The sequence below is a fragment of the Rattus rattus genome, chromosome 6 (genome assembly GCF_011064425.1).
Source record: "Rattus rattus isolate New Zealand chromosome 6, Rrattus_CSIRO_v1, whole genome shotgun sequence".
Lineage (NCBI taxonomy): Eukaryota > Metazoa > Chordata > Mammalia > Rodentia > Muridae > Rattus > Rattus rattus.
The window spans coordinates 41,838,170-41,910,258 of record NC_046159.1 but is presented as its reverse complement, the minus strand read 5'-3'; the positions used below and the strand labels follow the sequence as shown (position 1 = coordinate 41,910,258).

The 72,089-nt window shown below is 39.9% G+C and overlaps 1 protein-coding gene and 3 gene segments (V, D, J or C); 1 reads left to right on the top strand and 3 right to left on the bottom strand.

Moving 5' to 3' along the window:
* Positions 1–37,087: 37,087 nt before the first annotated feature.
* Positions 37,088–37,633, bottom strand: LOC116904275. The segment is given in 2 exon segments: positions 37,088–37,476; positions 37,585–37,633. Coding segments are annotated over 2 exon segments (438 nt in total).
* Positions 37,634–41,276: 3,643 nt separating this feature from the next.
* On the bottom strand, positions 41,277–41,908 carry LOC116902701. The segment is given in 2 exon segments: positions 41,277–41,596; positions 41,697–41,908. Coding segments are annotated over 2 exon segments (342 nt in total).
* An 8,582-nt stretch (positions 41,909–50,490) lies between these two features.
* LOC116904274 lies at positions 50,491–51,027 on the bottom strand. The segment is given in 2 exon segments: positions 50,491–50,882; positions 50,979–51,027. Coding segments are annotated over 2 exon segments (441 nt in total).
* A 16,959-nt stretch (positions 51,028–67,986) lies between these two features.
* Positions 67,987–71,882, top strand: LOC116902700 (cationic trypsin-3). The gene is made up of 5 exons (XM_032905055.1): positions 67,987–68,057; positions 68,917–69,079; positions 70,111–70,364; positions 70,870–71,006; positions 71,509–71,882. The coding sequence occupies exons 1-5, from the start codon at positions 68,018–68,020 to the stop codon at positions 71,656–71,658; spliced, it is 744 nt and encodes a 247-aa protein (XP_032760946.1). The 5' UTR covers positions 67,987–68,017; the 3' UTR covers positions 71,659–71,882.
* Positions 71,883–72,089: the final 207 nt, after the last annotated feature.

Here is a 72,089-nt window from a genome sequence, read left to right as displayed (position 1 = left end):
TTAAATGTAGTGACAGTTTTGATTCCAAAACAATAAGACAAATTTCATACTATATAGTCTATCTAATCTGGCTAAAGTAGAAGATATAACTGAAGAAGTAACATAGCTCATGGCTGCAGACATTACAAATACCACAGTGATCAGCCAACTGCAGGAGACAGTCATGAACATTGCATGTGCCACAGGCTTGTGAATGAGTAACAGCCTCAAGATTCCATAGATGGTTGGCTACTATGGTCTGAAGGTTAATGCTAAGATGTCCAGTTCTTGCCCTGTAACACCCAACTGCCTCTGGAGACTTCTGGAATGCAACAGGTCTTAATTGTTTCCCATGTTTAGAACCACTTTTTGTGAATTTTTCTGTGATGATTTTATGTAGGTGATAACTAATATTTGAGGCTCTACACATTATGAGGAGCATGAATTCAGTTTGTGAGCAGAAAGGAAGTCCCTGTGCCATGCTATGGCTAAGCTGCAGGCACAGAAGTAGATGCCTGACTCCTCATGATCTGTGGATTGGATCATCAGAGTGGGGAAGGAGCCCTCGGGCCTCTGCAGAGAACTGGTCACTAGGCATTCCAGATTTGTTGAATATAAACTCACCCTAGAAATTCACCAGAAACTCTAGCCCTTGCCTTGATTTCTGTTGATACCAACAGAGTCTAGTATGATCAGAAATTGGGTCACACTTAAGTCCTCTTGTCCCCTTGTTGTAACTCTGTACATAGGAGATTGAGAGGCTTCAGCATTAGTGAGGTCTGTGGAAACAAAGATTGTGAACAGAATAAAGAAAATGGTTGTAGGACAGTTCATTAAACACACACACACACACACACACACACATACACAGAGAGAGAAAGAGAGAGAGAGACAGAGACAGAGACAGAGAGACAGACAGACAGAGAAAGAAAGACCGAGACCGAGACAGAGACAGAAACAGAGATTCTAAAGACTCACCCTGAGGAGATAGAAAATCACCCAATAGCATTGCCTAATGCCCAGGGCAGTCAGTACAGGATGAAGGTTCAGTGAATGTCTATCCTACTGCATAAAATCAGAGGAAGGTTGTGGTGACCCATCTCCTCACATGGAAGTTCTCACTGTGACTTCAGTTCTCACTTCGGGCACCAGGAACATAGAATTTGCATTATCAGTACTTAGATGACTGACTTAAATATTTATACATTTTTTAACAAGAGTTAATGGATGAATCTTGATTTTCAGCCTCAATGCTCCATGAACAGAGATGTCATATCCTTTTAAAATGAAAGAAGATAGGAATCTATAGGTTCATAAATACATACATGCATATATACCTATATATGTATATACACACATATACATCTATACATATATCCACATCTATACATATATACATGTATATATCCACATACATATATACATACACATATACATATCTATACATACATGTGTACATACATCTATACATCTATGCATCTATACGTCTATACACCTATACACCTACATACCTATACACACATACACATATACATATATACAATTTCAGGAATAGTCTGGATGCTTGAACTATATTATAGGCTTTACACATATTTAGATTAAAGAACAGGCCATATGTTAATAGGAAATTCGTATGCCAACTGACAGGTTGGATTGCACACAAAAATGCATCCAGATTTGTTTAGTAAGTAAATGTTCCTCTACAAATTCATCAATTTTCATGTATTCTAAAGCACAGACCAGGTAATTGGAAGTATAAAAAACATTCAGATCCTAAGTATCAAAGGCATGTGCTGCTCTGCCCAGACAAAAGCAACAGAACAAAAATACTCTATTTACTACCTAGTACCAATTTAGTTGGAGTAGAAAAAGTATTCTTACTTTGAAGTCTTCTGCTCTCATTTGAATAGATTAATTGGTCACATTAATCATTAGTTAATCCTGCCTGGTAAGACTCCAACATCATGGGAGCTCATGAGAAAAAGATAGAAGCAAGAGATAAAACCATGAATAAGATGAAGATTTCTGCCACAGTCATGAGAAAACATCTAGAACAGAAACATCCTGGTTACAGTCACAGTTCACCTAAGAAGAGAGGAAAATTCAGAAAAGTAGCCTGGATACCAAAGCAGGCTTGAAACACTTATGAGTCCAATCTCAGGCCAGAAGAACCCATTTTGTCCTAGATGGTGTTAAATCAACTTAACCTAGGCTGTAATCATTTTCAGATTATACTTGATAATGAAACCTTTGTATATAATTTAGAAAAAAATAAAATAACTGTCACTGTACTTGGAAATTCACAGAAGTGAAACAGTGAGGTGGTGCCTCACATTCAGAGGTGTCTACAGACCAAAAGGATGTTTTCCTTCTGTATTCTATATCTAGTTATCTTCCCACATGTTGAGCACCAGAGATCAGCTGAACATAGAGGTTCAACAGGTAGTTTGGAGCTATTGCCTATATGCTTCTTACTCTTATTCAAGTTCCTATTAGTTCAAGATTAAGATTCTTACCAGGAATGTCTGGGCACATTTGATCCCTCTCCATTGGAACTCCATCCTGTGCTTGGTATCTGAGAGCCAAAGATCCAGCTGCTAGCTGACTCACTAATGTACAGCTTCTACCTTTCAATCTAGCTCTTTCTCAGCTCTGAAAATCGGTAATCATATTTGTGATAAATGCCATCTTCCCATGATGCTTAACAGGTTTCATATCATCTCTGTGGTGGAAATTTAATAGATGTATTAGTATCATAAGTGGTTTTAATGAAAGAAGTCTCTAAGGATGGCATTCTGCGAATGGGTCTCTGATCTATTTAAATTTCTTGTAGAAAAATCACCTAGAAGAAGTCTTGGGATGCAGGCACTGAATGAAGCTTTGATCCTGCTCTGGCCATTGGGGCAAGAAAGCATAACACCACACTCCAGTACTTACCATTGATAAAAGAGATACGCTCAGAGTTAAGCTTTGGCTCTGGCAGGGCAAATTAAGATCCAAGGTGTTTCGGTTGTTGGTTCCTGAATCTAGTGAGTTGATGTTCAATCATGTATTTCCTATGACATGAGCTGAACTGCAGAGGGGGAATGGAGTAGGGTTGTGTGAAGGAGAACAATTAATGAAGTTTCAAATTAAAAGCCATTTTCACTCAGGAATACTTAGACTCAAGCAAAAGACTACACAAGTCAGAATTAATGAAGCATCAGAGAAAAGACCGCAATAATAGAGACATCTGAATCTAAGGTCTTGACCAAACCTGACTGAGTTTACCAGAAGATGCTCCTCAGAAGAGACCCAAAGTATATACTGCTGAGAATACTCACAGCTCCAAGTTTCCAGTGTTGAGAAATCCAGTGTACCACTGAGTTCCCAGTTTGGGTGACTTCTCTCTATATGTATTTTTATTTGCAGAGAGGAGGCAACCACACAGCTCTTTGGTATAACTGCTGGTACAGAAGTACACAGATGTCTGGGAGGGGGAGACCAATTTCACAGTGAGGGAGAAGTCCTCTGTTCTTGATCTGGAGACATCGTACCCCTCAGAGACCTCTCCTTTGTCAGTGATGTAAATAGTAGATTACCCTTAGTCCCCACCATGGATCCTGTTGGTACCAGAACATGGGGTCATGTTTCATATCCTGAGTACATCTCATTGTCACATGTTGTTCTGCCTTTAGGAGCAATGGTTTGAAAGTCTGAATGATGCCAGCATTCACTGGACCTGTAGAAATGGAGAAGATCTGAATGTTTCCACAACAGTGGGAAGGTTTTGTTTTAGTGTCTTAGAATGCCACACCAAGACCTGAGCAGAACTCACCTGCCTGCAGGAATCCACATGCTGCACTGCATAGTTAAAAGGAGGTTCATGGCCTAGATTCAGAAAAAGAGAGAGCCCACTGACTGAATCTCTGTGTAGCAGAAAGAAAATGAGCTCTGAAACAAATGACTGAGTTCTCAGCCTCCCTATCTGGGCACCAGAGTCCACATCCCTTCCCCCAGAGAACCATCTCCAAAATAAATGTCAAAGCAATGGCTAAGTAGAAGTCAAATTGACTCAAATACCTCTTGACTTTTTCTGAAAGTAGCCTATGAGTCCGTGCATATTATATCCCCACTGAGGGATAATTCCTCGTTAGTACATTGGCTTAGAATTATAGCAAACACTCTTGTGGTTTTTCTGGTGGAAACCTTTTCAGTTTACTTAATTAATTATAATCATATTAACATGAATCTCTCTCATGCTGTTTTTAATTCTGAGGGGGAGACCCATCAGACTTTATGGAAATATTTGCTGTTTTTTGTCAATTTATGACAAACAGAACACCTGCCAACTGTAGCCAGAAAACCTTTATATATAAAGCCAATGAATTGCTTCCCATGCTCCAGGTAAGACCATATCAGAGAGTCATACCATGCTGGTAACTGGCCTTTCATTATCAACTGTGATGGACACTCAGTATAACAGATCACCTCTTGTGTTGACCTACCACATGTTCTCTCAAAATAACCTTTTTTGGAAATAACTGTTAGAGTATCAATATAAAATAATATGAATGAAAACAATAAGAAAAACTGATAGTAACAAAGATAAAGATGAAGGTATGAGAAAGACCTGGGTGAGACAGCAGAATCCTACATAGGGACAAGTGATATGTTTTTATTTAAGGCACAATTCATAGGTAATGTTTCCTTATTTAAGATACTGTCATGAATTGCTTAATGTAGAAGACTTCAAATAAATTTTGTGCAAAAAGCTCATAATTCAGAAAGAATTCACAATTTATTTAATAGACATTAGGTTTTTAATGATGTTTGGCAATAGGTCAAAAAATAAGTCCTATGGCTAGCCCATGTGAGTCTATATTTCAGGTTCTGCTCATTTCCTCTGAAAAGGTCTCTTTGAGCATGAGCCCATATCTGACATCACTCAGCATCTATGGAGCTGAAGACAGAGGGATGCAGACACTGAAGGAGAAGACTTCATGCAGTGCTAAAATCACAATGAAACTGTGGATCTCACATCTGTACTCAGGACTCCTCTGGCCCAGAAAATAGCACCTGAGCCTGATGGTCAGAGCAGATCTAGAGGAGAAAGAAGAGTTTCCTAGGTCACAAATGTGTAGTTACAGTCAAGGCCAAGCCATTCCTTCCCAATACAATCCCATTAATAGTATCATGATTTTTGCCTGGCACCAGCACATACACACATTGATGTGATATCTTGCCACATGTCTCAAAACAACTCCATTGGGAATGACTAAGGTTTATTGGAGTGCATTTGTGGGTGAGAAAATGAATGAATGGAAAAGAATGAGTGAATGTTATAAAGCTCGACTTTATCAGCACAAGAAGACATCTTGCCTCATTATCTGTCTTCAGAGAGCAGTGTTTGAGTCTGAATCAGGCATCTGACAGGATTTCAAATATTTCTGAAGTTACTAGAGTGTCCAGGAATACCTAATATTCCTAAATATTTACCTTTTCCCCAAACAGAAAAGTATTTTAATTGGTATAGATGTAAGTTTTGTGCTTAAAAATGCTCAAGCCAAATTACTTTATAAAATAAAAATGTAAATTACCAGATCTGGAGAAAGAGATTACAAAAATTGAATTTTCTAAATTATATAAATGTCCTATATCTTAGTAGGGTGAATATAAGATGACCATATTTACATGTCCATTGCTCAGAAATCACTAATCAGTTAATCGATAGGTAATACCTGTCATGTTTGATTTACATGTCAGTGAAGTTTTAAAATGTCTGACTAAGGATACATGCTAAATTCTCTAAGTCATGTGAAGACTTGCCAAGCGCATGTGTTTCCAATTCTGTTGTTTCTGGTTCTTCAACTATAAAATGAAAAAGTGACAGATCGCCACATGTGCCTGTGCACATAAATAATGATGAAGGAGGCTATGATTAGAAAATGGACTCAAACATCTGGGTTCATGTCATGTACTATGTATTTTACATCTTATTGAGGTGTTATGCATTTATGAAGATGGTGTGATGGCTAATTTCATATGTCAACTTGGTTAGGTCATGGGTGCCCACAAGACCAACAATCTAGATGAGTTTGTTTGAATGTTTTTGAATAATGGCATTTAAATCAGTAGATTTTATCATTAAATTCATCTAGTAATTCAGTCACTATAGCAAATCAAATAGCCCTTCAGAAAATGACTTATCAGCTTCTGCTGATCAGTGTGTGACTAAACCAAAAGAGTCACTCTCTCAAGTGATGTGGAATGTGTCTATAAGACAGCCGACAGATTTTAACTGGAACAACAGCTCCATGTTGTTCTACTTGAGCACTAGCTCATGTGGATTTAGATACTTTCATAATTGCATTAGCTAGTTCACTAAAATTTCAGTGATAGATATATGGTTGGTAATAGACAGACAGTGAGACAGAGAGACTATAGACAAATAAGGTAGACAGATCCTGATGGTTCTGTTTCTTTGGATACTTTTGACCAGTGCGACTGGATACTGTTGATTTCACTTAGAGATGGAAAATATCAGTAGAACACGTTAAGAATGTGGCCTGTCTTGATGAGCTCACGCTGGGAAGGGAGTAAGAATTAGATGTAGTTGCCTCCAAAGTTATCTCTCGGGCACACCAATTTCTGTCACTGATTTTAACAGAACCACAGATATGAAAGGGATGGAAGGTGCAGCATTCTGATTTTAAAGACGTGTCTTCTTCATGAAGTAAACATTGTAATGCAGAGTTGTGAAGATGGGACTTAGACCAGGAATTTAATTGCATTTTAGCATCTATTTGATGTGCAGTAAAATTATTATACTCACAGGCCAATTTGTTTTATTGATAAAGAAAGCACAATAATATGGCTTACCTCTTAACATTTTCTTGGAAAAAAATGAATTTCTTTTCTTTTTTTCCATCTTTATTAACTTGAGTATTTCTTATTTACATTTTGATTGTTATTCCCGGGCCAACATCCCCTTAACCCCCCCCCTTCTATATGGGTGTTCCCCTCCCCATCCTCTCCCCATTACCACCCTCCCCCCAACAATAATTTTCACTGGGGGTTCAGTCTTAGCAGGACCAAGGGCTTCCCCTTCCACTGGTGCTCTTACTAGGATATTCATTGCTACCTATGAGGTTGGAGCACAGGGTCAGTCCATGTATAGTCTTTGGGTAGTGGCTTAGTCGCTGGAAGCTCTGTTTGGTTGGCATTGTTGTTCATATGGGGTCTCAAGCCCCTTCAAGCTCTTTTAGTCCTTTCTAAGATTCCTTCAACGGGGGTCCCATTTTCAGTTCAAGAGTTTAATGATGGCATTCGCCTATGCATTTGCTGTATTCTGGCTGTGTCTCTCAGGAGAGATCTACATCCGGTTCCTGTCAGCCTGCACTTCTTTGCTTCATCCATCTTATCTAGGTTGGTGGCTGCATATTCATGGGCCACATGTGGGGCAGGCCCTGAATGGGTGTTCCTTCTGCCTCTGTTCTAAACTTTGCCTCCCTAAAAAAATGAATTTCTTAACTGGAATTTTAGAAATAGCAATATTTTTATAAATCCAATCATTAATAAATGATGATGCCTTTGCTATTTGTTTCTGAGTTGTTTTACCCGTCCTGACTGAACTGTGACTGGACACTGGCATGCATAGTGCATGTAGCTCTGTAGCAGACCTGGCAACTACAGAGTGTCTTTCCTAGAAGTCATACGTTGTATATTAGTGCTTCAGATAACAAACATTATTCTTCTGTATAATGTTATACAATATTATGGAATGCTATGAAGTATTATAGAGGATTTTTTTCATACAGATATGAATTGAAGAACACTGTTAATTAAATTAAGCCAGATAGAAAAAAAAGGACAGATAACTCCCTTATTGTGCTTATGAAGACAAATGGATGGAAGCAGGAACTGAACAGCAGTTGTCAGTGGCTGGCAGGTAGGGGCAAGTGAGAGCGCTGACAAAGTTTAACTTACGCAGGAGATGCAAGTCTGGAAAGCTGCTATTAAAACATTGGCCCAGATGCAGTAGAATATTGCACCATACAATTAACAATGGTTAAAAGAGTAGATCTTATCACTGTATCTCCTGGCTTCAAAAATGTGTATTCCTTAGGCTTGTTTAGGATGAGGTTAAAATAATCAGCTTATGCCATACCTCCGTGCTAATGGAGAGCTGAGGTGGGGAAGCCAGATTTGGGAGCAGGTCTAGAGCAAAGGGTAAGGAAGCAGGTAGCAATAAGTATTGAGAAAGGAAATATCAGGTAGTTCATTAGTGAATATGAAGCCATGAAAGCTGCTTCCACCTCAGACACAGGCAAAGCTAAAGTGATGTTTACCTTTCACAAATTCTGCTAACACTAAACAGACCACAGAAGTACGCAGCTACAAGTGTCTAAGAAAGGCCTGCCACTTCTCAGGGCCTGAGCAAGTTCACTGTCAGCCTCCTCATTCTGGTCCCTTTCTGAGCAGGATCAGGGATATTTTTGTACAGAAGGCTGCTGATGAAGCAAGGCTGTGCTGTTCTGAAAGCTGAGAGGAACAGTGCAGAGTCCTTTAGCTCCAGAGAGCTCAGATTCAATTCAGAATGCTAGTCACCAAAATCTTGTGCTGTAAATTGAAGAAGGGACATTTCCTCTTTCTTTTTCTTCTTTATTGTAGTACTGAACTGGGGTCTTCTGGTACCAGAGCACTGAGAGGTATTCAGAGAGAAGGGAATATCTCACAGTTACTAACTGTTCTTTGACTTTGATATTTCAGGTTTGCATGACTCTGGAATTTACAGGGCCTACAGGTCAGAAGGCAAAGCCTGCTAGAGCCCTCATTGGCTAGCTTGAAAAACCCAGGGCAAAAGCTTGCAGCCTGTTCCCATGACTCATCTGCCCCCAGGAGACAAAGGGCCATACAGTAGAAGAGCTTTCAGCCCATGACAGCATCACCTTGCTCATGGCCCAGGTCTTCTGGGAAAACTATATGGAGGTTTGGAGCTGCAGTCAACTGATAGGCTCTGATATTACTCTCCCTGAAAAACACCATGGTACAGTACAACCTGTGGCAAGACATACTCTACCAGAGAAGCAGCACCTCTTGACTGTAACCCTCCTCAAACTGAAGATAGTTAGGTTCAGCTTCTTTCTCCTCTATTCATATTGTACCACATTTCCTTCAATATTAACTTCACCTCTGATTGCTATGGCACCTAACCTGATCTTAGTTCCCCACTTTTGCTGCCCCTATGCCTTTATCCTCCACTGCCCAAGGAGGAGCAGGGAACTCACTCTTTGGTGCACACTGTGCCCCTGATCTCTCAATAAGTGCCTCAAGGTAAGTGACTAGAAGGCAACCCCAAATAGCTATTACAAGCAGTTTTTATACTTTTTAGGGGCACAGGTTACATCAGCAAGGTTACAGTTCAAACTTATTGGTTAAGCATATTGACCTTTAAATCTATTGGCTAGCAAGCATCAGTCAGTACATTCTGAGAATTTTCTACTCAAGAATGTTCCTGTGGGTGGAGAATGGAACTTGGCCTAGCCTCAACCCGAAGTGGGAACCTGGAACCTGGCCTAGCCTTGCCCTGAGGTGGGTGGGTGTAAGGTTGGCAAAAGCTCCTAGGGTCCTTCACTACCTTCTAAGGAAGTGTGTTCGTGGCTGACTGGCTGAACCAGAAATAGCAACCCTGCCCTCATCCTGCCTCACACACATTCTTCTGCTTTCCCAGCCTGCCCAACTTTGGGGTGATTTGCAAATCCATCATCATTCCGTGGATAAAAAAATATGTGTGAACTAACATTATGATTCAAAATAAAACCAACATTGCCCATGACCCCTTTGTAATTAGTAACTAAATAAAGAGTTAAACTAGGATAACAGACAATAAAAATGAGTGGAGATCTCAAGGTTATCTTCCTGGAAACATGTTATTCTACAGCTACTCTTTATTAATCAGACCTAGGCATATGTTACTCTTCACATGTAAATATAATATGTTACTATTTACATGTAAATCATTACCAAAATTTAGATAGCACATTTTATAAAGAAAGTCATTAGAATCTCTATATTCATTTGCAAACTTACAAATTCACAAACTATCCAACTCCATACGCAGTGATTATGGAGGCTTTTGCAGGATCTAAGTTTACTCTGAGCTCTCACCAGTGACCCAGGGATGCTTACGAAACATAAACACACGAGAGATGAACTGCGTCCAGGTGGGTAAATCTCCCCAAGAAAGAGCTCACGCACACAAACTCGCACTCATAGGCACAATGCCCTCTAATTGGCAAGAAGTGAGATTTTTATTACTCAGCACAGCTAAGCCTGCTTTCGGTTTTATGTAAATTCTCAGAGACTTTGATGATGTTTCCAGCTGCATCAACTCCCTGAAGATGCGATGATGAAAAATGTGGCCATGGTGACAGATTTCTTTGCTGAGAGGCTATGCTGCTGTCTGAGCATTGCTATAACATCATTGTCTTTGTTCCAAAAGTATGCTGGCAAACGCACCCTTTTGTTCACACAGTCAGGGGATTTCATAGAGCCTGACTGAGAATCATAATGGCTCAGAGGATTACAAAAGATACACGGAGACTTGAGATGACCCACAGCACTTCATTCTATCGTAGATAAGGGAGTTGCTTGAGGGAGGGCAGTAGGCTAGGCTTCCCTGGAAACAGGTGTTAGCTTTTTGTTTCAGAAACACAGTACATTGCATACATTGCTCTATTTTGAAAGCAAGGGCAAGAAAGCAAGACCATTTAGCACCATGGAAAAGCACAGTAACCTAAGCCAGGTCTTGCCACTGCACAGCATCTGCCCAGTCTGGGAAGCACATAGTGCTTCAGTTACAGATACAAAGGCTGGTGAGCAGTAAAGATCTCTGGGAGAAGGTGTGAAAACAGAATCTGTCAATGGGTTTTAGAACATTAGCCCAGGGGAGCAGAATTCATGTTTGGGAAGTTGGGGAATCTGTCCATTTGGGACCAGGCGTGAAATGACCTCCTCTGCATTTCATCTGAGACAGAGGTAGCAAGGAGGATGCCAAGATGACTGCCAGGCTTCTCACATCTGCCAGTCACCAGAGATGTCCTCAAGTGGGATTGTCTGCCATACCTTGTCTGCTAGAACACCACTTGCTACTTGGTGAGAATAGACTGCACTGCTCTAGGCTGGGGGCTGCTTTGGGCCACATAGCCCTGCACAGTTGCTCTGCTTTTTCTGGAAGGCTGTAGTCTCTCTCTCTCTCTCTCTCTCTCTCTCTCTCTCTCTCTCTCCCTCTCCCTCTCCCTCTCCCTCTCTCCCCCCTTCTCTCTCTATATGCATGTCACCCAAGTCCTGCAACACATTTTTTCCCTTGCAAGCTCAGAGACCCTTTAATTCCATAACTGAACTTGGCAGCTCACTGCTAGGTATTTATTATTTGACTTTCTAGTGGTTAAAATCATCAAACAATCTTGTTTTTAATCCTCTATAATGCAGGCAACCAGCTATGAACTTCACCAGAAACATTAGCAGCTCTTTGGTATAACCTAATCTTGTCTGTTATGCACTTTCCCCAGCCAAACAGATGACCCAAGCATGCGCGCACAAAATAAATATATTCCATCCACAGAAAGTTGGAAATGTATCTTCCTTAACCTCACTTTGACACTGGAAAGGAAATAGTCATAGAGAATTAACATAATCCCTTTGAGAGTTTGATGAAAAGCATGACCCAAGCTAGATAATTTTAGGCAAGGAAATGGTAAAGAAAACCTAGAATGAGTTACCAAACTCGACCAGCTATCCTCACTGCAGACAAGTTTTTTTCTTAGATTGCCCTGGCCATCAAGGAGCCTTTCTGTCTCATCTTTACCAGGTGACTATCGATTAATTTAACCTGAAATTAGCCACAGTGGCTGCTCTATACTCCTGTGGTATTTGCTGTCTTTTCATCTATTCTCTCTATTCTAGAACTCTCTGGCTTTGTTCAAGTAATGATGATCCAATACTTATTTCCCCATGTGTGAGTAGACAGGTGGAGCATACAGGTGATTAATTTTCTTTAACTTTTTCTTTGATACTGTAGCTGGACATAAACTATTCCTATACTCAATGCTTGCTGAGCAAGAAAGAGGAGTGCTGCCTGGATTAATGTAGGATTAACGGACAGGTACACTTCAAAAAACAGTTTCTGAGGACCGGCCTTCTTACACATGCGACATCTGATTTAAATTATTTATAGAGCCAAGCTCTTTTATCTGCTTAACTGTCATTAAGTTTTCAGTAGTGCATTATATAAAAAGAATGTAGATACTCTGTAACAATCTATTTTTTAAATTTTCTGGGTATTAATGCAAACAATCTATTGATACTTCACTGAGAATTATCAAAGATGAGCCATCACTTACTGATAAGCCAGTTACTCAGAAATAGTGACCTGACAGGAGGCTATCTGTGGGAGGAAATTTTTCATGGCTATAAACCAAATAAAGCTCTCCAAAACGCAGCTCATTTTAACAGATTTCAAAGATCTTATGCATTCAGAACTCATTAAAACCTTTCATAACAGCAGCTGATCTACCTGATGGAGTTTTTGGTGGCAAAAAATGACAGTTTCTATTCAAAATCATAAAAACATAAGCCGTCGAAATAAAGCTCATTGAGAAAAAGTATATTTCTCTGCCTTAAAGGAAATACCTAGTAATGTTATATTTCAATTAGATCAAACAAATGACCAGTCAAGCTTGAACTGTAAAATGTAACAATGTAATAGCTTGGAAATACATCAGCCACCATGAAGAAATAACTAATATATTTCAGATGGAAGGAAGCCCAGATAGTAGCCTAAAAATGTCTGAAATATAACTGCCTGACTCATTGTAAACCTGCAAAGTGGCTGTCTTCCAGCTGTTTTCCTCCAGTGACGCTAATGAGGCAAGAAGGAAATATAAAGACCAAAGATGAACCACAAACTGTGAGAGTCTTCTGGGAGAACCTTTTTAGAAGCTGCAATGTAAGAAAAGAGGTGAGCCTAAGCCTGTAGTGAGATAACAGGACAGGATGTGTAAGTTCTGTTTCATCTGACTTGGTGCTTGCATTGAAATAATCTAGCTGAACTGTTAATGCAGAAATCAACTGTAGATTTAATGATAACAATTTCATCAGCTGAGAAGACAACAAGAAGGTATTATATATGTGCCAGACTACAAGACCTCTCTTGACACTGAATCCATTCTGCCTTGCTGAAGGGCCCATCCCATGGCCTTAGAACATGTCTGTTGCTTATGAATGGTTTGATCCTTGGTATTTTGTTATCATCTTCCAAATGGAACAGGCAATAACCAAGTGATTAGTTTATACCTCCACTGTGCAAATTACTGAAATAGGTGACCAAAAAAAATTCTACCAAATTTTAAACAATTTTGTAAACATATTTTATGCAAATATACAGGAAGGTAAAAGAATCCAGTACATGGAATCATGTAGACTTAAATTACTAGAGGGCACAGCAATAGCACATCAAACATATTTACATTCCATATTTCCAGATATTTTGATATAGAAGAAATTTTTATCTGTGTGTAAAGTTAAAAATACTCAAAGAATATTTTTCCAAACAGGAACTTTAGCAACGGATCCTATCTTTAAATTTCCCTTGTAATTTATCTGGGAGATTTAAACTAATAAGTTTATAATCTGGATAATGCCTACAGATTCCTTCAAGACCTATGTAAAATTTCTCTGTAGCCCATCAAATTAAAAAATGATGAAATTCACACTGAGTGGTTCTGCTCATTGCTATAGGCAATTCTTCTACTTGTCTAGCCCGGTCTCATTATCTGGCCAGAGAGGTGGCTTTTCTTGTCTTCCTCAACAAATCATTCACTGGAGAGCTGGCTGACTCAGAAGAGACAAAACAAAAGACTGAGCACACTGTCACAGACCCATAAAAAATAGAAAGATACTATCCACCATAACATTGCCACCAATAATATTTTTTTTAATTTTTTTTATTAACTTGAGTATTTCTTATTTACATTTCGAATGTTATTCCCTTTCCCGGTTTCCGGGCCAACATCCCCCTAGTCCCTCCCCCTCCCCTTCTCAATGGGTGTTCCCCTCCCCACCCTCCGCCCATTGCTGCCCTCCCCCCAACAATCACGTTCACTGGGGGTTCAGTCTTAGCAGGACCAAGGGCTTCCCCTTCCACTGGTGCTCTTACTAGGATATTCATTGCTACCTATGAGGTCAGAGTCCAGGGTCAGTCCATGTATAGTGTTTAGGTAGTGGCTTAGTCCCTGGAAGTTCTGTTGCTTGGCATTGTTGTTTATATGGGGTCTCAAGCCCCTTCAAGCTCTTCCAGTTCTTTCTCTGATTCCTTCAACGGGGGTCCTATTCTCAGTTCAGTGGTTTGCTGCTGGCATTCGCCTCTGTATTTGCTTGTATTCTGGCTGTATCTCTCAGAGAGATCTACATCCGCTCCTGTCGGCCTGCACTTTTTGTTCATCCATCTTGTCTAATTGGATGGCTGTATATGTATGGGCCATATGTGGGGCAGGCTCTGAATGGGTGTTCCTTCAGTCTCTGTTTTAATCTTTGCCTCTTTCTTCCCTGCCAAGGGTATTCTTGTTTCTCCTTTTAAAGAAGGAGTGAAGCATTCACATTTTGATCATTAGTCTTGAGTTTCATGTGTTCTATGCATCTAGGGTAATTCAAGCATTTGGGCTAATAGCCACTTATCAATGAGTGCATACCATGTGTGTTTTTCTGTGATTGGGTTACCTCACTCAGGATGATATTTTCCAGTTTCAACCATTAGTCTATGAATTTCATAAAGGCATTGTTTTTGATAGTTGAGTAATATTCCATTGTGTAGATGTACCACATTTTCTATATCCATTCCTCTGTTGAAGGGCATCTGGGTTCTTTCCAGCTTCTGGCTATTATAAATAAGGCTGCTATGAACATAGTGGAGCATGTGTCTTTTTTTATATGTTGGGGCATCTTGTGGGTATATGCCCAAGAGAGGTATAGCTGGATCCTCAGGTGGTTCAATGTCCAATTTTCTGAGGAACCTCCAGACTGATTTCCAGAATGGTTGTACCAGTCTGCAATCCCACCAACAATGAAGGAGTGTTCCTCTTTCTCCACATCCTTGCCAGCATTTGTTGTCACCTGAGTTTTTGATCTTAGCCATTCTCACTGGTGTGAGGTGAAATCTCAGGGTTGTTTTGATTTGCATTTCCCTTATAACTAAGGATGTTGAACATTTCTTTAGGTGTTTCTCAGCCATTCGGCATTCCTCAGCTGTGAATTCTTTGTTTAGCTCTGAACCCCATTTTTAAATAGGGTTATTTGTCTCCCTGCGGTCTAACTTGAGTTCTTTGTATATTTTGGATATAAGGCCTCTATCTGTTGTAGGATTGGTAAAGATCTTTTTCCCAATCTGTTGGTTGCCGTTTTGTCCTAACCACAGTGTCCTTTGCCTTACAGAAGCTTTGCAGTTTTATGAGATCCCATTTGTCGATTCTTGATCTTAGAGCATAAGCCATTCACCAATAACATTTTACTCCAGAAAAATGTTGTCAGATATTACCTCCATTTTGTGTGTGTGTGTGTGTGTGTGTGTGTGAGTGTGCACGCGCACACACGTGCTTGTGTGTGTGATAGTTAACCAATTTTGTACCTTTTTCATCTGAGTAGAAATATTCATTCCCACCTGGAGGAAAGAGGGAGGCTCGCGCTATTCACGAAGGTAAAGGTTTTTATAAAATCCAGAAAACTCTGAAATCTTGAGGACTCAGTGGCCTGTCCCAGTTTAAGAAATTACTGATGGTCATAGAGAAGAGACTCTGGGTTGGCAGAACGTTTCAGCTATATAGTATGGTGGTAGTTTGAATATGATTGCTCCATGGAGTGGCACTATTATGAGATATGGTTTTGGACAGTGTGTCACCATAGGGGAAGGCTTTGAGACCCTCCTCTTAGTTATGTTAGGAGTCAATCTTCTCCTGTTTGTCTTCAGAACAAGAGTAGAACTCTTAGCTCCTTCAGGGCTATGTCTGCGTGGACACTGCCATGCTTTCCTCCTTGATGATAATGGCCTGAACCTCTGAACCTGTAACTCACCTCAATTAAATGTTGCCCTTTATGAGAGTTATCTTGGTCATAGTCTCCCTTCATAGCAATGGAAACCATAACTAAGATAGGCTTTTATTTGTGGTCACCCACTCTGTAGTAGGTTTTTAGATCCTGATGTCTTTGAATTACTATGCTTCTGCAACTCTTCACAAATGCTTCTATAAATAGCTCCAATATACTCATGGATTCTTCAATTGCACCATGATTGTGACATTTCCTTGGTCTGCTATCTCTGCTGTATCTGGGCTAGTAGACAGTTATTCATATTCCTTCATGAAAATTCACACCACACCAAACTCTTCTGGAGTGGAACTCATCTTTAATGATTGAGACTGTCTTTCTAAATGATTGGTCAACTATTCTTTAGGTTTTTAATGAGATTTTCATATAAATTACATATTATTAAACTACAATAATTAAATCTATTTTAGTTGTTGTGATAAAGAGATACATAGAATTCACCATTGAAACTATATTCCTTGTTGTCCATTTTTACCACTTTAATGGTATACAGTCCAGAAACATTAAAAACATCCATACTGTTGTGCACCTATCATAACCATCCATCTTCCACACTTCTTCATCTTCCCAAAGAGAAACTCTATACTCACTGAACACAATCTGCCAATTCTCTCTGCTACAATTCTCAAGATGTTACCATTCTATTTGGAGTCATGGTCATACCATGTCATTTGTTTTTGTTTTGTTGTTGTTGTTGTTGTTGTTGTTGTTTCTGGCTACCTTCATATGACACAATGTCTTCAAGATTCGTCTGTGCCCCTGTCTGTATATTAAGCGTATTTTTCTCAGGGTAGGTAATATTGTGTGTGTGTGTGTGTGTGTGTGTGTGTGTGTGTGTGTGTGTGTGTATGTGTATGTGTATGTGTAAGTAATGATTGATCCATGCTCCCATGGACAGGCATTGCTTTCTTCTATCATTGAGTTGCTCTGTTGAATGCATGATTGTCCTTGTATCTTCTCTAGTCCAGCACTCACTCTTTCCACAACTATATCCAAAAGTTCAGTTGATTGACTACAGAGTAATTTTATGCTTAAGATTTTGAGGAACTTCCATATTCTTTATCACACTGAGTGGTCAAGCTATTTTAATCTCACACCAGCATTACACATGCAAAAATATGATATATGTACACACTCATCAACACTCCTTGTATAGTCTCTTTTTCTAAATAACCATCTTAAGCATAATGTTTCAATTTTTAAATTTTTCTGTTTTAAACTCAAAATAGGTTCTTTTTTGGATATTTTATTTAATTACACTTCAAATGTTATCCCCTTTCTCAGTTTCTCCTCTGGAAAACCCCCTATCCCATCCCATACCTCTGCTGCTATGGGGGAACTCCCCCGCTCACCCACCCACTCCTGCCTCCTCACTGGAATTTCCCTACTGGCACCAGCTCACAAGGACCAAGGGCTTCTCCTCCCATTGATGTCCAACAAGGCCATCCTCTGCTGCATATGCAGCTGGAGCCATGGGTCCATTCATGTGTACTCTTTCATTGGTGGTTTAGTCCCTGGGAACTCTGGGGTTTCCGGTTGGTTGATATTGTTCTTTTTCCTATGGTTTGCAAACCCCTTCAGTCCTCCATTGGGGACGCTGTGCTCAATCCAATGGTTGGCTGCGAGCATTGCCTCTGTATGTGTCAGAATCTGGCAAAGCCTCTCAGGAGACAGCTAAAGCAGGCTCCTGTTAACAAGCACTTGTTGGCATCTGCAATAGTGTCTGGGTTTGGTGTCTATATATGGGATAGATCCCCAGGTGGGCAGTTTCTGGATGGCCTTTCCTTCAGTCTCTCTTCTATATAGTGTCTCCTTATTTTCTCCTTTGAGGATTTTGTTCTTCTTGTAAGAAAGACTGAAGCATCCAGACTTTGCTCTTCTTCTGGAAGTTCATATGGTCTATGAGTTGTATCTTGGGTATTCTGAGCTTTTTGGGCTAATATTCGCTTACCAGTGATTGCCTACCATGTATGTTCTTTTTTAGCTGGATTACCTCACACTGGATATTTTCTTGTTTTTCTTTTCCTTTTTTCTTTTATTGGATATTTTTATTTACATTTTTAATGTTATACCCTTTCCCATATTTCCCTCCAGAAACCTGCTATCCTGTCCACCCTCCCCCTGCTTCTATGAGAGTGTTCTCTTACCCATGCACCTAACCACTCCCTCCGACCTCCCTGCCCTGACTTTCCCCTACACTGGGGCATCAAGCCTTGATAGGATCAAGCTCCTCTCCTCCCATTGGTGACCAACAAAGCTATCCTCTGCTATATATGCAGATGGTGCCATAGGTCCACTCCTGTGTACTCTGGGGGACCTATAGGAAGTTTGGTTGGTTGATATTGTTGTTCTTATGGGGTTGCAAACCCCTTCAGGTACTTCAGTTCTTTCTCTAATTCCTCCAATAGGGACCCCATTCTCAGTTCAATGGTTGGCTTTGAGCATTTCCCTCTGTTTTTGTTAGGCTCTGGTAGAACCTCTCAGGAGACAGCTGTATCAGGGTCCTGTCAACATCCACTTCTTGGCATCTGCAATAATGTCTGGGTTTGGTATCTGTACATGGGATGAATCCCCCAGGTGGGTCAGTCTCCAGATGGTTTTTCCTTCAGTCTCTGATGCACACTGTCTCCATATTTTTGATCCCATTTATAAGTAGGTTTGAGACAGCCACACTTTGAGCTCCATATGGTTTGTGAATTGTATCTTGGGTATCCCACGCTTTTGGACTAATATCTGCTTATCAGTGAGTGCATACTATGTGTGTTATTTTGTGATTGGGTTACCTCACTGAGGATGATATTTTCCAGTTCCATCCATTTGCCTGTGCATTTCATGAAGTCATTGTTTGTAATAGCTGAGTAGCACTCCATTGTGTAGATGTACCACATTTTCTGTATCCATTCCTCTGTTGAAGGGCATTTGGGTTCATTTCACCTCCTGTCTATTATAAATAAGACTGAGATGAACACAATGGAGCATGTATCCTTGTTATATGTTGGAGCTTCTTTTGTGTATATACCCAGGAGTTGTTTAGTTGTATACCATAGTAGCAAATCAGACAGTATTATGTCCAATTTTCTGAGGAACCACCAGACTGATTTCCAGAATGGTTGTACCAGCTTGCAATTACACAAACAATGGTGGAGTGTTCCTCTTTTTCTACATCCTAGCAAGCATCTGCTGTCACCTGAGTTTTTGAACTTAGCCATTCTGGCTGGTGTGAGGTGAAATCTCAGGGTTATTTTGATTAATATTTCCCTGATGACTAAGAATGTTGAACATTTCTTTAGGTACTTCTCAGTCATTTGATATTCCTCAGTTGAGAATTCTTTGTATAGCTCTGAAGCCCATTTTTATTTATTTATTTTGTATTGGGTATTTTTTAATTTACATTGCAAATGTTATTCCCTTTCCCGGTTTCCCATCTATAGATGCTCTATCTAGTCCTCCCTCCCCCTGCTTCTATGAGGGTGTTCCCCCACTGGCCCACCCATCCTCCTACACTAGGGTATGGAGCCTTGGCAGGACCAAGGGCTTCCCCTCCCATTGGTGCCCAACAAGTCCATCCTTTGCTACATATGCAGCTGGAGCCATGGGGCTGTCCATGTGTACTCTTTGGATAGTGGTTTAGTCCCTGAAAGCTCTGGTTGGTTGGCATTGTTGTTTGTACAGGGTTGCAAACGCCTTCAACTTCTTCAATCTTTTTTCTACCTCTTCAGTTGGGGACCAAGTTGTCAGCTCAATGATTGGCTGCGAGCATCCACCTCTGCATTTGCTATGCTCTCCCTGGCTGAGCCTCACAGGAGACAGCTATATTAGGCTCCTGTGAGCTTGCACTTCTTGACATCAGCAACATTGTCTATATTTGGTGGCTGTATATGGACTGAATAACCCCCCCAGGGGGCATTCTCTGGGTGGCCTTTCCTTCAGACTCTGCTCCAAACATCTCTTTATTTCCTCTTGTGAAATTTTTTGTTCCCCCTTCTAAAAAGGACTGAAGCATCCTCACTTTGGGGATCTTCTTTCTTGAGTTCCATGTGGTCCGTGGATTGTATCTTGGGTAATCCCAGCTTTGGGGCAAATACCCACTTATCAGTGAGTGCATACCATGTATGATTTTTTGTGTTTGGGTTACCTCAGTCAGGATGATATTTAGTACTTCCATCCATTTGCATATAAATTTAATAAAGCATTATTTTTAATAGCTGTGTAGTAGTCCATTGTGTAAATTTACCACATTTTCTGTATCCATTCCTCTGTTCAGGTACATCTAGGTTCTTTCCAGCTTCTGGCTATTATAAATAAGGCTGCTATGAACATAATGGAAAATGTGACCTAGGTCTATTTTGTAGCATCTTTTGAGTGTATGTCCAGGAATGGTAGAGCTGAGACCTTAGTTAGTACTATGTCTAATTTTCTGATGAACCTCCAGGCTGATTTCCAGAGTGGTTGTACCAGCTTGCAATCCACCAACAATGGAGGAGTGTTCTTTCTCCACATCCTCCCAGCATCAATTGTTACCTGAGTTTTTTATCTTAGCCATTCTGACTGATGTGAAGCAGAATCTCAGGGTTATTTTTGATTTAGATTTCCTGATGACTAAGGATGTTGAACATTTCTTTTTAATTTTTTTAATTTTTTTTTTCGGAGCTGGGGACCGAACCCAGGGCCTTGCGCTTGCTAGGCAAGCGCTCTACCACTGAGCTAAATCCCCAACCCCAGGATGTTGAACATTTCTTTAGGTATTTCTGAGCCATTTGATATTCCTCAGCTGAGAATTCTTTGTTTAGCTCTGTATCTCATTTTGTAAAAGGGTTATTTGATTTTGGAGTCTAACTTCTTGAGTTCTTTGTATATGTAGGATATTGTCCCTGTATCAGATGTAGGATTGGTAAAGATCTTTTCCCAATCTGTTGGTTGCCGTTTTTTTAATATTTACAATATCCTTTGCCTTCAGAACCTATGCAGTTTTATGAGGTCCCATATGTTGATTCTTGATCTTAGAGTATAAGCCATTATTTTTCTGTTCAGGAAAATTTCCCCTGTGCCCATATGGTTGAGGTTCTTTTCCACTGTCTCTTCTTTTAATTTCAGTGTATCTGATTTTCTGTGGAGGTCCTTAATACACTTGGACTTGAGCTTTGTATAAGGCAAAAAAGAATGGATTTATTTGCATTCTTCTATATGCTGACTGCCAGTTGAACCAGCAGCATTTGTTGAAAATGTCTTTTTTCCTCTGTATAGTTTCAGTTCCTTTGTCAAAGATCAAGTGACAATAGGTGTGTGGTTTCATTTCTGGGTCTTTAATTCTATTTCATTATCTACCTGGCTATCTCTGTACCAATCCCATGCAGTTTTTTATCACTATTGCTCTATAATACAGTTTGAGGTCTGGGATGTTGATTCTCCCAGAAGTTCTTTTATTGTTTTCGCTATGCTGGGTTTTTGTTTTATTTTGTTTTGTTTGTTTGTTTGTTGTTGTTGTTGTTGTTGTTATTCCTAATGAATTTGCACATTGCCCTTTCTAAGTCTGTGAAGAATTGACTCAGGATTTTGATGGGGATTGCATTGAACCTGTAGATTGCTTTTGGCACGATGGCCATTTTTACTATATCAATCTGACCAACCTATGAGTAGGGTAGATCTTTCCATCTTCAGAGATCTTCTTTAATTTCTCGCTTCAGAGACTTGAAATTCTTCTTGTACAGGTCTTTCACTTGATTGGTTAGAGTCATGCCAAGGTATTTTGTATTATTTGTGATTATTGTGGAGGGTGTCATTTCCCTAATTTCTTTCTCAAACTGTGTATCCTTTGGGTAGAGAAAGGCTATTGATTTCTTTGAGTTAATTTTATATCCAGTCACCTTGCTGAAGTTATCAGGGGTTCTCTGGTAGAATTTTTGAGGTCACTTAAGTATACTATCATATCATCTGCAAATAGTGATATTTTGATTTCTTTTTCAATTTGTATCCCTTTCACCTCTTTTTTTTTTTTTTTTTTTTTTTTGTCTAATTGTCTGGCTTTTCAGTATTATATTGAATGGGTAGGAGAGAGTGGGCAGCCTTGTCTAATCCCTGATTTTAGCAGGATTGCTTCAAGTATTTCTCCATTTAGCTTGATGTTGTCTTCTGGATTCCTGTATATTGTTTTACTATTTCTAGGTATGGGCCTTGAATTCCTGATCTTTCCAAGGCTTTTACTGTAAAGAGATGTTGAATTTTGTCAAATGCTTTCTCAGCATCTAATGAGATGATCTTGTAGTTTTTGTTAATTTGAGTTCATTTATATAATAGATTACTTTGATGGATTTCCATATATTGAACCATCCCTGCATCCCTAGGATGAAACCTGGTTGATCGTAATGGATGATTGTTTTAATGTGTTCTTGCATTTGGTTTGCATGTACCTTATTGAGTATTTGGCATGGATATTCATAAGGGAAATTGATATGAAGTTCACTTTCTTAGTGTTTGTGTAGTTTAGGTATAAGCGGCTTCATGGAAGGAATTGGGTAGTGTTTCTTTTGTTTTTATTTTTTTTGGAATAGTTTGGAGAATACTGATATTAGGTCTTCTATGAATGTTTGATAGAATTCTGCACTAAACCCATCTGGTCCTGGGCTTTTTTTTTTGGTTGGGAGACTTACAATGACTGCTTCTATTTTTTTTTAGGAATTATGGGCCTGTTTAGATGATTCATCTGATCCTGATCTAACTTTGGTACCTGGAATCTGTCTAAATAATTGTCCACTTCATCCAGATTTTCAGTTTTGTTGAATAAAGTCTTTTGTAGTAGGATCTCATGATTTTTTGGATTTTCTCAGTTTTTGTTATTATCTCTCCATTTTCATTTCTGATTTTGTGATTCTAGATACTGTCTCTGTGCCCTCTTGGTAGTCTGGCTAAGGGTTTATCTATCTTGTTGATGTTTTTCAAAGAACTAGTTCCTTGTTTTGTTGATTTTCTTGAATAGTTCTTTTGTTTCTACTTGGTTGATTTCAGCCCTGAGTTTGATTATTTCCTGCTGTCTAATCCTCTTGGGTGTATTTGCTTCTTCTTGTACTAGAGCTTTAAATGTGCTGTCAAACTGTTTATGTATGCTCTCTCCAGTTACTTTTTGGAGGCACTTTCATTGTGCCCCATAAGTTTGGGTATGTTGTGCCTTCATCTTCATTAAATTCTAAAACATCTTTAATTTCTTTCTATAGTTCTTCCTTGACCAAGTTATTATTGAGCAGAGTGTTGTTAAGATTCCATGTATATATAGGCTTTCTGACATTTTTGTTGTTATTGAAGACCAGCCTTAGTCCGTGGTGTTGATAAGGTGCATGGGATTATTTCAATCTTCTTGTATCTGTTGAGACCTGTTTTGTGACCGATTATATGGTCAATTTTGGAAAAGGTACCATGGTGCGCTGAGAAGAAAGTATATTTATTTGTTTTACAATAAAATGTTTTATAGATATCTGTTAAATCCATTTGGTTCATCTGTTAGTTTCACTGTGTCTCTGTTTAGTTTCTGTTTCGATGACTTGTCCAGTGATGAGAGTGGGGAGTTGAAATCACCCACTATTATCATGTGAGGTGCAATTTGTGCTTTGAGCTTTAGTTAAATTTCTTTTATTCATGTCAGTAACCTTTCTTTGTAACATAGATATTCAGAATTGAGAGTTTATCTTGGCAGATCTTTTCTTTGATGAGTGTAAAGTGTCCTGCCTTATCTTTTTGATAACTTTTGGTTGAAAGTAAATTTTATTCAATATTAGAATAGCTACTCCAGCTTGTTTCTTGGGACTGTTTGCTTGGAAAAAAAATTTCCCAGCCTTTTACTCTGAGAAAGTATTTGTCTTTGTCACTGAGGTGCATTTCCCGTTTGCAGCAAAATGATGAGTCCTATTTATGTATCCAGTCCATTGCCTATGTATTTTTATTAGGGAGTTGAGTCCATTGACATTGAGAGATTTTAGAGAGCAATGATTGTTTTTCCATTTTATTTTTGTTGTTAGAAGAAGAATTATGTTTGTGTGGCTATCTTCTTTTGGATTTGTTGAAAGAAGATTACTTTCTGGTTTTTTCTAGGGTGTTGTTTCCCTCCTTGTGTTGGAGTTTTCCATCTATCATCCTTTGTAGGGTGGATTTATAGGAAGACATTGTGTAAATTTGGTTTTGTCATGGAATATCTTGGTTTCTTCATGTATGTTAATTGAGAGTTTTGCTGGATATAATAGCCTGTGCTGGTATTTGTGTTCTCTTTGGGTCTGTATGATATCTGCCCAGCATCTTCTAGCTTTCATAGTCTCTGGTGAGAAGTCTGGTGTGATTCTGATAGGTCTGCCTTTATATGTTACTTGACCATTTTTCTCTTACTGCTTTTAATATTCCTTGTTTTGTGCATTTGGTGTTTTGACAATTATGTGACAGGAGGAGTTTCATTTCTGGCCCAATCTATTTGGAGTTCTGTAGGCTTCTTGTATGTTTATGGGCATCTCTTTCTTTAGGTTAGGGAAGTTTTCTTCAATAATTTTGTTGACAATAATTACAGGCCTTTTAATTTGGGAATCTTCGTTCTTTTCTCTATCCATTATTTTTAGGTTTGATCTTCTCAATGTGTCCTGGATTTCCTGGATAATTTTCATTTTCGTTGACTGTTTTGTCAATGTTTTCTATGGCATCTACTGCCACTGAGATTCTCTCTTTTATCTCTTGTATTCTGTTAGGTGATGCTTGCATCTATGAATCCTATTCTCTTTCCTATGTTTTCTATCTCCAGGGTTGTCTCCCTTTGTCATTTCTTTATTGTTTCTATTTCCATTTTTAGATCATGAATGGCTTTGTTCAATTCCTTCACCTGTTTGGTTGTGTTTTCCTGTAATTTGTTGAGGGATTTTTGTGTTTCCTCTTTAAGGGCTTCTACCTGTTTACCTATGCTGTCCTGTAATTCTTTAAGGGAGTTATTTATGTCCTTCTTGAAGTCCTCTAACTCATCATGAAATGTGATTTTGAATCAGAATCTTGTTTTCCAGTGTGTTGGGGTATCTTTCGGAAGATGCCAAGTGGCCTTGGTTTCTTAGGTTTGGGTTCTCTTACTTGCCTCTCGGCATCTGGTTATCTCTGGTGTTAGCTTGTCTTGCTGTATCTGACTGTGGCTTTTCCCTCCTGTAAGTCTGTGTATCAGCACTCCTGAGAGACCAGCTCTCTCCTGGCAGAATCTGGGCACAGAAAACTGTGGCACAGGGTCAGCTCTGGGTGCAGGGGGAAACTGAAAGTATCTTATCCCAGACTATTCCTAGGTTCCTGTGTCCTGAGGGCTCTGAGTGGATACCTCTGAGCAGAAATGGTGGTCTCTCCTGTGCTACCAAATGTGTCAGCATTCCTCATAGACCAGCTCTCTCCTGGCAGGATCCAGGGTACAGACAGCCATGGCACACGGTTCCAGGGACAGATGGAAACCTGGTTATTTTCTTATATAATATGGCCTGTCTATAGTTTTCCCTCCCTCCACTCCTCCCCACTCCTCCCACCTACCCTCTCCACAGATTCCCTCTCTCTCCATCTTCTTTACAGAATGTGAATATATGGTGGGAATCCAATCCCTTTTTGCTACTATTTTTATATTTTATTGAATTAGCAAAAACATTAGTCTCTACAATTAAGGAAATTACTTTTAATTGTAAAATCCTGTGGGTATATATTCTACTAAATGCCCAAATAAGTTTTTCATTATTTATATTTATTTATATAAGCCCAATCTTTTATTTTACATGTCTATCCACTCATTTACTCCTTTTGATTATGAATCAACATCCTGTGGCCCAGCCCCTTGATTCTTAGGAGACAACATCACACATTTTCTTTTAACATTGCAAAAGAATTAATGGATCTGCCTACCTCTGTTAGATAATAGGCTAACTGGGTGGGACCCTACCCTGAAATTACCATTTCTACTATACCTGGGCCTGGACATGCGCTGTCCCAGGCTGAATATTAAAAAAAGAAAACTTCAAGATTTAGCTGCATTAGTCCCTGCAATGGTGGATCAGGTGGTATAGAGTGTGTTTTAAAAGCAGGTTCTTTATGGATTTAACTTCCCCAACCCTGATGACCCATAGCCCACTGGAGAGCAGCTCTGTGTAAGGTAAAAATTCTGTGGCTAAACATTGACAAAAATCTCATTTAAAATGAGCTGGTACAGTACATAGCCACAGGGACTTACATACAGTCAGAGATGACAAAAATACTAGCATGAATTCATCAAAACTTTTTTAAATAAGCTGTTATAAGGGTCCTATAAAGGACTTGAATTAGTTAGAAAAAACGCTTTTCCTTAAATTTTTGAAAGTCATTCTGTTGGAGAACTCTTATCTTATAAACCTGTAGAAGTGTAGAGTTCCTTGCAAAGTAAATGGTTACTTACTTTCTTCAAACAAGGTTTCCAATTAGAAGCTGTAACACAAATTCTAAAAATTCATTATTGATTTCTATAACTTGACTCATTGAACACTTAAGTCATGATTCCCAAGCATCTGTTAAATTGCTTGTTATTCAGTCATTGAAAATTTTTATCAAATGAAGGGACAAATTATATAGTACAATCAATGTCAGGCTTCGGTGGGTATTGTGAAGTCTGGATTAATTTCATTTTCCACATTTGAGTTTGTGTGTGCTTATGGCATACCCAGGGGAAGATATTCATCTGGAAATTCAATAAAAAGTTTTAGAGCTTGGAATAAATCCAAATGAGAAATAAACAATTGGAAAAACACTGAAACTGAATAGTAGAAGCCTGAGGCTGGGAGCAGTGGGTTAAATAACATCCCAATACAATGGTAGAAATGAAATGATAAAATGAATTGAATCAGAATTCTCAATGGATATTCTCCTTTACAAATAACTAAATTTAGAGAAGAGAGATTTATAGAAGACAGGGTTCCTAAGTCAGGAGTGGATTGTTTTCTTCCTGATTCCCCGTTCAGTAAAATACATTTCTAATCACACCATCCTAATGCTGTCCTGTAATTGGGCAGAGCTCATCCAGGAACACTTGGGACACTTTGATCTTTATGCAGCTTATGCTTCATCTTATGCAAATAACACTAATCACAGCTTACTTGTTTTTATTTATTTATAATTACACAATTATGTCTTCATAATATTATGTTTCTCTGCTTTAAAATTTCTAACAGAAGAGCAATAAATCTAACAGAAATATAAGACTAGAAAATCTTTTAAAACCAATATTTTAAAATGTTTTTGTCTTTTATTTTCAAATTTTCAGATATGTATGTATTGTATGATGAGCATATTTCTGTTCATATTTTCTTATCCTTCCTTTCTGGTACCCACTCATGTATATTCTGTTGTTCCCCTAGATAATTCAGTTCTACTTTCATTTCATACATCATTTTATATAATTAGTGATAAAATCTTAGAACTACAAAAGAGAAATATTCAATTCTTGTCTTCCTATGATTGCTCTAATTTACTGAACCAAAGTTCTACATGAACTTTGTCTCCAGTTACAACTACTTTCTTGTAAAGGACATAACTCCAATCTTCTTTGTGCTTAAAAATATTGATTTTGTGTGTATACCACATTTCTAAATATTTAATTAATTTGTGGGAAGTGGCACATTATGTGAAGCTTCCTGTATGTGGATGCCAGAGAATGTCTTGTACGAGTCAGTTTTTCCTTCCATCATGTGTGTGTCCCAGGGATTGAAGTCACCTGATGAGGCACCTTACTTATCTTCTATAACAAAAATTCTTTGGTCATTCTTCTGTTGATGTACAATTAGTTTAGTTCTATAATGTATCTGTTGTGAACAGTGCTGCCATAAACATTGAAGCTCATGTACCTCTGTGATATGTTGACTTAAGAATCCTTGAGTGAATATTTAGGACTGGTAATGGCTGGGTCATATGGCAGCACTATTTTTTTTAATTTCCATACATATTTCCATATATTTTAATAGAAGTTTTTGTATATAGAAAAGACTCTTATACCACAACATAAAACAAAAATTCTTCAAGACTTACTTTTCACAACTGCATCTATGATTATTCATAATCCTAGAGGACAAACATTTGTCTTTGGCTCTAATCAAGAATGGCCAGTGTGTTGAAGAATGACTACTGTATCTATTCACTAAGTAAGGAATCAACTTCATTTAAAAAAAATGGTATAATATAAAGATACAACTAGCACTGTGTAATACAGCTATAAATAAGACTTACAAAGTAAATATAAAGGCAAAAAGTAAAATATATGCAGTATCTACCCACTCTACATGTAGATGTATTTGGGAAGACCTGTACCATAAAGAAACTGCAAAGAAAGAATTCATTCCTAAGGTTCCCTACAAATTTATAGAGACACTGAGTGGTGAACGCTGAGGAGAGGGGTTCAGAGGAAGGGTTGTCTGCGAGCACCAAAAACAAAAAATGACTCAAAGTCAAATTGTGGGTCAAAGTGGGGGCCTATGCTCAGCTTGAGAGAGATTTCTGGCTTGCGTTCAATGATCTGTTTTCTCTGAAGGTCTCTAGACAGCTCTATTTAACTTGAGACTGTTCTCTGAGCAGTTCTTTCTTGCCAGTCTACAAAATTCTTTGGATTACTCATCTCTTGCAAATCATAAGCCCAGTCTTTTATTTTACATGTCAATCCACTCATTTACTCCTTTTGATTATGTATGAATCAGCATCCTATGACCCAGCCCCTTCATTCTTAGGAGACAGCAAGCACACATTTTCTTTAAATCTTGCAAAAGAATTTGACGATCTGTCTGCCTTTGTTAAGCACAGATAGTAAGCTAAATGAGTGGGATCCTGTCCTGAAATTACCATTTCTACCATACCTGGGCCTGGACATGCTGTGTCCCAGGCTCACCTTGAACTCAGAAATTTACCTGCCTTTTTATCTCCCTGCCTTTATGTCTTTCTGACAAGATGGCTTATTAATGCAGCTGCCTTTGTGACTTCAGATTCATGAAGCCTCTCATAATTCATATTGCATCCTTATTTTTAGAGAAATTACATAGTTTTGAACCCCTCTTCTTAGAGTTCTTCTCTATTGCCTTAAAGGATGTCCTATTTTGCTGAGACATTAGCCACACCTTTGCCTCCCTGACTCATGATGGATTATCGTGGAGTCATTAACATCAACAGGGAAGACATTCTTTCAAATCATGTGAAAATATGTACATTACACAAACAAGCCTCATGCCCACAGCAGCCAACAACACTTGTGAAGACCCATGCCTGCTGGCCCTGTCCCAGGGTCAGGAACCAAGTCAATCTATCCCACCAAGGCTATGCCAAAGGTGAAAGTTGAACATTTAACACTTACTTATTGTAGAATGTATACAGACAAGAGAATCTCAAGGTCTGAGGGACAGTTACAGTCTACCTTGGGAGTCTACTTTGCACAAGTGGGAAAAGTCTAATTTAAGAATCTAACATAATGGACAATATGTTCTTATGCATTAAGTGGCAAAGCTACCTTGTTTCATAAGCATAAGAGCAGTATAGTTTCCTTCAGATAAAATCAATTAGCTACCTGATAACCACTGCAACCAACAGTGCTTATGTGAATTTCAGCAGATTATCAATATCAATGCCACAATCTGGGTAATGCTTATGAAATAACTGTTATAGAGCATTCACTAGAGAAGACTGCTCAGATATGGGCTTAAGCCAATAGCAAGTTTTCATTAACTGGCAGGTGACTGGACTGGGTATGGTGGTTTGAATAGGGTTGGCCCCCATAAATTCTTATGTTTGAATGCTTGGCACTAACTAGGAGATGTGGCCTTATTAGAGGTATGTTGGAGGAAGCATGTCACTGTGGGCTTTGGGCGTCTTCTATTCTCATACTCTGTGAGGAAGACACTGTCCTCCTGGCTTCCTGTGGAAGCTAAGTCTCTTCCTGACTGCCTTCGGATCAAGATGTAGAACTCTCATTTTCTTCTTCAGCACCAAGTAGGTCTGGAAGATGCCATGCTTCCCACTATGATGATAGTAGCCTAAACCTCTGAAACTGTAAGCCAGTCCCTATTAAATGTTTTTCTTTATAGAAAGTTGCCATAGTCATGGTGTCTCTTCATAGCAAGACAACCCTAATTAAGACACTGGGTATTTGGAATCTTAGCCTATTCTCAGTGTGAGCTTTTAAGCACACAAAACTAGGTTGACATACTTCAGTTAACAAGAAAAGTTAGGCAGAAGCAGAACAAAAGGAGCTAAAAACCAAGACCAGTACATATTGAGAATTTTCCAGAACTGTGTGGACTTTGATGGATTAGGTGTTTGTTTTACTTTTGACAGGTGCTGCTGTCTATGTACTGAGTTTTACAGACTGAATGGTACTTCCACCATGGAGTCAGTTGTTCTGAGATCTGGGTTCTGTTATAATAACTGTACAATTTTCTTGTTTTCTAGAGATTTTATGAGTTTGGAAAAGGTTTGGTTTAAACCTTTATTCCTCTATCGCAACCCAGGCTAGAAATACAACAGCGTCCTCTAATGCTAATGGAGAAGAGATTATCAAAATTGCAGGTAGGAGACTGGTTCCCAGCTGTCATGAAGCTTTTCTGTTGGAGAGAAGCTTCATAATATAATAAGTAATCTGTCCTTTCTAGCACACTCTGTGCTTGTCTGTCTTATATTCTAGCATAGTCATTAGAATAGGCATGACTTTTAAAAATCCGTGAGTCATATACAACCTCCAGTCCTGTAAGATGTAATATTTTGGGGACAAAGATGCCCTTAGAGAAGGTGCTACTACATCCTTGACAAAAGTATAATCAGAAAAACTGACCATTTATGGGACACTGAGCATCTACCTGGCATTTTATGTAGGTGATGTCCAGTCCAATCTTAATATTAATACTTTAAAGTATAAGTTATCACCTATATCCTATAGATAGTAGAAATTAGCTTAATTTTAGTCAGTACTTAAGTTTTGATGTGAGGAGAGATTACTACAGTAACAGGTAATGGAATGGGTCAAAAAATGAGGTGACCTTTTAATCAGAATCCAAAAGAAATAAAGGAGGATAAGAAATACAGGAAATGAAAACAGGAATCTATTAAGATAAAACTAGAATTTTGTTCCCAGATGAAGGGAAGCAATAGTTGTTGGCATCAAAGCATAAAGACAGTGACGTCTTGAAGTCAGCAGTCTATGGAGACAGAGGTGTTCTGGGGCAGGAATTATCAGTATGATGGAGCAGACCTGGAGTGAAGACTTGGGTCTCTCTAGACACAGCCAGATCTCCTGCTTGGCTGTCATTTCTGCACACTGAATTATCTTTGCAGTGCTGTGTGTAAAGTTGCTAGCATAAGAGCACATGGATGGTGAGTTAGGAATGCCAAACACCATATACGAGAAGAGAGAAGCAAGAGACAATATTTCTCCTGAAAACTCTGCTACTTTCCTTTGTGACTGACTCACCAATCTGCTTAGTGATCACAAGGCTGTCATCTGAGAGAGGTAGTGAGTCTCAGAGCTGAGGCATATTAAGTCAGGAATCACTCGTGTGTGCTTCAGAGAAGCTTATGCTCAGTGGCAAGATGAATGCAATTGCAGATCCTCTTTCTACTGTGAATCTGAAGAAAACCCCAAGCCTTAGTTCTGAGATACACATAGAGCAAATGTTGCAAGGCAAGACTCTTGCTCAAGAGCAATCATTAGCAGCAGCATCCTCAATCCAATTAGGCTCCGCCCTAGTGATAAATTATATACGTAGCCTAAGAATATGAGAGGAAATGTTGCCTCCAAACTTTGCTTCTGTCCTCCTCACCTAGAAACCCTTTCAAAGGAGATTAATAACTTTACAGTATGAAGGAGAGTTGTCTAAATTGGGTCAGAGTGCAATACATATGTATGATGTATGACCCTATGACTGGTTCTTGTGTAAACCATGGTCCCTGCAGAATATCAACCATGCTTTCTGTTCCTGGGTCATTGTTTGTAGAAATGAATATCTACTCACTCCAGATAAAGAAAAAAAATGGCAGATCATAGTATGGATACCTCCAATTTCAAGTTGGTGAAGCAATGAGTTTTAATGTGGTACTTACATAAGTACAGGTAAGGGTTGCATACATGAACGTGAGGGATAGGATACTTATAGGAACAAAAGTAATTCAAAGACAATTCATTAACATGAAGAAATTCTCAACTGACTACTTTCAATATCCCCATGAAAATCCTTCATGTCCTCACTAGGTAGCCTGTCTCCATTCACAAATGGGAAGTCATGTCTTGCTGAATAAGAAGTACAATCTGAGACCAGAGTGAGTGCAAAGATTCCTACTTGGTTCTGTACTCCCCACTATGGCTAACATTCACCCCAATTTTGTATTAATAGCAACATTCTATGGTGAACATTTCCCAAATATCAGGACTCCACACACTTCTATTTCTATTTACTTTCTGGATATTGGGGTTACTTTCTTACTTTCATTGGAAGGACCTTCCTCCTTGACCACTTGTCTCTACCTGTCTCATGACTGGGAGGTGACATCCCAGGAAGATGGGAGAATATTAAGATTTTGCAGGGACAGAAAACATCTCTGTAGAGTTGTGCCTAAGCTGTTGTCATCCACAATTGAGTCTCCTGGCTGAACAGGCTGAATCCTCAGAGTGGCTAACAATCTATCAAGCATCTCTGCTGAGCATCAAAAATGTCAGTCTTTTCCGAATGAGCTCTATCAGAGAATGAAGCCAGAAACTCCGTCCCTTTTTCTGGTGTCTGTAGGTACCAAAGGGTGACAAAATGACCAGAAATTGTGTTACAACCCTAAATGACATTCTATCCCATTTCTGTAACATAATGACTGAATGTCTGACTCAAGATTCCAAGATTCCAGTGGAAGAGACAGAGGGCAAACAAAGGAAATGAGAAATTTAAGAATTACTCCTATTTAAACGCAGATGAGAATTTTCTGAGTACATTCTGTGCTTATCTACACCCCAAAGACCAGATGTTGCCCAGTGACTGAGAACATTGTCCATGGTAGGCTCATGCAGGACTAGAGAGCACAAAGTTGGGACATGAGTTCCTAACAAACAGAAAGAGAAGTCCACAATGACACAGCCTGTGCTGCACCCAGAGATGCTAGGCTAACCTATAAGAATAGGAACCAGAGAGCAATCATGGGCATAATATGCTGCAGAGAGGCTCTATGAGTATCCTCAAGTATTTAGTGTGCATTAAATCATGCCTGTGTAACAGAAGTGGTTCTAGAGGAGCAGAAGTATAAGGATGAATCTTTTAAGAATCTGGAATTGGCTTAATAATTTTCCAGACCCTTCAACTATTGAAACCTCCATATGTTCTCTCTCCTGGGAGCTCAGAGAATATTGAAGGAATGTGACAGAAACTATATTTCAAACCTAAAGAAGCTAATGCCTTTGATTATCTTGATCCATCAATTGTAACTGGCAATGAATTAGGTGACCCAGTGTACCAAATTTTCTACAATTTGGGGGAAATATAGGAAAATTATTTTTCTGGCTTGTTGCTCTTAGTATTTCTGGAAAAGCTGATAAAGAAAAAGAATGAGCTGTATGATAAAATTGAAAAGCTTCAGAGGCAAATAAGCAATCTAAAGGTTTCTAAGTGTGTGCCCTTGAAAAGAATCTTCTCTCCAGCAGCCATAGAGCTTGAGTTACAGGAAATCAAACTGAAGCCCTCGTTATAAGGTTGGCTGAATTACAGTGAAAATTCAAGCCCCAGAGGGTGTCAGCTGTTAAAGTAAGGGCGTTAATTGGCAAAAAATGGGATCCTATACCTTGGAATGGAGATGTACAGGAGGACTCTGCTGAGACTGAGAACTTAACACCTTTACATTTTCAGGGGTTTACCCCACCAGTGGAAGTAGCACCCTCAGCCCCACCCCTCGAAATAATGCCTTCTTCACATGAGGACATTAGTCCCTCAGAGTCTGATAAACTAGGGGTGACTTTCTCTGAAGAAAATGTCAGGCAAGACAATACTGACGTTCCTCAACACCCACCAATAGTTTCTTCTAGAACTATAACCAGACTCAAGGCAAAGCAGGCCCCTAGAGGGGAGGTAGAAAGTGTAGTCCATGAGGAAATGTGATACACTACTAAGGAGCTTAATGAGTTTCTAATTCATTCAAGCAGAAGTCTGGGGAATATGTGTGGGAATGGATTTTAAGGACGTGGGATAATGGTAGAAGGAACATAAAACTAGACCAGCCTGAGTTTATTGACATGGGCCCTCTAAGTAGAGATTCTAGGTTTAATATGGAAGCTCACGTAGCTAAAAAAATAATGTCAGAAGTTTGAATGGTTGGCTGAGGAGTTTATCAAAGGATGACCTACTGAAAAGGAGTTGGAGATGCCTGATATCCCTTGGCTTAGTGTTGTTGAAAGGATTTTAAGGCTCAGAGAAATTGCAATGCTAGAGTGGAAAACTTATGTAAAACCTAATCCTCCACAGTGGGAAGGCCCAGAAGATATGCCCTTCACAAATCCTATAAGATGCAAACTGGTGAGAGGGGCAGCAGCACATTTGAAGAGTTTTGTCCTTTCCCTTTTCCTTGTGCCAGACCTTAGGGTGGGAGATGCTGCTGCTCAATTGGATGAATTAAATGCAATGGGTTGGATTGGGCCTCCAGGTAGCAAGGGCCAGATGATAGCATTGAATCGCCAGAGACAAGGTGATCGTAGTTATAATGGATAGCATAAACAAACAACATTCATAATGACCTAGTCCATAATGGTCAGCACGGGAGAGGTGAATGTTACAATGGTATGACCCACACGGACCATTGCTACTGGCTAATCAGTCCTGGTGTTTCCAGGCATGAAATATATAGGAAACCTACTACATAGCTGATCTGTATAAGCAGAAAAATTTCAAACAAATGAAAGGAAAACTACATTGTATCATGGCAAAAGACAGTCTGGGCCAGTGAATCAGTTTCCAGACTTGAGCCAGTTTGCAGACCGAGAACCCCTTAAATGAAGAGGTGGTCAGGCTCCCCTAAGAAAGAATCTTGATAAGACATCTAAAAGTTTTGCTGTTAGCCTTTCTCCAGCTCTTCCCCAGAGGGACCTATGGCCTTTTATAAGAGTAACTGTACACTAGGGGAAAGGAAATAATCAGTTTCTAGGGTCCATTGGATACTAGTTCTGAATTTATGCTCATCCCAGGAGTTCCCAAGAAACACTGTGGCCCTCCAGTTAAAGTAGGGGTTTATGGAAGACAGGTGATTAATGGAGTTTTGATTGATGTTCAACTCACAGTAGGTCCAGTAGGTCACTGAACACAACCTGTGATCATTTCCCCAATTCCAAAAGCTATAATTAAGATAGATATACTTAGAAATTAGCAGAATTCTCACAGTGGTTCCCTTCATTCCCCACGAAGAGAAGTAACCAGTGGTCTCGTAGCCCAGAACGGAGTTCTCCATGCTCTTGAGATATCTAGAGGCCCTGAGGGTTTAACTAATAAGCTTCTCTTCTCGGACATTCCTTTCTGTAAAAGGTATTTAGTATCTGGTCCACTCTCAGGAGGTGGTATATACCCACTTTTTACGATGAACTCTCACTAAACAGTTTGGAACCAAAGACTGTTTCTCATTAAGAACCAATGCATGGGGAAATTCTTCATCTACAGGGCTGTACCACCTAAGTCTCTCGTGAAGTCCCCTCTGCTCCTGGACTTGGTGCCATTGCAGAGCTGAACTGTTCCTCTCTTCAAGATTTCCAGGCTCGTTGTCCTCAGCCCATAGGCCCCCTTCGTTCAAGACACTACACAGTTTTCAGCAGAAACTGGACACCCACGAGTCAGGGAACCCCAACTCCAGCCTCAGACTATGCTGTTTCTCACTTGGGATGAGGCCCCCAATGGGGCTTACATTCTTCCACCCTTTGAGCGGTACCTTGGCACCTCCCACAAGCCCAATACCCAAAGATGGCATAGGGTAAACACAACCTAGTGTTCAGCATTTCACCTGCACAGGGAAGTTCCCACACTCCTATGGCCAAATGGAATGGAGCTTGAGAGCCTCCATTTTGCCTACGCAAACTGCATTCCCACACCCCAACAGTGAGATGGGAAGTGGGACCACAGACCGCCTGAGCTAGAGGTGCTAGATGCTAGAGGCTCTGAGCATGATGGTTTAAAATTATGAAACTAAAAAAAAAATAAATAGATGGATGTTGGCAAGAGTAAGACGGTAGTATGAACAAAGGAGTAAGCTTCCGGTTGGAGGAGGGGCAGTATACCACTGCAGTTGCTACTTATAGGATTCAAAGAGTCTGTGCAGAGGTAGCGCTTCGATCAGAGCTAAGGTTTAATATCAACTAAAAGTAGAGGGGGGAAAAAGGAAATTAGAAAGCAGGCAAGAAGACATATACACAGTATCAGAAGTACAGAACTACTGAAGACCACTGAACCACTGAATGTGTGTGTGTGTGTGTGTGTGTGTGTGTGTGTGAGTGTGTGTGTGAGTGTATGTGCATGGACATGGACACGTATATATATATATATATATATATATATATATATAATGTATATATTACATTTTCCAAAGTCTGGGATCCTTTCTTAGAAGTTCAGTCATTAAGATTTGGTGGCAACAGTATTGGAGAAGAGGTTTGGGGTGTCAGGACCTAAAGTATGTGGAATATGATGCCTCTCTCAGCAAAATGTCCCACTTTCTAGCCCTGTGCCAAATCTAACTTTGTAGCAGAGTTATTTTTTCTAAATTATCAGTTTAATTTAATTCACTTTCTAGTTGGTTTATTTTCTCTCAAAATTATAAAAATCATTTAATAACTGATACTCACAAGTATTTATATTTATGTCAATTGGCAGCAGAGCCATGTACAAGTAAGGAAAGCTACTTCTAATATGAGCATGGCTTACAGAGATGCAACATGGGTTGAGTTGAAAGGTAGTGTTATCGTTTGCAATATCCGTTTTGGTTCCTACACGAACTGTTCAGTGTAGCCCTCAATTGCTCCACAGCTTCCTGAACTTGTAGGTTTGTGTACAGAGAGCTGATAAGTCTGCAGGGCTGTGTCTTGGCTGCTGGCACAGAAATATACAGCTGAATCTGCTGGCTCCAGGGCAGATAGATGTAGGAGTAACTTGGACTTTTCTGGGCATTCAGGTAAGAAATGACTGGGCACGGTCTCATTTCTAATCAATTTTTGAAGACTGTAGAGAAACATGAGCTCCAGGGGCTTCTTAGTGCTCTGTTTATACCAGTACATAGCATTATGTCCCAGGCGTTGGTCACATTCCAAAGACTTATTATTTGCTCTTCCCATGACTAGATATCTTGGTGTCTGAGTAATTTTACTGTTCATGAGTACTGGAAAGAGAAAAGGACAAAATTCAGACACAGCACAGAAAAAAAGGTGGTAACTTCAGCAAAAAAAAAGAAATTTGGAACTAGGAGCCTGCTGAATCTAAGACTCACCAGTTTCCACAAGACACGGGAAAACATAGAGAAGAATCCTGAAGGTCATGGTGAAATCAGGCTTCAGATGGGTATTGTGTAGCTATGATACCCTAGATGAGAATTAGCTCTATTCTGCATGGCTATGATTGGTGGTTTTGTCTGTGAAGTCACTATCTCTTTTGGCTTCCCCAGCAACAAGAGATGTTCCTTTTGCCCCTTTAACTATCAACTGAAATTGCTGGACTGGAGGGGGTGATAAAAATAAATGTTCAAAAAAAATGCCAAAACTTTTAACCATCAGGGATATTCTAGAAGTTGTTCCCATCCTTGTAGGTATACTCTCAGCCTGAAGATCTTCCCCACCACCTCCTCTAACATAGCCCATTTTTTCTTTGAAATCTCTCCTTCCTCCCCTTCTCAGTTGCAAGAAATAGTGCCCTCAAAGTATTGCTTCATGCCCAGATTGATGACCCAGCTTGGTGGAAGCAGCTTGATGGTTAGATGATTTTTGAATGCCTAGACATCATTTGAAGTGTATAACTGTGGTGTCATCTAAGAGCCAGACACTGGTCAGTACACTACAGGGAGCATAAAATGGATAAGACAGTCTGTGTGCATACTGCTTAAGAAATGGAGCTTGCCTAGGCATAGAGGAAAGACTCTGTACATAAGATGCTGAGGGATACATCATTTGATGTTAGACCAAGAGAACTCAACTAGAAACTGAGGCCAGTGTTTTTAAGATATTTACAACCTAGTCTTCCAATGTTTATATTGTTTACAATTGAAGTTTTTAGAATGTTTGTGATCTAAACTCCTGGGTAAGATATGGGTGAGATTCCCTTCTTTCCCATTCTCCAGTGACTCACCTTCCCCATCCCCACCTTCGGAGAAATCAGTAGACCACAGCTCCACCCAGTGGCCAAAGCGGCACATTTACACACATTTCTCACTAATTTCTGCTATGCAGAGATTGGCATTGTCAGTAGTCTTACAAAGCCCACAGCAAAATGGGTATTAACTATGCAGCTCATATGGAGTTTATGGACTAAATTAGTTTATTGCAACTTCAGTGACCAACAATTAGGATCAGGAAACAAAATACTATGTTCAACCACAGATTAGCAGGACAATTAAAAGTATTCATAGATAACAACTATAAAATGAAAGTCTAAATATATTTAAGGATGTCATTTGTATTGTAGCATTTAAATCATTTTCTATGTATAATACACATCTTATCCATGCAATTGGAGAAGCTGGGAAAGAATATCCCCAGTTCTGTCTATTTTTGAAATGATGAACCAGCCTCATCATGACTTCCTCTGCCTTCCAAATAGAGACTAACTGGGTTGGCCCACCATGGTCACTTCTATTTCCTTGAATAACATGTATATGCATTTGACCACTTAGTCATCAGATATTATCTTTATTCCAACTTTTTTTTCATCTTTATTAACTTGGGTATTTCTTATTTACATTTCGATTGTTATTCCTTTCCCGGTTTCGCCAACATCCCCTAACCCTCCTCCACTCCTTCTTATGGGTGTTCCCCTCCCCATCCTCCCCCATTACCACCCTCCCCCAACAGTCTAGTTCACTGGGGGTTCAGTCTTGCAGGACCCAGGGCTTCCCTTCCACTGGTGCTCTTACTAGGCTGTTCATTGCTACATATTCATTGCAACATGATTATTCCAATGTGTTTTAAGGAAAGTGTTGCGTTTTTGCTTTTAGTCTAGGAAATGTAAGGATACAAATAAAAACAGTGAAATGATCCGCAATCCTTCGGTAAATTGGAGCATTCACTTACTGTTATGCTTAGATTGAAAAGTTACCATAATGCATAGTGCTTGAAGTTAAAAAATCCAAGACAGCTAGAACTTGTGGCACAGAAAAGTGCAAGGGCAGTGACAAACACTGCTCAGTTTGCGTGTGCAGAGGATGGGCTACCTGAAGGCACAGTGGAGAACCATCTCGAAGGCTGGAAAGCTGAGAAGAGTTTTCATCAGACACTTAGGAATGGAAGACTCTGGCATTCAGACCCCACTACGTAGGAGAGACACTGACAAGTACACTTTGATTTCCAAGGGAAGTCTGCTTCCTGGCAATACTAGCTCCATGCTAGGGCTACCTAATAATGAGAACAATGCTGAACTTGACCCTTCCAAATGCATTCAAACACGAGGATAAAACAGCACGTCTACCAGAACGTATGAAACTCGGAGCATCCACAGTGCTTCACTAACAGCAGTGCACACCAACTGCTTTACACTTTGTCTTTCAGAATAGTTATTTGAGTTTCACCCACCTAGACCATACCACTGTTGTACTGTACCAAAACCCAAATTTGATCGTATGTCGTGGTGACCCTGCAGGTGGTGGCAGCAGGCAGAAAAGTGAATTGCAAAGAAGTGAAAATAAAAACTTGCTTCAGGTTGTCTTTGCCAAACTGGATCAAACTTCGGGGAGTCTGATGACAGTTGGTTTATTCCTAATGAATATAACGCAGTATAATCTAGGGAAAGTGCACAGGAAACATAATTACAATGAAACTTAACCCGGGATCATGCCGTTTCTTCCAGGAAGATGGGTTCTACCTGTACTAGCTTAAGAGCCTAAAGAAGAACCTGTCCAGGTCTTGGTCATACAGATAGCATATGGGCTATTATTAACCAACCTCTGGTCCTAGCTGTGGAAGCATGGGGAAGCCTCCGGCTTTGCAGATAATGTAAGGGTCATTTAGACTATTAGGTACTTCTCATCCTGGTTGGGGGAGATTGTGGAAGTCCCTGGCTGTATAGGTAATGTCAGGATCGTTTAGATTACTAGTTACCTCCAGTCTTAGTTGTAGAAGTTTGATACAACCTGGCCTAACAGACAATACAGATCACCGGGATATTAATTTCCTCCAATTTCCAGCTTTCTCGATGGAAGAGCAGCCTTTATGTCCATTTTTCTGAGAAGACAATTGTGTGTGCTTATCATTTCTGGTTGTTCTACAAATCTGTGGGTGCAAGGACCATTTGTGCAGCGCTCCCACCAGTATTATGTCACATCAGTAGGCTCAACAATTAACTAGTGCATGGGCATTTGCAGCTAAAGTCCTTCTGTCTCCCAAACTATCCTCCGGCATTCACTGCTGTCTGTTTTCGGAGATGGTTGAAAGGTAACAGAATGGTGGTAAGCCTGTACAAGCCTGACTCAAATGATTTCTCCTTCACCTTTTCTTTTCTAGGGCCATGGGCATTCATGTTTCTCCAGATACTTTTTCTTAAAACAAAATCTCAGTGATAATCTGAATTTCCCATGAAGGCTTAGAACCAGTTACTTTGCCGGGTCCTTTAGTATCATATTCCTTATATGTAGAAACCATCTGCCTTTGATCCTTATGTTACAGGCAACATACACACAGCCGAAATTAACAAGCAGTGTCTTCTCTCAGCAGTTAAAATCTCCAAGGTCATTCACTGTTGGCAAAGCTTAGCTACTTGGGTGACTATGATGTGAACTACCATTCTGGCTAATCTGCAGAATTCTGTGAGATTCATCTGTGCATAAAACACAGAATTGGTTCACCTCCTGTATTATCATAGGAGGCTGGACTTCAAACTGAAATACCACTAATGCTTCAAAAGCACTGGGCGTGAGCCTCAGGTGTGGGCTAGCACTTGGCCCGCACTGCTTCCTGGCTGGCTGGGTTTGTGCACAGGGAAACAGTGACTGTGCACAACTGTGTCTTAACTGCTGGCACAGAGATACACAGCAGAGTCATCCGGCTCTACAGACTTGATACGAAGATTCAAATGAGCTTTATCTGGAGACTGAGGCAAGAAGCGACTTGAAGCCGTTTCATTTAAAATGGGTTGCTTATTGTTGTAGCTAAACATAACCTTCAGCAATTGCTTAGAGTCTTGCTTGTACCAGTACATAGTATCGTGGCCCAGAGTCTGTTCACACTTGAAGAACACTTCATTTCCCACCTGTGCGACACGATGCTTTGGAGTCTGGAAAACAGCCGTCTCCAAAGGGCCTGTGGGAAAAAATCAGAGTTCAGTACAATTTCAGAAGTAGGCATGCTCAAAGGATTCATACAGGATCATATATTCTTGATTAGGAACTCAACTACTCACCTACTCCCAAGAGGCAGAAGGCCACGCAGCTTAGGAGCCTATAGCTCATGGTTGGGTCAAGGCAGGGCAGAGAAGTCCTACCTCAGAGCTCTACTGCAGCTATCAGACCGGGTGGTAGGGCCCACTATAGTTGACATGAGATTTGTCTGTCTACCACCAGGGCCAGAAAGGTACTTGGTTCACAAATACAGGCATATGTGTGTGTGTGTGTGTGTGTGTGTGTGTGTGTGTGTGTGTGCGCGCACGCGCGCGCACACACACACACACACACAGAGAGACAGAGACAGAGAGACAGAGAGACAGAGAGACAGACAGAGACAGAGACAGAGAGAAAAGGGAGGGAGGGAGGAAGGGAGAGAAAAAGAGAAAAACAGAAGCAGCCTGAGTGAGACAGAGACAGAGATAGAGACAGAGAGACAGAGATAGAGGCAGAGTGAAACAAGAGACATAGACAGTAAGAGACAAACAGAAAAATTTTGGTAAAACTATCAACAGCAAACACAGGTGGTACATGTGTGTTTTACTGAACACAGAAAGAACATAAGACTACATTAGTGAAGGAAATAAGAATAATTACAAGCCTTCCTGGAAGGGAAAAATGGGACTTACTTCTTTCAGACATTAAATACCAACATAGTCCAAAGCAAGAATAATCTCATTCTAGGACATCAATATTCTGAAGGGAGTAAAAAGAACTGGATATAGGTGTGGGGTCTTAATTCTTGTAATCCCAGGACTCAGAAGGCTGAAACAGGAAGATCACAGAGTTCAAGGTCAACTTGGGCCATAATGTAAATACCAAGCCAACCAGAGTTCAAGAGCAAGGACCTATCTCACAAAAACAATTTTAAGGAATATATAAATTACCTGTGGGTCAAGGCTATAAAGGTCATGTTATATGGAAATCAGAAATTCACTTTTAAGCACTTTATATAGCAACCCAATTTTTCATCTGCAAAATAGCAGGCTAAAGTCAATAATTTAAAAAATTCTGCAAGCATTAATTAATGCCCTTAGCACAGACTACTTGATTGTCTCACATGCTTACATGTGAGGGGTTTCAAAGGAGGGAGTAAGAGATACAAGAAGAAGAAGGACAAAAAAGAGAAAGGAAGGAAGACAGGGAGGGAGGAAAGTAAGGACAGGAGGAGGGAAAGGGGGAGGGAGAAAGTTTGGTGGAGAAAGCAAGGTAGAGGAGAGAGAAAAGAAAGAAGATAAGAAAAAAAAAGGAAACAAAGAAGAGATGGGTGGGAGAACATTGTAAAGGACGCGTCACAATGGGAATCATGACCATGCAAATACAGTGAGAACCCCTGAAGTCTATCTAAAGTAATTATCTATCCTACTATTTTCTGCAAATATTCTTGACACAATCAGGTGAGCAATGCCTAGAAATGATGTTGACATGACCCTGACCTAAGGAGACTTTCTTTACAGGAAGCAATGCTAGTTCCAAATCCTGAAAAAGAATTTTTAAAGACTTTTTAAATATGCTATAATTTTTGCCTGAAGAAAATAGGCAGAAACAAATAGTGGTGTAGAATTTCCTTCCTGAGAGCTCTAGCCAGGCTGGAGAGAAGGCGGCCTAAACAGAGAACCCCGAGCTGACTCTGCCATCCCTAGCTAGGGCCAGACTTCAGTAAGGAAAGCAAAGGGGTTGAAAATGGAGCATTTTTAGCTTGGCTGTCTCCTAAAAGTAGAAATGTCTAGGAGCCATGGGATGAGGCAGATGCTGGAGAAGAACCAGAGAAAGCAGGAAGTGGACTGACTGGCAGCCAGGTCCTTATTTTGTCACTGAATCTGAATTTGGTTTTCTTTAAGCTCCTTCTATCTGGTCATGCTGGAGAGTGTGTGTCTCAGTGGGAGAAGCATACATGTTCATCTGTTATATATGAAATCGCCCACCTTGGACCAAAACTCCCACTGTTGCTTCTGCCTTGGATAACTTCCACCAGAAGAAATTCCCTGAGAAATCAGGGAACAGTGCTCTGGCAGATCAGGGTAAAGAGAGTCTCACAGCCAGCCCTGTCACCTATGGTTAGTGTGGCACAGGAACCCATGGAGATGTCATTGTCACAGGTGTTCCACCTCTCTGTGTTTAAACTGTTTCTCACATCTCCTACAGAACAAGAAACAAGGCAGCCTGGTTCTGTTCTGCTCAGAGCAGGGCAGATGACAGTGGCACTGACCTAGAAGAGAACGACCAATATTCTCAGTAGCAAAAAAAAAAAAAAGTCAACATGCACACTAATTAATGTGCCAGGAGGTGTATCAACCAGTTTTCCAAAAAAAAAAAAAAAAAAAAAATCAGAGCAAGCCAAAGGAGACATTGTATTACTGGCTTTTCTCCACTTACCCTTACAAATATCAGTTACTTTCCAACCTTTCACAACAAACACATGTTATTTATACTATTGTACAGATCCCCCAGTAATCTAGTTTCTTGAAAAGAACAGGTATTGAAATTTATTTGTAATAATATGGTATATAAGCATTTTGGTTAACTTTAAAAAATGATTGTATTTTTTTACCTGACTTTCCGTATTGGAAGAAAGTTGTAGATATTTTAATTGAGTGCTTGAGAGAACAATCCAAAAAATTCCAAATTTCCATGCACTAAATGATAGCTTCTTGCTATTAAATTTGAATTTTGAGGTTAGATATGCACGTATTTGCCTTTTCTGATGTTCATAATTCTCAGAGGACTTTGAAACTCTCTCATGACACGGAAAGAGAGTTAAAATTTCAGCTTAGAAAATTGAGTTGGCGATCTTCAGTGTATTTCTTTGCTTTGTTCTAAGATGAGCTACGTAATTAACCTTTGGAGAAAAGGGGATCATTTTCCAGTTAAATGAATTGGCTAGACGCCCACTTTGCTTGGTGTGGAGGAATAGATATAGTGGTGCGGGAAGATATCCTAGAGCTTCCTCAGGATGCCTAGCAACGGCACATAGAAAATGTAATTTTATGACATTCTTGGATTTCCATAAAGCAAGGAAAATTCCAAATGTGTTAAAAGTGAGATAGAGTCTTGAGTAAAAACACATTGTTTTAGACCTGTGTTCTGGGTGACAGTCAGTGCCCCCTGTTTTTCTTTCTTTGGGAATCTTGATAGCATCAAAAATGTCTGCATCAGGCCAGCCCTGTTTCCGGGGTATTTATAGATAGAGATAAAAATTGAAAATAGTATCCAAATGGGACTGTGATACTGGTATTATCTGTGCTGCTATTTTAATAGAACATAAGCCCAGAAGAGGTGTTTCCTATCATCGTGTGAATGTTCTTTCTCCAAGAAGGGAGCAGATCACCCAGCAGGTGAGCAGCCACAAGACATTGCTAGTCTAATTCTTTGATGGTATAAACTGAAGTTCTTAGAGGGAAAAGAAAATGATTCTTGGTCTTGGTCTTTTTTTTTTTTTTTTTTTTTTTGCCTAACTCATAGATTTGTCACTGATTTTAGGGTTCAAATGTCCTAAGGAACCCCTGGTCTGCAGCATTCATTGCTGGGCATAGGAGCTCATGTCATGCAAGACTGGATCAGACTAGAATTGACTGTGCTCAAGCATAAACCCAGCTCCTAGAGCTTCATATATTGCTTTCAAGGACGTGTTCTTTCTCTACCTGCATCTACCTGTGGGTTCCCAGTTCTTGTACCTCCAACTACTTTCTAATTCCATGCAGGATCACATAAAAGAAGTCAGCCAGGCCATTTGCTGGAACTTCTGTGCAGAAAAAGGTCTGTGTTTAGCCATTCACCTGACAGCACTGATTCACAGCCTCTGCAGACCACACTTTTCCATGCTATAAATAAGTCAACATTTCTTTTAATCCTCTCAGGGAATTCTCTCAGGCCTCCCTTAGAAGTCTGAATCTCGGAGCCACAGCTCCCCCTTGTGGCCAGTGGGATGAAAAGCATTCTTACCTTTTTTCCCACTTTCAGCCTGTTGATTTTTGTTTCAGGAATATATTCCACCTCAAAGTAGAAGTCTATGGGACAGAATCAACGTCAACGTGGCATGCCCAGAAGGAGTGAAGACATTCAAAGAAGACACTGTATATCTCCCTTTGGCTTTCATGAGACTGAAACAATGGACTTCAAGACATGAGACTCTTGGGAAATATATACGGTCCACCAGAAGGGAAACTTCTCCCAGAAAGAGATTTGCAAGTTATCAGACTATACTTTTCAGAAGGATGGAGCTAAAACAGTGATGGAAAGGACCACATTTGATGGGTAGACACTATTTAGATATGCAAACCTCTGGTCCTCTGTTTAAAACTAAAACTAAACTCCTTATTGGAAGCCCGAAGATAGACTCAGGCAATCACTGCATTCTTTTGTACCCTCTTCACAACGGAGTACAGCGAACCCCCTTTCTGCTTTTTACGATTCAAACAAAATACAATGGAAAGCAAAGGGAAACTACACAGGAAGATCAACAGAGTCAACTAACCTGGACCCTTGGGGCTCTCAGAATCTGAACCACCAAACAAAGAAGATGCATGGGCTGAACCTAGGCCTCCCCACACATATGTAGTAGATGTGAAGCTTGGCCTTCATAAGGGTCCGGAACAACTGGAATGGAGGCTATCACAAAAGTTGTTGCTTGTCCATGGACTACAATCTTCAAGCTGGGCTGCCTTGTCCTGCCTCCGTAGGAGAGGACGCACCAGCCTCGCAGAGTCTTGAAATGCCAGGATGGGGGATACTCAGGGGGTGCCCCACCCACTCAGATGAGAAGGGGACAGGAAAGAGGGAAGTGTTATGGGAGGGGCTGACCAGGAGGAGGGCAGTGAGAAGGATGTAAAGTGAATGAGTAAAAATTAATTAATTATTAATTAACTAATTAATTAAAAAGGTAAAAAGAAAACAAAGCACACAAACAAGAAAAGATAATTTAGAATTAGCATTTCTGCTGTGTACTAGGGCTGGTGGGTGGCAGAGGTCTTAGAAGCAGGGACACCCATGGAGGGGTATTGTCATTTGTCCAAGGCTCTCCCATCTCAGACTGATTTCTCAATAGGCGCCATCCGAGGAGGTGCCCAGTGAATAAGTAAGAAGGCAGGCAGAGGGTGATCCTGGGACTGACTAAGGTCACAAGGCAAAAAAGGGCTGTCTGGGTGCTGCTAGAAGAGGGATGCCATTGTCTTTTTTAGGCACGCTTGGCTTCAGAGGCACATTTCACAGGAAAAGAGAAAAAGCCTTTGTCCGCAAACACAAGCCTCACTCAAGCTCCCACTCCCACTCAGCCTGAGAGATCACACAAAGCACAAGGCCCATGAAAGGCAGTGAGCTGTGAGAGCCAAAGGCATTCTCAAGAAGTTTCCAAACAGAGGACTCCATTAAGACCAGTACTTAGCATCCCCAGGACTCCTCCAAGCCCAGCTGCACTTAGTTCAGATATCAGCTTCATGAAGATGACCTGCCACTCTTACAGCTTCCTAGCAGATACAATCTCAGTCCTGTCAAGAGAAAGATGAAATTAATTCAGAGCCTTAAGTACTCTCTAATTTTCCTTGTAATCCAGCATTCAATTGAGGATAATATCATCACAAACCAAGACATGACAACAGACAAAAAAAATGTGGCTCAAATTTTAGATATTATAGTTACTAGACACTGGTTTTAAAATAGTTAATGTTTTAACAAAGCAGATATAATGATGAATGTTATCAGAAAACCTGACACTATAATCCTGATCTAAGTAGAAATTCTGAGCTGAGTTATACTGACTGCTAATATATACAGTCAGTATATTTGTTTATAAAGAGAATGAACAAAGCTTAAAAGAATAGATCTGAAAAAGAATAGATAAGCTGGAAAGATAAAGTGACACTACCCAAACAAAATTAGAGACAGAAAAACAGAAATGAAAACATGTAAATTAGACCATTGCTGTAGGTAGGTGATTGGCCATAAATCTAAGATCTTCTAGAGACTCAGATTAATAGAAAACCTTTGATCCACCTGTTCCACACTTTTTGGACTCTGCCTGCATAAGTACCATCCAGGCCATTACTATAACTCATGAGAGCAGCAGGATTCCTTGGAAACATGGTGTGAATATCTAAGCACCATTCCTATAGAGCAAGTCTGTGTCTGCGTGGAATTGCTCATCACAGATATGATTGGAATTAAATGATACAGTTTTTATTTTCATCAAGTCCATGTAATCATGTGTTTAAGGTAGTGGTCAGCTGTGACAGTAACAAACATAGGAAGTTTGTGGTGATAAACTTCAGAGCTGATGAAGCCAGTGGTTCTCAGGAAGTTGGTGTTCCTTGTCTTCTGCCTCTACCACTGATTCTAAATTTCCTCTAACTTTGCGCTGCTTTTCTGTAGGTTGCTCCTTGTTCAGTAGTATGGTCCAGTCTTTACTCATTATGAGCTTAGGTCTTCAGCCTTCCTAATGCTGTGACAGTTCTTCATGTTCTGGTGACCTCAACCATAAAATTTTTACTACTTTATAACTGTAATTTGCTACTGTTATGAATCATAATGTAAACATCTGTACTTTCCAACGGACTTAGACAACCTGTGTGAGAGGGTCATTCTGCTCCCAGAGACATTGTGACCCACAGGTTGAGAACTGCTGACTTATGGCCCTGATTCATTTTGGTACGTCTACTTTTCATACTGTGACTGATTTACTCAACAAATTACCACCTATCACCACACTCAGGAATTACAGAAACTTGACTGAGGTCACTCAAATCCAAATCTACCTTTCCGTGTTCCCAATATGGAGCAGCAAATTTGTGACCACATGGTATCTATTTTTAGAAACGCTACATAATTCCAATTTTTCATGTTTACCTTCTTGCATCCCTGTAGAAGGAGCTAAAACCAAAACAAACAAAACAAAAACAAAAACAAAACGCCAAACATAGTTTCATTTCAGAATTAACAGGATGCTTATTGTGTATTGTGGTAGTATCAATTTCCTTCTCATCTTTCTCATAAAACAGTATTTCTTATCTAACAGATGTGATTAATACATGGACAGAAACTACAGTTGTAGTCTCTGTCACTAGGAATGAGAATCAACAGAACAGTGACCCTACTTCTACTTTATGAGTTACAATACTTTATCCAAACAACTATCAATAAAAGAAATAAAAAGATTTCTAATGCGATGCAGTTAGAATGGAGAAAAAAGATGCTACGAGTTGCTTAGTTATTTGATAAGACAGTATTTGCTCAAGATTATTTACCAATCATATTCTGTGGTGTCTAAAGAAAATCAGTATATGTATGGCCTCTGGTCTTCCCTCCGTGAAATATTCATCTTGGCCATTTAACTTCAGATATTTATCTGTTCAAAAAACAACTGCAATTAAAAAAATAGTCACGTAGACTTTCTTCTCCTGAGGAGGATAGGGTGTTAGGAAAGAGGCAGACATGTGAGAGTTTGTGTACAGGAAGACTGTGTTTTTGCAAGGCTGTGGCTAAGCTGCTGGCACAAAAGTACACGGCTGAGTCCTCCAACGTTGTGCGTTGGATCTTCAGAGTGAAATATGAACTTTTTTGCCTATCAACTAAAAACTGATCCTTAAATAATTTAGACTTCTCCCCAATTTTACCATCGAAGAAAGAAACCAGAAACTCCATCTGCTGTCCTAGGATCTGTTTATACCAATAGAAATATAGGTGATTAGAAACTGGGTCACAACTGAGAATCACCGTCTGTCCTATATCTATTACTTGATGACTTGGGAACTGTTGGACGTTGGGTCCTGTGTGTCCTGTGGAAAGAGAAAGAGGATTAAAAGAATACTTTACAATTGTCTCAATATGAAATGAAAACTCTAGAATTTCTAAGAACGCACCTGCTTTCAGGAGACTAAAAATCATCCAACTAAAAATCAGCCAGCTATCCATAGTAGGGTCACAGCAGAAATGTAGTTTCTCCTAGCTTGAGTGGCTGCACATCAGAAGCAGAGGAAAGGCATGCTAAGTTCCTATGCTTCCATAGGCCAGGTCTGACAGAGCTTTGGTGAGTGGCAACAGCTACTATCTGCAGACTGCCCTCTGTGGGAGAAAGGAAACCTAATATCATGCATATAGCAGACGCCTGAGGGTTCAGGATTCTGACTCAGAGATAGATCTGATGGTGTGCACAAGACAAATGGCCACTGCAAGGAGTAATCAGAGGGAAGGTGGCGGTCAGCAAAGGAAGTGGTAAGAATTAAGTCTTCCTTAGAAATGCTGGAGGTGTCTTTGTCATTACTGTGGTTAGCAACACCGCAAAGGCATCAGACTCCACAACTAACAATACAGAGTACAAAGCATCAGCATGAAGATTAAAGAGATGGAAGGACAGAGTCAAGCCTGAAAGTGTTAGAAGCCTCAATGGGAAAGAAAAGCAAGAGTTGAGAACCTGACCATAAGCGAGGAGAATAAATTAATCAATGGTAAAGATCAAACAAGGAAAGATTATCCTGGGATATAGGAACTCAAAGAGCCACTTGGGGAGAGGGGGGATTTCTCAGCAAAAATGTGAGCATACTTAGAGCTAGAATAAGGACAGAAGTACAGACTCTTGAAAAGAGAATTCATATAAGGATACCTATTGGATGAGGATTGGTGAGAACAGTTAAGTGGTCTGTAAACGTTTTCTCAGGACTACAAACTCTTGAAACAACTTAAATTTGAGCTTGTAAGTTCCATATTTAATGGTAGACAATGTTTGACTCAAGTCAACTCAATGCTGCTGCCTTACAGGCCCAGAACTGGCAGCACGACATCTAACTAGCAGGTGGCATTGTGGTCTGAGGTTCTGAGACCTGTGGACTACGGAACTGAGTCTCCAGGCACAGGTAGACCAGTTACATCAGCAGTTTCCTGGAAAGGAGGTTTGTGTACAGAGAAGTGAGAGCTTTGCAGGGCTGTGTCTTGGCTACTGGCACAGAAGTATGTAGCCGCATCTTCAGGCTTCAGGGCTGTGATCTGAAGGTCTAACACTTTCCCTGAATTGTGAGGTTGGAAGCGACTTGGGATAGTCTGGTTGTCCATAAGTTTTTGATAGCTATAGGAAAACATGAGCTCTAGGGACTTCTTAGCACTTTGTCTGTACCAATACATAGCATTGTGTCCTAGGTGCTGTTCGCACGTCAGGATTCTTTCACTCCCTGTGACTGCCACCAGACGTTTTGGTTTCTGGATAATTTTAGGGTTGACTGGACCTGTGGGAATAAGAAAATAAGTTTAATCCCCAAGAGAATTGTAGAAGGATGTTCTATGGGAAATACAAAGGTGTAAGGACTGACACTAGGACTTACCTGTCACCAGGAGACAGAGGACCAGGCAACTGAAGAGCGTGTAACCCATGGCAATGCCACATAGGATGGGATCTATGTTTTTCTCTTTGAGTCCTGGCTGTCTGGGTGCCTTTTGTTGACCCTGTAACAGGGTTTGTTTGGATGCTCCCTGTTTTTGTAGATGGTTTCAGCTCACACTTCCTGTTTGCCCTTTATGCTTGTCAGGGCTGATCCTGTATACGTAGGCTCGCAGACACAGATTATACCCAGCTCCCTCTTGGGCCTCCTCCGACAATTTCTTGCATCAGCAAATGGTACTCTCTTTCTTCCTTCTACTTTGTAGTACCCTCCTATCCTGACAGACAGACTCACTTCCCTTGGATAGACAATCTTCCTGCTGACTCTCAAGGATTCAGATGAGGTGTACTTCATCCTGAGAATGACAGCCTCATTGTTCATCAGAACCTTTTCTGAAGCTACCTGAACATTGTTTCAAGGCACAGTAATTTAATGAGAACTAGATAAGAAACACCTCAGTGAGTGCTGAGAGAGGAACAAGAGGAATATGCTGTAACCCCTCCTCCCCACCCTATACCACACACACAGACACACACACACACTAGGAACACATCACCTCCTAGATGCATACATCTCGAGTATGTAGAGGAAACATGCAGAGGAAGCTTCAGGAGAACAGAGACTATCTGGCTCAAAGAGACCCAGCTAAGGGACATTCAGGAACAATACCCTATAGGTTCTGGAAGTCCTGGTGTCTCTGAGCTCCATTCATACCATCTCTCACACAGAACAAGGAGTAAAGCCCTATGTTTTACTTCCTGCCCAACTCCCTTCCCATCCTCCCTTCTTACCTAACCTCATCATCAGCCTCAAGAGTTTCCGTGAGGTCTCAGCTCTCCCTGGAGGACAAACAAGCACATTACACTCCTCTCTGTCCTCATTTCCCCCTAACTGTACCTGAGCTTAAGATATACCAAAAGATTAACCGGGGTGTTGAAGGTAGGGTGATCCATAGACTAAGAAGGGATTTGAAGATGTATGGGCTGCAAACATCAGCTTTTGGTGAAACACCCAAAATTAATGAAAAAGTATCTACTGAACACACGTCCACTTGTAAGGCTCTGCTCAAACACTAGGAATAAAGGAGTAAAATAGACTGTTTTGAAATAGGCTACTTTAGTTTGTTAAAATCACTAGTGAATAATGTTATTCCTCTTGAATGCTAAGGGTGGGGTTACAACGCACACTTTCTGAAAATTTAAATGTAATTGCTTTTAGGCATCTAAATAATTTTATCTTCTTAATTCCCTTGGAATTTTGATTCAGATAAAGGCTAAAAGAATCATTTGCAACCATCTGCCAAACAGTCAGACTATTCGAGTAGCCATTGGCCAAGTTGTCTACTCTTTTGTAGCAGGAACTCCAGTGTTCTCTATCACAATGTTTTACAGGGTATGGGCAGTTAACTGTGCTTCTTGTTGGTGGGAGGGCAGTAATGGGGGGAGGATGGGGAGGGAACACCCATCAAGAAGGTGAAGGGGAGGGGTTAGGGGGATGTTGGCCCGGAAACCGGGAAAGGGAATAACACTCGAAATGTAAATAAGAAATACTCAAGTTAATAAAAAAAATAGTTGAATAAATGAGTACAATTATACATAATAAAAGATCACATATAAATGATCATCTAAATATTTTAAGTGCTTCCAGTGAGGCATTGTTGGCACTGTCATATATATTGGAGGTTTTGCATAAATTGAAGTCTCAAGATGTAAGACTGGCATGCGACCAACTGAAATAAATGTATCTGATGTGAGCAGAACATTTGTACTTTAAAGGTGGTAATGGAACAGTAGCTTTTCATCAACGTGTCATCATTTAAAGGAACAATGAAAATGGGAGAGGGGTGTTTCCATCCATCCTTCCTTCTTCCCTCCCTCCCCTCCCTCCTTCTTTCCTTCTTTCCTTTTTCCATTTATTTCCATTTATTTCTTGTTTTTAAGGCAGAGCTTCTCTGTGCAGCCCTGGATGTTCCAGAACTAGCTCTGTAGACCAGATTGGCCTTCAACTCACAAAGATCTGCCTGCTTCTGGATCCCAAGTGCTGGAATTAAAGGCGTGTGCCACCGACACTTGACAACATTTCCGTTTTTAATTCCTCCTTCTTGTCAGGATCTCCTCATTCTTTGAAGACTCCATTGCTTTATGACACAAGATGTTTCCCACATTTCCTCTCTTTTTCTCATATTTCTTGATTATCTGAAGAAAACTGTCCTTTTATTTTTATTAGCGCAAGGATGTTTAAGAAACAGGATGTGAGCTCTAGATATGTGTTTGGGCTAGGACACCGATGCTAGAGCGTTGCAGTAACTACTGTAGGGGGCATATGCAGTATACAGACAACTGCACACAAGTGCAAATATTTCTTCCTATTGATAGTGAAAAGCTGTTTTACTAATGTGTTCAGTTCATTCTAGTTCTGACTCCCCCCCTTAACTTGTCTGCAACTTTCTGAGGCAGTGCTGAGAAACCTAGCATCTGTTACTCTTAATCGGTTTACATATGTGATCACCAGCCTGCATGTGGCCAGTCCACTATCTTGGCTTGTCACCTGGCGACATCCTCCCACCCCTGATTTTGTTCTGACTCCTCAACCCTGAAAAACACTATGTCCTTTTTTTGGCCCAGTTTCTCACATCCTACACAAGGCCTGTGTTGAGCACATGACCTTCTCCATTTTCTGGGACTTCAACAGCATGTACAAGGCTGCTTAATGTGCCCCATTTGTACTCTAACACCAGACACATCAGGCGATATCCTCTTCATGCCAGTGATTCTTAGTCTGTGAACTGTGACTTCTTTGGAGATTGAATAGCCTTAGCACAGGGGTTGCCTAAGACCACCAAAAAACAGTGACATTTACATTATTATCCATGATAGTAGCAAAATTTCAGTTATAAAGTAGCAAGGAAAATAATTTTATGACGAGATAGGATACCACAACATGAGGAACTGTATTAAAGGGCCACAGCTCTAAGAAGGTTGAGAACCATTGTCTTATATCTCAACCATTGTCTTATTGTCTCAATCTCCTTCCTCAGGACCTTCTTCTACAATTAAGTGCATTCTTTAGTCCTCTGACAACAATGATTTCGTTTTAATTAGCAATGTGCTTATAATGAAATTTGAGGCACCATTAATGTAATAGGGAGGCTTTGCTGACCTCACGTATTCCAGACAGATCTTCTAAGTGTGCAGTTGGTGATGGCAACCACTGAACATGTACTTGAGTCACTTGGGTCCTCTGAGCCCTTTGCGTTTCACTGTTGTTTTTCATTCGCCCTGTCCTTTAGGGCACGATGTTTATTTTTTGATACTGCAAACCCTAGAATCTTGCTCTCTAGCTTGACCCTTTTGTATTTTAAAACTACCTCGTCCTCTGCATTTGATCTTTATCAGGTCCTAGGGCCACCTTAATCATTTCCTCTTCTGTCCTTCTGTCCTTCCTGGCACAGCCTCGTCCTCACTTAGCAGTACTATTAGCAAATCACTCTAAACAACCATAGAAATGACAAAGTGGATGGGGGAAAAAGCCTGTGAGGCCTCAACACTGCACAAAGAACCACAGACAACTAAGGACTGCTGATAGCAGAAGTATTCTGCCCTGGGAAGTGCACACCAATTAGTTATCCAATACCAAATGGTCAGCCCTGAAAGCATACATACAAGTACCATTGTATAGAGCCAGGTAATATTTATGATTATATATGTACATATAATTGTTAGAACAATTAATGAGGAAAGAGGCCCTGGATTTCAAAGCAAGTAAGGAGGAGAATATTTGAGGGTTTGGAGAGAGGAAAGGGGAGGAAAAAATGATGTAATTATATTATCTGTAAAATAAAGGAAACAATATGATATTTTAGGGAAATAAAAGTATGTACCCCTTGCTAAGAACAGCAACTGGTCCTGATCACATGCCTTAAGCCTATCACTTGTTCCTTTCCACTTCTTTGAAAGTGGATCTAGGAGGTGGCGCGAATATCACCAGGTGTGAAAACATTTTAATCAACACCCACTCATCAAGCCCAGACTGCAGGCCTCAGAACCACAGGTAAAAGCTGTTGTTTCATCATTAGAGCAACTGCTCTGAGCTATGTTCCCCAAAGACTCCTTGCAGTCTTCTAGTCACCAAACACATTGGCTCTCTTTAAGGTCATTGGTTGTATAGAAGACTAAGTGGCCATAAGGCATATTAAAAATTATGTTTTAAATTTTTTATCGGATATGTTTTATTTACATTTCAAATGTTATCCCCTTTCCCAGTTTCCTGTCCATAAAACCCCTATCTCATCCCCTCCTCCTTCTTCGATGAGGGTGTTCCCCCACCCATCCACCCACCCCTTCATGCCTCCCAGTCCTGACATTCCCCTACACTGGAGGGTTGAGCCTAGGCAGGGCCAAGGGCTTCTCCTCCCATTGGTGCCCAACAAGGCCATCCTCTGCTACACATGCTGTTGGAGCCATGCGTCTGTCCAGGTGTACTCTTTGGATGGTGGTTTAGTCCCTGGGAGCTCTGGTTGCTTGGTATTGTTGTTCTTATGGGGTTGCAAAACCCGTCGATCCTTTCTCTAACTCTTCCAATGGGGAACCCATTCTCAGTTCAATGGCTGACTGTGAGCATCCACCTCTGTATTTGTCATTCTGTGGCTGAGCCTCTCAGGAGACAGCTGTATCAGACTCCTGTTAGCACCTCTTAGCATCCCCAATAGTGACTGGGTTTGGTGACTGCAAGTAGGATGGATCTCCATGTGTGGCAGTCTCTGGATGGCCTTTCCTTCAGTTTCTGCTCCATACGTGGTCTCCATATTTCCTCCTGCGAGCATTCTGTTCCCCCATCTAAGAAGGACTGAAGCAGCCACACTTTCATCTTCATTTTCATTAAATTCTTAAATGTCTTTAATTTCTTTATTTCTTCCTTGACCAAGTTATTGAGTAGAACATTGTTCAGCTTCCATGTGTATGTCGGCTTCCCGTTGTTTTTGTTTTTATTGAAGACCAGTTTTAGTTTGTGGCGATCTGATAGGATGCAAGGGATTATTTAAATCTTCCTGTATCTTTTTTGGCCTGTATTGTGACCAATTTTACTGTCAGTTTTGGAGAAGGTACCATGAGGTGCCGAGAAGAAGGTATATTCTTTTGTTTCAGGATGAAATGTTCTATAGATATCTGTTAAATCCATTTTGTTCAAACTTCTCTTAATTTCAATGTGCCTCTGTTTAGTTTCTCTTTCCATGATCTATTCATTGATGAGAGTGGTGTGTTGAAGTCTCCCACTATTATTATGTGAGGTACAATATATTCTTTGAACTTTAGTAAAGTTCCTTTTATGAATATGGATGAACTTGCATTTGGAGCATAGATATTCAGAACTGAGTATTCATCCTTGTAGAGTTTTTCCTTTGACAAATATAAAGTGTCCTTCTTTGTCTTTTTTGATAACTTATGGTTGAAAGTCAATTTTATTCGATAATAGAATGGCTACTCCAGATTGTTTCTTGGGATCGTTTACTTGAAAATATTTTTTTCCAGCCTTTTACTCTGAGGTAGTGTCTGTCTTACTGAGGTGCGTTTCCTGGATGCAACAAAATGCTGTGTCCTATATAAGTATCCAGTCTGTTACTCTGTCTTTTTAATGGGGAATTGAGTCCATTGATGTTAAAAGATATTAAGGAAAAGTGATTGTTGCTTCTTGTTATTTTTGTTGTTAGAGGTGGAATTATTTTTGTGTGACTATCTCTTTTGGGCTTCTTGAGAGAAGATTACTTTCTTGCTTTTCCTGGAGTGTAGTTTCCCTCCTTGTGTTGGAATTTTCTATTATCCTTTGTAGGGCTGGATTTTGTAAAGATATTGTGTAAATTCGGTTTTGTCATGGAAACCATAGATGGTTTCTCCATCTATGTTAATTGAGAGTTCTCCTGGATATAGTAGCCTGGGCTGGCATTTATGTTCTCTTCGGATCTGTATGACATCTGCCCAGGATTTTTTGGCTTTCACAGTCTCTGGTGAGAAGTCTGGTGTAATTCTGATAGGTCTGCCTTTATATGTTACTTGACTTTTTCCCTTACTGCTTTTAATATTCTTCTTTGTTTTGTGCATTTGGTGTTTTGACTATTATGTGACGGGAGGAATTTCTTTTCTGGTCCAATGTATTTGGAGTTCTGTAGGCTTCTTGTATGTTCATAGACATCTCTTTCTTTAGGTTAAAGAAGTTTTTTCTATAATTTTGTTAAAGATATTTACTGGCCCTTTAAGTTTGGAATCTTTGCTCTTTTCTATACCTATTATCCTTAGGTTTGATCTTCTTGTTGTGTCCTAGATTTCCTGGATGTTCAGAGTTAGGAGGTTTTTTCATTTTTCATTTTCTCTGACAGTTGTGTCAATGTTTTCTATGGTATCTTCTGCCCCTGAGATTCTTTCTTCTATCCCTTTATTCTGTTGGTGATGCTTACATCTATGACTCCTTATTTCTTTCCTCGGTTTTCTATCTCCAGGGTTCTCTCCCTTTGTGCTTTCTTTATTGTTTTTTTTTCCATTTTTAGATCCTGGATGGTTTTGTTCAATTCCTTCACCTGTTTGGTTGTGTTTTCCTGTAAATCTTTGAGGGATTTTTGTGTTTCCTCTTTAAGGGATTCTGCTTGTTTACCTGTGTTATCCTGTATTGCTTTAAGGGAGTTATTTATGTCCTTCCTAAAGTCTTCTTTCATCAGCATAAGTTGTGAGTTTAAATCCAAATCTTGCTTTGCCAGTGCGATAGGGTATCCAGGACTTGATATAATTGGAGAACTGCATTCTGACGATGGCAAGAAGTCTTGTTTTCTGTTGCTCATGTTCTTGTGCTTGCCTCTTGCCATCTGGCTATCTCTAGTGCTACTTGCCCTTGCCATCTCTGACTGCAGCCTGTCCCCCCTGTTATCCTAGTTGTCAGAACTCCTAAGAGTCCAGCTGTCTTTCTGATCCTGTGATTCTGGGGATCCTGCGATCCTGAGATCCTGGGTGTGTCAGAGCTCATGGGAGTCTAGCTGCCTCTGGGATCCTGAAATCCTGATGTGACCAACTTCCTGAGATCCTGTTGTGTCAGAGCTCCTTGGAGTCAAGCTTTCTCGGGGTTTTGCAGGAGTGGGTGGGGAGCCAGAGCCCTGGATGTGCTCTAGGCACAAGTGCAAGCTGAAAAGAACCCATGCCTCTAGTTGGTGGGGTTTGGGTTTCCTTGGTTCCTGTGGGGATTCCAGTTATGCTGGGTCTTGGGAAAGATGTTGTGACCTCAATTGTGATCTTGAATATGTCAGAGGTCCAGTGCTCCCATTTGTGTCCAATCTCCTGGGAGTCCAGCTTCCTCTGTGATCCTGTGATCCTGAGCCTGTTAGAGGGCCTGGGAATTGGGATTCCTAAGGGTGTTGTTGAACTGTGTGTGGAACAGTGCCCAAGGTCTTCTCAGGGCACTGGTTCAGACAGGAAGGATCCCAAGCCACTGGCTGAGTGGGGGTTCCTGCCTCCCTGGATCTTGAGGGACCAAGTTACTCTGGGTTTTGGGGTGGATGTTGGGGCAGATGCTGTGGTCTCTCCTGTGATTCTCCGTGTTTCAGAGCACCTGGGAGTTGAGCTTCCTCCGGGTGTTAGAGGAGTGGGTATAGAGAAAGTGCCCAAGGTCTGCTAAGGGCACTGGTTCAGACTGGAAGGAACCTATGCCCTGGCTGGGCAGGGGTTCCTGCATCCCTGGATCCCACGGTTCCCATTTACTCTGGATGTTGGGGCAGTTGTGGCCTCCTCACCTCCTCACCTCCTCACCTCTGATCCTGGGACTGTTAGAGCAACTGGGAGTCAGGCTTCCTCTGGGTGTTGTGGGACTGTGTGCTTCATTGGTTCTTGACCCATGTTATCCATTTGGTTGGTGTTGGTTTTGTTTGTTTTAGACAGGGTATCACTGTCTAAACAGGTATGGCTGTCCTGAAACTCACTTCATAGAACAGGCTGGCCTCAAACTCACAAAAATCTGCCTACCTCTTCCTCCTGGGTGCTAGAATTAAATGAGTTCACCCATTTTCAGCCCCTAGGTCCTGCCTTCTGATGTATCCCTTTGTCCTTCAATTCCTCTTCAGTTTCTGACTCAATTTCTGTTTCTCTGTTTTCTTCATTGTCCTCTGATATAATCAGTTTGCTTCATAAAAGCCTCGTTGCCCTATCACATTCTGAAGTGTCTACTTCCACATTGTTGCATAGTAGCAGTTGCAGCTGTTCTGACTGGGGTGTGTTTCAGGGGGCCCTCCATCTAGCTTGTGTGATCAAGGTGAGAATTTCTTTTAGCATGTTTATGGCATAGAGGTAGAACCTGATTAGAAACTGGAGATGAGTCTTTGAAGCGAATGCTGGCACAGAAGAGGTGATCATATTAACATTTTACAGCCATAAACACGTGAGTCAAAATTGTTCTGACTTATCTGATTTATCTATTATTCTCTGTGAGAACTTGGTTTATACATGAGGATATTGGAGTCCAGATGCAAAAATATCAGTGATGAAGCAAACACAGAAACTCTGGTGTCCACAACTAAATGCTCTTTCATAAGATCTTCTTCCTAATACCCATTTCTTATTCTAAACTCCCTGCTCCATTAGTTACTTTCACTAACCTCCCAAACATAAGAGGAACACTGACATGTTTTTCCCAATGTTACTTCCTACCTTTATTTCAGATCATCTCAGTCCCTGAAATCAAATTAACAATCCACTTTATATCCAAATAATGGCACTTAAATGGCTTCTTACCTTCTCCAGAAGATTAATCAAGTTGCTCCCTCTGCAAAGTGTGTGGCATGCAATATAACATTTTGTAACTGAAGTTTTATTAAAATATTAGACATAGCAAATCACTTAAATATTTCACATGACTATATTTGTGCAATAAAGTAGCTGTGTATATGTACCGCATTTTCTGTATCCATTCCTCCATTGAAGGACATCTGGGTTCTTTCCAGCTTCTGGGTATTATAAATAAGGCTGCTATGGACATAGTGGAGCATGTGTCCTTGTTATATGTTGGAGCATCTTTTGGGTGTGTGCCCAGGCGTGGTATAGCTGGGTTCTCAGGTATACCATGTCCAGTTTTCTGAGGAACAGCCAAAGAGCCAAAGTGATTTCCAGAGTGGTTGTACTGCCTGCAATCACACCAATAATGGAGGAATGTTCCTCTTTCTCCACATCCTTGCTAATATCTGCTGTCACCTGAATTTTTTGACATTAGCCTTTCTGACTGGTATGAGGTAGACTCTCAGGGTTATTTTTATTTACATTTCCCTGATGACTAAGGATGTTGAACATTTCTTCAGGTGCTTCTCAGCCATTCAATATACCTCAGTTGAGAATTCTGTGTTTAGCTCTGTACCTCATTTTTAATTGGGTTATTTGATTCTCTGGAGTCTAACTTCTTGAGTTATATATATATATATATATTAGATATTAGCCCTCGGTCAGATGTAGGATTGGTAAAGATCGTTTCCCAATGTGTTGCTTGCCATTTTGTCATATTGACAGTGTGCTTTGTTTTACAGAAGGTTTGCAATTTTATGAGGTCCCATTTGTTGATTCTTGATCTTGAAGCATAATCCATTGATATTCTGTTCAGGAAATTTTTCCCAGTGCCTATGGGTCCTGACCTGCAGAGCAGTCAACCAAGGTCTGGGGTCCACCTAGGAGAGAATGGGGGACAAGAGATGCAAAGAACAGACAGCAAGTCAAGAAGTCTGATTAAGCTGATAATTTTTAATTTTTCTCAGGCAGAAGATACACTGGTAGAAGCAAAATGTGGGGAGGGGCTAGGTAACCACAAAAGAATGGACCTGGCTCGATGACCAGGATATTGGCTGGGTAAATCAGCCAGGCTGGGGGAACCTTAGGATGGATTGCTTAGTGACCTGACCACCAGTGTCTGACCACAGTACTCAGTGACCTGACAACCAGATTTATTCTATCTATTGAATTCAAGCAGAACTGCAGGTGCAGGCCCAGGCGTGGGTGCTTTGATCTAACATAAGGCTATTGCTTTTCTTCTAACATAAGGCTAGAATACAATTACTTTTTAACATGAAGGCTGCTTCCACCATCTTGAGGCTGCTCCCAACACCTATGTGTTCGAGGCTCTTCCCCACTTTTTCTTCTATTAGTTTCAGTGTATCTGGTTCTATGTGGAGGTCTTTGATCCACTTGGATTTGAGTTACAGTCTTTCTTCCCCTGAATATTCACTGTGTGATCCTAGCCAGATCAATCGCCTTTCTTAAACTTTAATTTCTCCACTCTACATGAAGGATAAGAATGATTATCAATTTTACATTCCCATCTTAGATCCTAGAACAAGTATTACAAACACTGAGAATATTATTTGGAGAAAGTGTTAATGATCTCTTGGGAAAATGGCATTTGGTCAGAGCTCAAAAATACTTGTTATTGATGAAAAATATGTAAAAAAAAAAAAAGTAAGGTATATGTGAGAGAGATGGACCCTGCAACAACCAAAGCTTTTTTTCAAGTGTGAACTGTCCTTGCAAATACTTTTATGGTAAGAACCCTAAGTGACAAAAGTATAAATTCTGTAAACAAATACTTCATCTTTGGACAGAGTCTTAAGAAACCTTGGATCTGTTCTAAGAATTGGGTTCCTGCAAAAAGAATGTTCTGTGCTCTATAAGAGATGTACAAAGTTTGTGACAAAGATTAGAAATGCAGCCAAGGGTGAATCTGCACATAGATATCAAGGTTATTTTCAGATGCACTTGCTCTGTGACCTTCCCTTTGTATATTGGTTCTGCTATTTGTTTATATAATATATTAAGTATCTTACTAAAATTTTTGAATCACATTAATTTAATTTAGAATAATCCGTGGGCATTAGAGATGTTAAAAGAGACCATTTCTCCCAGTAATGACTAGCACATTAACCAGGAAAGTAAGTAGAAAAGTTAAAGAAAAATTCAAAGACTTAACACCGGAAAAGAAACTTCAACGACTTCATGGCTGGTTCCTCTTGCTCCTGCCAATGCAAATGTCAATATATTTACTTGAGCTCAATCGGTCCCCAGTTTAGTTGAGTATTTCAAGGCCACTAAGCACTGTGCATGGGAAAGACAAATAACAAACACAGGTTAATTAAATATAAAACGAGGCTCAGGGGCAATCATGTGCTTAAATTCCCCATATGTCATGCCTCTTGTTACAGAAAAGGTCACAAAAGGAGACCCCAACACAATGTATGGCAAGACCAGTTTTTGTTAAACTGAGAATTCACTGGTGTCATTGAGCACAGATATTTTATATAAGGAGTAGATAAGAATATATTATTATGGGGGTCAAGGAATTTTAACTCCATTATCTTTATCAAGCATCATAGACTATTTCAGAGAATGTCATACATCAAAGACAACCTCAGGACAATCTTATAGGCCTAAGAATCTATAGACTATACCTGGATATATATTTTTTCAGACTTGTTTAATCACTGTACATAACTAATGCAAATTATATTATATAAATTATATATTCATATTAGATATAATGATATATGTATTAAGGATACCTTAAGGACATTAAGCATATATGACCATATCAGAATCAAGTCTTAGTATTCTGATTAGCTTCAGTCATCAATATGATTTTCATTCCCAGTCAACCAGTACAGGAGCTATAAGCTTGCTGTTTTCTGAACCATCTGCCTAACATCTTATTTCAAGAATGATATGCTCATCACTATTAATCTTTAACTTTAACTTAGATAGTATGAAGACAATCATTTCATTTTAAAAGTGACCATTTATTTTAGTGTCTATCAGATAAAATATGGCCAGCACAAAGAAAGTTAACATTATTGTTTAAGAAGAGAATACGATAAGAGAAGTCTAGAGTCCCGGAAAGCTGATTCAGATATGGAAGTACATACTGTTCTGGTAGAGGACTCAAGTGAAGTGCCCAGAACACAAATATCTTGGTTCTCAAGTGCCTTTAACTCTGTCTCTAGGAGATGCAAAATTCTCTTTAAGACTCTTTTGTCACTGCCCTCAAGCTCAAAAACACAAACTCAGAAACACATATTTACACATCATTAAAAATATAATATTTATTTTAAGAAGGAAAATGATCAACTTTCAAAAATGTAACAATATTTAGACATTGTACTAAGTGATTTGCATGCACACAGATGTAGAAATATTACTAGAATGACTAAATGCTAAAGATCAGTATTCTTCCACAGGGTTACTACCACTTTTTGATGACTGAATAATGGTTATATACGTCGAGCAGAACCATGTTCTGTTGTCTTGGATTTTTGGGAAAAGGAGGTAGTGAAAATTATCATATATCTACTTTGCCTCCCTGGAAGCCTCCATATTTTCCCTCTCAGAAGGACTGAATGTGATAAAGCCCAGGTAAGAACACCAGAGGAAGCATTGTTGAACATGAGCCTGTTATTGTAAGAAGTTCTGCACTGAGATATCGTTTCTAGAGACCCAAATCTCAGATGAGTCTGCGGGAGTTCTAAAGGGGATAAGGAAAGTCCAGCTTCTATCGTTGCTGTAAGAATCATCAGCAGATTGTTGAAAAGGATGAGAAGATGTCTCTTATTCTGGGTACTGTTCCTTCTCTTACTTTTCACTATTTTCTGACTCTTGGGAATTAATTAATGGCAGCTTCCTAACTTGGACTCCATTTAGTTAGTGAATATTGAGTATCTATATTGGCCCAACATTTAAGGCCTTTATTTTTTACACAATACCCTTGGATGCAAAACTTATTTGTCCTTTTGTTTTTTTCCCCTTCATGTGAAATTCTTAAGTTGTGTGATGGTTTGTATATGCTCAGACCAGGGAGTGGCACTATTAAAAGTTGTGGCCCTGTTGGAGTAGGTGTGTCACTAAAGATGTGGGCTTTAAGACCCTCATTCTAGCTGCCTGGAAACCAATATTCTGCTAGCAGCCTTCAGCTGAAGGCTCCTCCTGCACCATGCCTACCTGAATGCTGCCATGTTTCTGCCTTGATGATAATAGACTGAACCTCTGAGCGTGTAGGCCAGCTCCAATTAAATGTCCTTATAAGGGTTGCCTTGGTCATGGTGTCTGTTCACAGCAGTAAAACCCTAACAAAGACAAAAGATGATATGAGGAATGGGGTATTCCTGTGACAGCTTGACCATGTTTTGGGGAGGACTGTGGAAGGACTTTGGAACTTTGGTCTAGAAGAACCATTAGGGGTTAAGAGCTCTGTGGGATTTTCTGAAGCTTTGAAGATAATGTTGAGAACAGTGCAAATGATGGAGACCTGGCTTGTGATATTTCAGATGGAAGATTAAAGACTTTTATTAGTGTCACTGTTATTTTGATTGTGAAGATTCTGTGGTTTTGGTTAGCTGGGGCTGAAGAATCAACTGTGGTTAACAAGGTACCAGAACTACTAAACTGAAATCTTTGCATTACTGGTACGATTGATGCTGGCGGAGCTAAGAAATTAGCAGTGATTAAGAAGAGATCAACATCACTAAAGTGAAATCTTCTGGGAAGTGTTTCCTGACAGCACTGGGAAGCTGTGTTCCAGGGGCAACCATAGTTGTACTCGTGTTGGCAGACAAATTTGGTAATATAATCAGAGTCATCAAGGTGGTACTGGTTTTGAAACATGCAGGAGTAGTAGCAGTTGATATTTGGCACTGTGAGAAGCCAGGAGTGTCCACTGGGGAAGGTGCAACCTCAGTGGAAGTTGAAGGCCTGGAACTGAAGGGGTCATGCAGAGAAGTTGAGGTTTAGCACCATGAAAAGGGGCAGATGAGAGGCTATTTATAAAAGTGCAGTACAGTTGTAGCAGAAGACAGCAGTGTTTTGGAGATGCCAGTACCATGAAATGACCACCAAGAATAGTAGCAGCAGTGGCGTACAGGCAGATGGAGCCCAGAAGACAAGGTGGGTGCTACAAAGAGAAGAGCTGGAGAAGTAACCCAAGGCCTTGGAGGAGTCCAGAAGATTGAGTAGATCCAAGATATTGGACAGTTAGAGTTTCATTTTGCTTTTGATTGTGACTATGCCCTGATATTTTTCCACTCTGAAGTAAAAACTATTTTAGTAGAGCCTACAGTTAAGTGGCTTTGAATTGTAAAATGATTGGATTTCAATAGAGACTGGATATTTTAAAGAGATTGAAATTTTAATATGTAAGAATTTATAAAGACTGTTGGATTTTTAAAGTTATTTAGATCTTGGGATGAGTAAGAAAGTAAATGTTGAGGCTTAATAGAGATGTGTTTGTGTGTCAAGTTGACAAGGGGTCAGCTGTACTGGCTGGTTTTGTGTGTCAACTTGACACAAGCTGGAGTTATAGCAGAGAAAGGATTCTCCCTTGAGGAAATGCCTCTTTGAGACTCAACTGTAAGGCATTTTCTCAGTTAGTGACAGGGTGAGAGGGCCCATTGTGGGTGGTGCCATCACTGGGCTGGTAGTCTTGGGTTCTATAAGATGGCAAGCTGAGCAAACCAGGGGAAGCAAGCCAGAAAGCAACATTCCTCCATGGCCTCTGCATCAGCTCCTGCTTCCTGACCTGCTTGAGTTCCAGTCCTGACTTCCTTTGGTGATGAGCAGCAATGTGGAAGTGTACGCTGAATGAATCCTTTCCTCCCCAACTTTCTTCTTGTTCATGATGGTTGTGCAGGAATAAAAACCCTGACTAAGAGAAGTTGGGACAATTTTGCTTGGAGAGGACATTTGGAAATTTGGCATTGGTTGTCCCAACTGCAAGAAAGAGATTGTGTTCTTTCCATATTAAGATTCTGGTAAACACAGGTGTTTTCCATCACAAAGACTTAAGAGGCTCCAAATGTCAATAGTGTCAAAGTTGAAAATCTCTCTTTCACTAATACATTACTTTGTCACAGTGACCAAAGTATCAGACATAGATAAATTAAGAGACGATGCAATGACTCTTGGTTTAAAATGTTCTTTTCATTGTGTGGAGAAATACACAACAGAGAGGAGCCATTTATGTTACTGCAAGCGAGGAAGCTGAAGAAGAGAACCCAGGCATTGCACTGCCATTCTCCTTTCTTCACTACGTATTCAGCTTGGGCCTCCAACCCAGCAATGGCTTCAACTATATTCAAGTAGGGTTTTCCCTATCAGCTAACCGTCTCTGGAATGACTTCATATGCAGTGCCAGGAGCATAAACCTTCAAATTCCTAGATAGTTCTAAATTCCATCACGCTGTTAATGAAGATTCGCCAACTAAGTTGTCTTAGGAACAGCAAAATTTTAAAACAAGTCCTCAAGAATGATAGCCTAAACAGAAATACCATTGTAGTACATGAGTTGAGATATTTGGATAGGTAGAGAATCTGACTATTGTCTTTAGCTAGAGAGTTATTTTGGATGAAGAATCCCTCTGACTAGGCATTACTTAGTGCACAGCTCTAATCCCATTCACCCTGGTGGAGCGAGCACAGGGACTGTGAGTTTGAATCTAAACTGGATCAAAATAGACATTTATAAAGGATTGAAGTGACAGGAAAAATGGCACATGACTTTCATCCCAGCACCCAGGAAAAAGGCAGGCAGACACCAGTGATTTTAAGGGCAGCTCTAGGCCAGTTTCAGGAGGTACATAGTGAGACCCTGTCTCTAAGTGAAGGTGGAAAGGGTATTGCAGAGTAGCTTAGCTTAGTGGTTAGGCATGAGCTTGCTGCTCTAATGTAGGTTCATCTCCAAATACTTCATGGGAGAAAAGCTTGCCTGACTCTTGATAGTTGATTCTTCCAGTAATTCTTATAATTTCTTTTTCAAAATGTAATTATTGAAAACAAATCCACAGATTCCTTAATATTCACTTAACTTGGTAGTTCATTCTGTGTTCCTCCTGTTTAATATATAATGCTGCATAATTTTGCCAGGAGATTGCCTTACAATTTGTACATTTGCTTCCTGAAGTTTTGATCTGAAAATTGGGAATTAAAATATGTATATCAAATCAATCTTCTTAGGAGGGAGCACTAAATTAATATAAGTAAAGTACTTGAAACACAATATACCCCTCCCTTTTTATGTTAACAATATTTCAATATACCCAGAATATATACAAAACTACAGATAATTCAAATATGTATATTTGTTTATATACATATGTGTATAACTTTTCCTATAAAGCCTTATGATAAGATTTAGTTTACAAACAAAAACATTGAGAGATTGAAAAAAATGAGTAATAAAATAGAATAGCAATAAAATGGAAGAAATCAATGATATGCTATGACAGTTATTCCAACATTACGAATTTCAATAATGCTTATTTTTGGTTCATTTATTCATGAACCAAAGTCAATTGGAACCTTGGGCAGTAGAAGCACAGAAAAGGTAACGACCATATCTTAGACATAGAACAAGCGCTAGATGGACAGACACAAATTCTCATCTTTAACTTTACCAATTTTATCTATCAGAATTTAAAGAATTTTCCTTTTCTTGAGAGAGAGAGAGTCTTTTACACTAGCAATGGAGTCTTAATGTGCACGTAGAGTATTAGAATGACCCTAGGAAAAGTTATACATTATGAATAACTACAAAATAGACATTGCCATGTGAAAGACCAGGGTTCTAGTGAGTCCTTTATAAAAATGCTCACATATGGACGTTCAGAGTACCTAAGATTTTTGTGTGAGAACCCGAAAACCTGAAGTTCTGTCTTGTGACCTTACCAACTTGTTTTCCTACCATGGAGAACAAGTTCTCAGCAGGTGAGTTTGTTAATTCCATTCCCACACCCTTTGGAAGTAAAGGGTTAGTGTTTGGATTTTGTCCCGCATTATCTTCCATCTTTCATTGAATTGAATCTAAATCTAGATTTCTGAGTTTCCAATGAAAGAACTTTTTGGCACCCATGGCCATGGGTGTTAACAAGACATGAAGGTATAAATAGTTTTGGGGGAGAGCCTTCATCATATTGGCTGCTCTAGGCAGAGTGAGCAATCATGAAGGCCTTAATTTTCCTTGCTTTCCTTGGAGCTGCTGGTGAGTCCCTTTAATGAATAAGCCACTAAGAGTTAATCATGCTTGCTCTTTGGTTGGTGGTTCAATCTCTGGGAGCCCCCAAGGATCCAAGTATAAAGAAGGTGTTTTGGACTAAACTCAAGGCTTAGTGCATACCAGGGAAAATATTCACCAATTGCAACATATATATGATCCTCTCTTTCATTTTCAATTTTCAAAATGAGTCTTGCTAAATTGTCCAGGCTACCACTGAGCACTTTCTGTAGCCCAGGCAGGCCCTAAGCTTGCCTTCATTATGCCTTTGCCACCAAAGCAGCAGGAATTACAGGTCTGAGACAAAATGCAAGGATGCAACCAAAATTGGAGTACTGAAATGTAATACTAGGGTTTCCAGGACTCAGAAAATATACATTAGATGTATCCTCTCAATACTCCTGAAAATATCTTAGTTAATAAAATCTCTTAGCTCATAAAAATGATCTAAAACCTTGAAACTCTAAAAAATCTTCACAACAGCGTGCCCTAATACACAATGCAGGAGCACATGTTGCAAAGGTTGTTAGCATAAATAAAAAGGTTAGTAAGGGAAATCCTGTAATGATTGGTAAAATGGTTAATAATAACTTCGGTGACAAGCAATAAGAGAGATAAACAGAACAAAAACATTAAATAAGTTTATTTGTAAAGAATACTTTCAGCTTGCTCCTTAAGTTTTCTTGCTTCCTTATGGAGATAAACATGTCATGCCAACAACTTACCACCAGTGGAGGTTAATGCAAAGCGATCTATCCATTTGTATGACTTCTCAGCAGGTTCTGTTATAAAATGACCCCTGTGTTCTCAAATAGTCACAATCAGGCATCTCTGGTTGACTTCTCAGTTGCTCTCCCTCTGGATGATGATGATGACAAGATTGTTGGAGGCTATACCTGCCAGAAGAATTCTCTCCCATACCAGGTGTCTCTGAATGCCGGCTACCATTTTTGTGGAGGCTCCCTCATCAATTCCAAGTGGGTTGTTTCAGCCGCTCACTGCTACAAATCGTAAGTGACTGCTATTCACATTCCCATGCTCTAAATCCATTGTCCTTTAGCCCTATCAAAATACAATTAGAGAATGTGCACAATTATACCAATACAGAATTGTAGAGATAGATCAGTTGTTAAAAGCATTTGCTGTTCTTCCGGAGGGCCTGGGTTTGATTCTCAGCAACTATATCTAATGGTTCACAACCACCTGTAACTCTAGTGTCTAGGGATCTTATAGCTTCTTCTGGACTCCCTGAGCATCTTCATTCACACATGAAGATAACCATATACAGACATATATGGGCATAGATAATTAAAATTAATCTTTCCAAAATCAGATATCAAGAACTTGGTTCTTCCTCAACAATTATATGCCATACTAAGGGATGTTTATATGGAGAGTTGTTCCAGAATTCATTGCTATCTTTCTAGGTGATGATACTAAAGACTCAGAAGAGGAACCATTGATGACTAAGGATGTCTTAAAATAGTTTCAGATTGTGATTCACTACATAGTTTTAACAAGGGAAACTGGGCATGTGAAGATAAAACACTCTGTGTTTTAATACATTATTAAAAACAAGCACACATAATTCTGTCCTATAACATTGCACTGCTTTTTAGCCAGACACAGTGGTGTACACCTTTAGTCCCAGCACTTCTTTTCTGGCTTTTGCTTCATCCACTGTGTATTTATCTTAATACCTCAAATCCTTGTATATCTAAAGTATTGAAAAATTACAACCAGTGGAAAAATAGCAAACACCAACCAATTTCTACTTATCTGCTCTTCATCCCCAACTATTTAGTAAGGGTGTTTCCCCCATCTTATATCTTATATTTTAATGTACTGTGAGTCTGTACTAACTAGCAGAGAAACTTTTGCAAGGAATTTTCTGACCTACAAGCAGGAAGGGAGTACATACTGCCACCTTAGGGATAAAGTCACCTATGTGAATATTTGTGTTTATTTGCATGATCAGCAAATTGTGGGGAGGGGAAGATTGAACTTGGATATGTTCAAAACTGCTAATCCTTCTATGCAGCCGAATTCAGGTGCGCCTGGGAGAACACAACATTGATGTCGTTGAGGGTGGTGAGCAATTCATTGATGCAGCTAAAATCATCCGCCACCCCAACTATAATTCAAACACCCTTGACAATGATATCATGTTGATTAAGCTGAATTCACCTGCCACCCTCAACTCTCGAGTGTCCGCTGTCTCTCTGCCAAGATCTTGTGCATCATCTGGTACTAAGTGCCTTGTGTCTGGCTGGGGCAACACCCTGAGCTCTGGCAGTAAGTATCACTAGAACTTAGTTACCAAGTGTGAGAGGACTAGAGATGAAAGGCAGGTTGGGGGCCAGGTGGTCCAAATTATCACTCAAGGGAAGGCTGTCTAAGGAGAGAGGTATAGAGGCAGTGTTAAAATGAGGAAGTTAGAGTAGGGAAAATACTTCTGTCCAGATCATACAGTAGACACAACAAAAAAATGAACTTTCAAGAAAAACTCAAAAGCAATTAAATGGAGGAGGTAAATAAACAGAGGCTACAGGTTTTAGTGTTCCTTTCAGTATGCACTTGTTGAGAGCTGTAGACACCAATGCTTGCACCTGAGTTGTTTTTTTTTATATTGTTGCTGTGAATTGAATAAAATTAATTAGCAAACTTTCTCCAAAAAATGCTCTCCAAAGTTTTAAGTCACTGGGGAATTTAAAGATAGAGTAGGTGTTCAGAAAGAGGCAGAAGGCTGCAAAAGATGTTTTCAAGAACCATAATCTCTTTTCATTCTTGTGCTCGACAGCGAACTACCCTTCACTGCTTCAGTGTCTTGATGCTCCTGTCCTCTCTGACAGTTCTTGCAAAAGTGCTTACCCAGGCAAGATCACTAGCAACATGTTCTGTCTGGGCTTTCTGGAGGGCGGAAAGGACTCCTGCCAGGTGAGTTTATTTGTGCTTCTCCCTCTTCCCTTACATCTGCTTCTTTGAAAAAAAAAAAAGAAATAAAGAGAGATAACATTACCCATCTCTGAGACTGTGGGTGAGGAGTGAAGAGTAGATTTGGAATAAAGCTTAATTGTGTCCATTATAGTGATGACTAGGACTAAATTACTACAAATATTTTATCTGACCGTGTACCTCAAAAACTTTATTGTAGACTTTCCCTTCGAAAGAAGAGCAGAGCTCTTTAAAAAGTATTCAGTCTTCCAAGTTCTCACACTTTCATGGGTTGATGGGTTGACTAAAGAAAGATATAGGTCTGTAAGAAAGAAAGGTAAAGAGTACTGGCATACAAGGAGACTGTAGCTTGAGGATTTAAGTGATTATTTCATAGAGAACCTACAAAAGTGGCCCAAGATAATCAAGTAACAACTTGGAGTCCATCCTCTCATTTAGATATCTGTGAGAACTCTTATTATCCTATCTTTTCTTTGTTATTCAGGGTGACTCTGGTGGCCCCGTAGTCTGCAATGGCCAGCTCCAGGGTGTTGTTTCCTGGGGTTATGGCTGTGCTCAGAAAGGAAAACCTGGTGTCTACACCAAGGTATGCAACTACGTGAACTGGATTCAGCAGACCGTCGCTGCCAACTAAACGCCTTTATGTCTTTATAACCCATCTCTTTGTAGTCGAATCCACCTTCTTTGTATGCCCCAAGTCATTCTCACAAGAAAAACCTATTGTTTTATCACATCTGTCTGTGTTGTTTTTTCCCTTGATAAGGACAAACTTTCTCTTTAAAATTGCTGCCAATGAGAAAATGTATAGAGAGTTCTACTATTTTATAAAGATAATTAGAAAGGTTATTTAGTATTTCATTCGAACTTAATTTGGTAACTTATTAATATAGCTGATACATTTTATTTGAATAGTTGGCTATTATACATGCTTTCTTATGCCCCAATGTGGCAGATCTAGTGTTAATTATTCTAATAGATTATGATACAAAATGCAGAGATAAAACCGATGGCTAAAAGTCAGGGTCATAATGGAATGGAGATGAAGTCCAAGCTGCCAGTATTCCT

What these genes read in the sequence shown, in the direction of transcription:
- LOC116902700 (XM_032905055.1), top strand. Translation starts at nt 68,018, where the DNA reads ATGAAGGCCTTAATTTTCCTTGCTTTCCTTGGAGCTGCTG. An exon ending in GCCGCTCACTGCTACAAATC is followed by an intron (nt 69,080 to 70,110) that starts GTAAGTGACTGC and finishes CCTTCTATGCAG; the next exon opens with CCGAATTCAGGTGCGCCTGG. An exon ending in CAACACCCTGAGCTCTGGCA is followed by an intron (nt 70,365 to 70,869) that starts GTAAGTATCACT and finishes TGTGCTCGACAG; the next exon opens with CGAACTACCCTTCACTGCTT.